The 72,089-nt window shown below is 34.3% G+C and overlaps 2 protein-coding genes and 1 long non-coding RNA gene across 10 annotated transcripts; 2 read left to right on the forward strand and 1 right to left on the reverse strand.

Moving 5' to 3' along the window:
* The first annotated feature begins 9,234 nt into the window (after positions 1–9,234).
* Positions 9,235–13,305, forward strand: LOC103499124 (delta(24)-sterol reductase-like). 5 transcript variants are annotated; one of them, XM_051087687.1, is made up of 4 exons: positions 9,257–9,370; positions 10,296–10,407; positions 10,992–12,258; positions 12,658–13,305. In XM_051087687.1, exons 3-4 carry the CDS (start codon positions 11,014–11,016, stop codon positions 13,111–13,113), a joined length of 1,701 nt encoding a protein of 566 aa, XP_050943644.1. In that variant the 5' UTR covers positions 9,257–9,370; positions 10,296–10,407; positions 10,992–11,013; the 3' UTR covers positions 13,114–13,305. The 5 variants fall into 5 exon arrangements, with proteins under 5 accessions (XP_008460246.2, XP_050943644.1, XP_008460247.2 ...); XM_008462024.3 differs by lacking the exon at positions 10,296–10,407 and having other exon boundaries at positions 9,235–9,370; XM_008462025.3 differs by lacking the exon at positions 10,296–10,407 and having other exon boundaries at positions 9,259–9,594.
* A 22,708-nt stretch (positions 13,306–36,013) lies between these two features.
* Positions 36,014–45,832, forward strand: LOC103499126 (uncharacterized). Of its 4 annotated transcripts, none has more exons than XR_007822515.1 (3): positions 36,014–36,509; positions 44,781–45,076; positions 45,162–45,832. It is a non-coding gene; the product is annotated as an uncharacterized LOC103499126 (long non-coding RNA). The 4 variants fall into 4 exon arrangements; XR_007822514.1 differs by having other exon boundaries at positions 45,288–45,757; XR_007822512.1 differs by having other exon boundaries at positions 44,781–45,832.
* A 9,836-nt stretch (positions 45,833–55,668) lies between these two features.
* Positions 55,669–58,486, reverse strand: LOC127150390 (uncharacterized). The gene is made up of 3 exons (XM_051088097.1): positions 57,332–58,486; positions 57,170–57,236; positions 55,669–55,976 (listed from the first exon to the last, which is right to left on the reverse strand). Exons 1-3 carry the CDS (start codon positions 58,484–58,486, stop codon positions 55,669–55,671), a joined length of 1,530 nt encoding a protein of 509 aa, XP_050944054.1.
* Between the last annotated feature and the right edge of the window lie 13,603 nt (positions 58,487–72,089).

The raw sequence follows: 72,089 nt of genomic DNA on the forward strand, positions 1-72,089 counted from the left end.
CTAATTCATATATGTTTTGTGCTCGAAATTATAGTAAATTGCATTGAAGTTTTGATTTATGTGAGATATACATACAAATTTAGATTTTACGTTTAGATTTGTTTTCTTGGATGTGGGATGAAATATAAGTTGAGACTTATGTGAATATTTTCTAAAATGTAAAATGTATGTTTTAGTTGTCATTGTTTTGGTTGTAAAGAAAAGTTCATGAGTATAAGTTTAAATTTTAAGTTTAGATGTGGTTTGAAATGAGAGTCTATATGTTGATTTTATGATGTGAGATAAATTGTAATTAAGTTGCGACATATATATATATTCTAAAATGTAAAATGTAGGTATTTGTAGGTTTACTAGTTGGTTTATTTAGTTTTGTTTTGTAAGTTATTAATTGTTTTTGTTATTATTTTGGTTATAACCAAATTATGTAAAGTTGAATTATCTGGTATGTAAGTCGTTCTTGTTTTGGTTATAAAGAAAAGTATGTAAGTTATTATTATTTTTGTTATTGTTTTGGTTATGTAAAGTTGGATTATTTAGTATATAAGTTATTACTGTTTTGGTTATAGAAAACAGTAGGTAAGTTGCCATTCTAAGTTTAATTTTCAAGAAATTAAAGTATGTAAAGTTTTTGTATATATACGTGTGTAAAGTGCAAAATATACTAGATTATTGAATATGTTCTATTGTTTTTCAGGTTCAACTTTTAGTGGAGATCACTTCCTGGCAAACAAATTAGAAGTTTTTGTACTATTTATGTAAAGTTTGTTATTTATTGTTTTAGTTATGTTAATTTTGTAAAAAACTATTATAACTTTTATTGAAACGTCAAATGAATTTTAGTATTTTCTATTTCTACATTTTCAATTGTGGTTAGGTACAAACAAAACGAATGGTGAAAAAACAATACAAATATAAATTATATATTTAAAAAAAATAGGTTTCTGCCTACGCCACTATTTTAAAATTACCATCAGTAATACAAGGATATATCGACGATATTCTCACACCGTCGACATAATAAATGCCCACAAATTTTTTATTCGTCGTCGGTGGATATACCTTTTGCCGACGGTTAATTTCTAGCGTCGGCATAGTTTCCTTTGTTCACTTTCGTCGGTAGTTCCGATATACGTCGACGTTCTCTTTTTCATTGTCGGCAGAGGCTCTTTCGACGGACCTATGCTGACAGTTTGTGTCGACGGCTTAATATCGTTGGCAAAAGAAAAGCCGATGCGTTTTTGAAGATATGCCAACGATTTTTGTCATCGAAAAAGATCAATTTCTTGTAGTGATATAATCAATAACGCTTTATTTAAATTATAATAATAACAATTCATTAATAACGATCAATGGATTATATTTACTATCTAAGAGTTTTAAGACATGAAACCCAACACCAACGAGTAAAAGGTGGAAAAGAATTATTAATACAAAATGATTAATTTCCAAACAAGAGTTACAAAAGTTAAATGGATGAGTAAAAAAAAGTTATTTATTTTTTGCACAAGCTCGATTACCCTAACCCAAACCGCTTGCTTGACCAGACAAACGAACGACGATGGTCGCTTGTGTGGTGATAGGGTTATGCTATCGCAACCAACATACTTTAGTCTCACAACTAGATTCCTTATTATTTATACCCTCTTAGCATTGCTAAATTCTACAATGTGAGACAAAAGTCTTGTCCAACCTGAGCCAACAAGTCATTTCCAACGGTTGTCAAATATTTTAATTATTTCTCAATCATATTCATGTCCTCAAAGTCTCTCTTGTTATTTAGTACAATAAAAGAGACCAAAAGAATGTCGAAGATAAAGCAAATAAAAATGATGGCAAGATCCACCCAAAATGATGGCTTTCAAGCCACATGACGGAGTTTCCAAAAATGGCGAGTTTGGGAAGTTAGGTCATGAGCAACCGAATAACAACAACGACTGTTATTCCGAAGGAAGCCCATGATAGAACCATTGATATGGAAATAATCAATGAAAATCTGAACATTGTTTACATATCCTAGACTTCCCATCCAAAAGATTACAAAAAAAAAAAAAAAAAGACTTAGTTTCGACCCACAACTCCGAGATACCAGCCTCGATAGCGTAAGAAATACCATGAACATGACAATAGCTCTCCAGAGCAAAGCATAATCTGGACATTTGAATCTTGAATGATAACTCAAATACCCACGACACCATCCAAGACAATTGCATAAAATTTTACTTATAGTCAAGGGGAAGTGTTGGGGAGAAAGGAGGTAGCTCCTGAATGATAACGGAAAGAGTAGCCACATTAGCAAGAACCAATACAGAGTGTCGATCCATGGATTCTACTTGATTCATCCTCCACTCAATAAGGTGAAACTAGGAAAGATATGGTAATAAAAAAATCTAAATGATTAATTTCTTGACGAAATAATTATAAAATAAACTTTGATTGAGTTGTTATGTTTTGTTTTTTCTTTTCCATTTTTTGTACGTTTCCTCTTCCACTTTTTTTCTTTGGCTGGTTATAAAATAGTTTTTTTGTTTACCAAATGCTCTTTTTCTGTTTCCTTTTTCCTTTTAACTAGAAAACAGAAATTAATTTGGAATATCGCGCTGTCAGTTTCTTGTAAGAGTTGGAATATTCTTAACATCGATTATTATTTATTATTTATTATTTATACTTAATTGAAATAATTTGTTTTTGTTTTTGTTTTTTCTTTTCTTTCTTTCTTCAGAAACAATTGAAATCATTTTTTTATAAATATATATATTGGGGATTCTAATCTAAATTATGTCATCTTCAAATTTCTTCAACAAATATTAATCCTTTGGACTATTTGGAAATTTAGGGTCGCTGTTTTTCAATGATAAAATTGAGACTTTTATTTTGTATATAAATAAACACGTGTAATTGGCAGTGATTTAGAGACTATCATCCAAAGTTTTGCAACCTTTTAAAAAACTCTAAAGTTTATTTACAATATGGACTTCTATCGTCCATAAATTTGTATTGTCTAAATATTTATTAACGATAGATTAATATTTACAATATGATCTATCAAAATAGACTTCTATTGTTGATTGATTCTCACAAACTTTTTAATATTTTCAATGTTTTTTAAAATGTTGCTATATGTATCAATATTTTAAATCTAGTTGTTATATTTGCAATTGTTCTAACAAGCGTTGGGGACCATATAAGAATAACAATTTCCAATCCTTTCTATTAAAAAAGTTACTAATTTGATAATAATTTTGTCCTTTTTTCTTTTGGTTAATTTTTTAAAACAAACTTTACAAAATCTATTTTCACCACTAAATTGTTGTCGACTTTCTATAAATTAGGAAAAATTATTTTAAATGATAAAATTATTGAAAATATTTATAAATTTTATTCGATGATGTCTCTAAGATAAACATTTATTGGTGTCTATTGTTAAAATGATATATGTCTAATTAAACCTATTGTTCCTTATTATAAATAAAAATAACATTGGCAAATAAATTAGTTCATATTTTTTTATATAAAAAAACATGGAATGTTTGAAAAAACCAAACTATTTTTTATAACACAAACTTTTTGTAACCTGCCCAGAAGAATAGTTTTTGTTTTTACATCTTTTGCTTGAAAGCTGAAAATCATGTTAAGAAATTTGAGAACAATAAACAAGAATTCATAAGGAAAAAAGAATAGTAATAAAATGAGACCTTACGTATTTCAAATAATTTAAAATCTATGTTTGAATTGACGTTAAAATAAAAAAGAAAAATTGGAATAGTACATTAAAAAATTAATATGGTGTAATGTGTAGTAGTGCTTCCAATCCAATGGCTGTGAAAAAATATGTTGAACTATAGGTATACAATGATATTCTAGTTAAATCATTAAAGCTAACAACACATTTTTATTCTCTAAAAACTTTTGAGAAATTATTTTGCAAAGAAAAAGAGCGATGATGCCCTTAATTCACCAAAATAGTCACTAGATGCAAAGTAAAAGATATGCTTAATTTTCCCAAGTCAAACTTAGAGATAAAGTTTAGCAAAAGATGTGTCCATAATCTTTTCTTTTTTCCTTTTTCTTTTTTTCTTTCTTTTTTTAATGTAATGTTTGACCTAGAGCTTGCTATACATGTAGAACCTTCTCCTTACCATATATAACTTGTACTTTCAAAAAAAAAAAAACAAATGTATATTTATTTTTGGGAATATTACCTTATACTATTTATAAAAATTCCTCTAATGACTTTAATCCTTTATTTTCATTAGTTATATGAATATTTAAACTTCAACCATAATTTTAAAAATTATATCTTCCTTTTTAAATTATTTTTTTATGAAAATACCCTTTTCAAAAATATAAAAAAGCGTTAAAATATTTATACCCTATAAAATAATTCCAAAAATGGAAAAAGTCCAGAGGCCCACGTCGTCACAACGCACACCTAATATATTTGCGATGGTTTAGATTTGGTCATTATTTGATACGCGATCGTTTAATATGACTACAACGCGATCATTTAGATATCACTACAATTTATACACGATCGTTTAGATATGGCTACAATTTATCTTTTCAATTTCATCGTTTAATTTTGTTATACGATCGTTTAGATTTTTTTAAACGACGTTTACTTTTTTTACACGATCGTCTACATTTGGCTACTTCAATCAAATGATTTTTTTCAAAAAAAAATTTCAAGATTTTTTATACACTATCTTTTATTTCTTTACAATCATTTATGTTTTTAAAATGATCGTTTACATTTGGCTACTCTAATCTAAATGATTTTTTTTTCAAGATTCTTTATACACAATCTTTTATTTTTTTTTTACATGATCTTCTACTTTTCTACTTTTTTACACGATCGTTTACATTTGGCTACTCCAATCTAAATGATTTTTTTCAAGATTCTTTATACACGATCGTTTACATTTTGCTACTCCAATCTAAATAATCTTTTTTCAAGATTCTTTATACATGATCTTTTAGATTTTGCTATCTTTTTGTACACGGTCGTTTATATTTGGTTACCCAAATGTAAACGACGTAAAAAAAGGAAAAAGAGAAAGACGAAGAAAAGAAATCGAAAAAAGAAGAGGAAAAGTAGAAAGACGATGGAAAGAAATCAAAACGAAAAAAAGAGTAAAAGAAGAAAACGATGGAAAGATTAAATGACATAAATAAAGAATTGAAAAATAAGAAAGATTATGGAAAGAAATCCCAGAAAAAAAGAAAAAAGGAAAGAAGAAAGATGAAATCGCACGGAAAAAACGGGAAGACGAAATAGTAGGAGGAAGACAAATCATGGGGAAGAAAAGAAAGATGGAAGGGCAAATTTAGAATATTTAAAAAATGACTAATTTTATGGGCTTTGTTACACGGGCCGTAAATACTTTGGTGTTTCCTTACATTTACACAAGTTTTCCTATAACAAACAGCTAAAATATTTAGGGCTCTTGTAACAAAATGAAAAAGTCCATAAATGTGGTTATTTTTCTAAAATATTTCAGGTTCACTCTTCCTTTTCATCATCTTTCTTCTCTTTTCTCTTCTACGATTTTTTTTCTTTTCATCGTCTTTCTTCTCTTCCTCTTTTCTTTTCTTTTTTAATTTTTTTCCAAATTGTTATTCGGTTCAAGATCGTGTACCAAATATAAAAAATCTATTTTTTTAATTTTTAAATTATTATTTGGTTGTTCAAGATCGTATACTATCTTGGAAAAAACATCATTTAGACTTGGATAGCTAAGTCTAAACGACTACCAAAGAATGTTAAAAAAATCGTTAAATGATGGTATACAAGAAAAAACGATCTTGTAGCCAAATCTAAATTATTATGTACCAAAAGAACCTTAAAAAAAATCGTTTAGCCAAATCTGAATGTTTGTGTAGCCAATTCTAAACGATCGTGTACTAAAAAATCTTGAAAAAAAGTCGTTTAGATTTGGCTACCTAAATTTTAATGATCAAATCTAAACTATCGTATACCAAATGTAAAAAATCATATACAAAGAATCTTGAAAAAAAAAATCGTTTAGATTTGACATCATATGCCAACTATATTACGCGTGTTATTGATGGAAGCATTTTTTGTATTTTCAATTGTAGCCCTGTGGACTTTTTTCGTTTTCGAAATTGTTCCATACAATGTAAATATTTTGCCGCTTTGTTATATTTTTTAAAAGACTTATTTTTAAATTTTAAATAACAGAAAATTATTTTTAAAAAATCAAACAAAAATATTTTTAGAAGCTTTTAAATCTATTTTTAAAAACTCATAAATTTGAAATGTATATTCAAAGACTTAGAGACCAAATAACCAATCTATTTTTATAAACTTTGAACTAAAAAAATGTACATTTTTAAAACGTGGGAACTTAACACGTTTAATTTATCAAATGAATTCAACACATATTCTAGAGAAAAGTAAATTTTCACTTTCACCATTTTTTACTGTAAATTGGGACATCTCAAATATGAAAAATTGAACGAAAATATTTATAAAAATATAATAAAATTTGAGAACAATTACTATTACACGTAATCATAGAAGTATATCATTCAAAATTTCTATATTTTTGTTAGTACTTACCACAATTTTACCGTTTACATTCATTCTCCTAAAATACTTATGAATATAAAAACCAAACTATTTTTTAGTATTGTTCTCCCAATAATCTAAAAGAAAAAATTTCAAGGAAAAAAAAGACCGGTGTGGTTTTGGCCGCAAATTCAAAGTAGGTGGAGAGTACATTATCACCATTTGCTCTATATTTTGGGCTTCAGTCATAATGGTTAGTATTTTCAACTATGATAAGTGCAGTTGGTAGTAATTTTAGAGTTAATAATTAAGATCATGTTTTGTTTTGTGAAAATGTAATAGATCAATGTTGATAAAAAAAATGGATCCCACTCGATCACTTTTGGAATTGTTTACTTGTATCATGCAATTGTACTGACATATGAGACCCACATCCAACTATTTTATGAAATAATAAAATCTAATAGAGTTGTTGGTGTCAATTTAGTTACGTCCTATCCTTACCATTTATCGATATAGTTACCATTACAACTATCATTATTATTATTACTGTTACATCTAAAAAAAATTCAATTTTAACACCTCTACTGTTTCGATATTGCTTGACTCTCAAAGCCAGAGGTAATAGTAACAATGACAATAAATTTTACAAAATTCACAATTTTAAGTATACGCAAGAAAAACAACCTAAGTACGTTTTCGATTCAAGTGTATTACCATTAATCCATCGACAGAGTTTCATTATGATGACATCAATTTTTATTTCGGTTTGGTAAGCATGACCTATGTGTATAACAACATTTGTAAACAATAGCAACTATAGTAGAATTTATTAGTGATACACTCTATCATTGATACTCTCCTATTAGTGATATAGGGTCCGTTTGGATTGCCTATGAAAAAAAATGTTTTTTTAAGAATACATTTTTGAAAAAATATTTTTTGGAAAATGAGTTTAAAATCTAAATACTCACATGTTTGGTTTGATCTTTTTATAAATGTTTATATACAAAATTGTTTTTGCTTTAGTTTATATTTATGAACAAATTTCATAAAAAAATACACAAAATTTGAATCTTTTTTTCATAAATATATTTTAAAATTAATTGTACATTATCTTGAAATTATTAATTTTTTAGTTACTTGAAACCAAACATTAATTTCATTTTTGTATTAATTTTTTTTGAAAAATTCAATTTTAAAAGCACAAATATCTTGAAATGTAAATATATAATCATAAAAAAAATTGATTTCTATCAACAAAATATAAATAAGATAAATAATTTTTTTCAAGACAATATAATATCAATTAGACAAAAATATGTGCAATTCGATCACATTCTTCATTCATCTTTATTTCACGAACCGAACGATCATGTTCTTCATTGACGTCCTCATGATTTTTTTCACAGATGTTAAGTCGAAATAGATTTGACTGAGAGAGAAACATTTGCTAATCTCTATATTTAAATGTGTGTTCATATATATTGAAAAAAATATTCAAAGTATTTAAAAATAGAAAAAAAAAAACAAAAAGAACGACGGAGTAAAAAATAGATAGTAAAAAGGAATAGAAAAAATAAAGGAAAAAATAGATATTTGGAAGGGATTTCTCATTAAACATAAAATAAAAATTTATTCTAAAATTTGGTTGCATGTGTTTTCTCTAAAATGATTTATTCATAATCTCATTTCTCCAAAAATTATTTCAAATGAATGTCAAACACCTCAATTTATCTTAAAATGAATTATTTTAAAAATTAAACACTTCAAAAACCAATCCAAACACACCCATAGTCTATTGTCGATAAACTCCAAGAGCTAGACCCAAAATTTGGTGTATCTTAAATTTTTTGTTTTGTATTGTGTTATAATTATTAGGGATTGTTTTGAAGACTGAAGTGTAATCGAGATTACTGAAAGTCTAAGTGACACTGGAATGTGAGTTGAACCGAAGACACGGAACAAAAGAATGAGATTGTGGAATGTTAAAACAGTGGAAAGAGGGTTGGGTTAAAAACTGTGGCAATGAAATGAGTTTAACAGTTCAAATTGGGCCCAACAACTCACTCCAAATATGAATTTTAAATGGGATAGTTGCAAACGTAGCAATTATATTCAAAGTAATTAAGTATATAGCAACATTTTTAAAAAAATTGCAAATATAGCAAAATTTGACCATGTAGCAAATGTTGGTCTATCAGTGATAAACCATAGGAGTCTATCAACGATAAAAGTCTATCACCGATAGATTTTGCTATATTTGCAATTTTTTTAAAATGTTGATATATAGTTAATAATTATTCTAACAATAGCTATCCATTCTAATTACCTATTTTAAATCATATTACATTATAGATAAATTCTATTATGTGTGCCCAAATAATCTCTAATTGCTATATTTGTAACGGTTCCTTTAAACTTTTATAGCCTACAATATTAATTATATCTCTATTCAAATGTGTAATAGTGTTCGCTATCTCTTATTTATAATTTATTTCACTATTTTTTATGTATTTACTATTTATTTTTTATTAAGATAAAAAAATCTCATATGTGTTGGATTAAAACCTTTGGAGAAAGGTGAGCTGTCAAAGTCAAAGGCAGAGGAAAAAGAAAAATTAATAATTGAGAGAAATGAAATTACATTTTTGTTAATTTTAATATTTAAATAATATATTAATATATTGCCCCGCTCTCGTTGCTTTGCTGTCTAAAACAGTTAACAGCTAGCCACTTGGCTTCGCTACTCTCTCCTTACTCCTTCATATCCTTCTCTTCACGTTCTCTTTTTCTCCAACTTCTTTTCTCCTTTCTCTCCTCTGCTTCATTTCTTTCTTGGTCAGTTCTCACTTTCACTTCTTTTCTTCTCATTTTCATCTCTCAAATCTTGTTTGTTTTCTAAGAAAATCCACCTTCTCTTCTTGGGGTTGTTAGTTTTTGTCATTTGTTTCGCTTTTTACTGCTTTTTTTCATTATCGATGCTTGGTTTATAGATTTTTAGGAGCTTGTTCTCTTCGTTTCTTGCTGTTGGTGTGAAAGAAAAAACGCAAGGGGAACTTTGGGTGAGGGTTTTATTCATTTATTTATTCCTTAGAAGTTGGGTTTGATTTAATTTTCTGGGAAAATGTTTTAAGATTTCCATGTGACAAAATTTTGGAGAATGAACTTTGTTCATTAAACACTTGAATTTTCTTTTTCTCCAATCAGTTTCTTATTGATTGTTTCGCTGCTTTTGTTTTGTCTTTATTCTCAATTCGTACTGAAAATGTCGTTTTGCTCAATAATCGATATGGGTTTGGCTTTTAATGCGTTTTCCTTGATCTGCACATGTCTTCAAAACAAGATGTGGCTGCTTCCAGCTATTTTTGACCATTTTTCTCTGTTGTCTCAGCCATAGATGCTTCTTTATGTTTGGTTGTTTCAGTTAGTTTTTATAGGTTGGCTTTTGGGTTCTTGCTGCTACTGAAAGGTTTTGCTCCTTTTGCCAGTACCTTTGTTTTTACTTTGGTGTTTTTCAAGTAAATTGTAACAGAAATTACATGCACTAACCTTTCTCTTCCTTGATATCGTGAACCAGTTTTGATGTTTTCGCTTTTTGTGTTTGATCAGATAATTTGTTCTTTTAGATCCTTTTATCTGTGACCCTCGAAGATTAATTCTAAGCAGCATCTTTATGATCCCTTAAATGCTCACTTGATTTCAAGCTGTCTCTGAGTTAATTGGGAACTTCTTGTTTTGTTATGGTTCAAAAATTATATATCAGCATTCGTTGTATTATTCTTCAACTGAAGAGACTTGATCTTTCGAATTTGGAGCGATGAACTGAGAAAAGATGAAATTCTTTGCACATCTAAGCTCAATCACTAGTTTGATTAGTATGTTTCTAGTTTGTACCCTTTTAGATTTTGTCCGACCATTTACCTTATTAGAGAAATATTATGACTAATTGCTATTAGCTTTAGAATCATTTTGTAAAAGGAAAAAGTGGAGAGAATCATTTTTGGAAGATTGGTCTTTTTTCCCCTCCATAAAGTAAGCCTCTCAAAGTGAGAATTTATATAAAATATATTATTCCATTACCCTGAGTTTGAAAATAAGCAGTAGCGTTCTAATGATCCGATTAACTACAGAAGGTTAAATTCCACTTCTTTGTTTTTTCTTTTTCAACTGTCGAAACTTTGTGCCAACTATTTTTTTATCTCGCTTGGTTATTCATCTTGCATTTCCAAGAATACCTTTACGAACTAGGTCATGTCAATTAAAGTTGAGTAGTTCTAAGCAATTTGATTAATAGTTTTTATTGGCATTACGATGCCATGCTATCTGGTTTGCGTGAAATAATTTTCATTTGTTTCCTCGAAGTTCAAGTTGGGGTTTCTGTGGTAATTCTGGAAAATGATGAAGATTTAGTGAGAACTAATTCACCAATTATGAACTTTACTTGTTTTTATTGCTGCAGATAAGCATCTTGATTCCCCATAATGGACCTTGAGGCCTCCAAGCCACAAAAGAGGAAGAAGGGCTGGGTGGACATCTTGGTTAATTTTCGATGGATTATAGTTATTTTTGTAGTTCTCCCGTTCTCATTCAGTTTCTACTTCATCCAATATCTTGGAGACAAACGATCAGAGAGGAAGTCCTACAAGCAGCGGCAGATTGAACATGAAGAAAATGTCCAGAAAGTTGTTGAACGCCTCAAACAGAGAAACCCTTCGAAGGATGGTCTTGTCTGCACTGCCCGCAAGCCATGGCTTGCGGTTGGAATGCGAAATGTTGACTACAAACGAGCACGACATTTTGAGGTTGATCTATCGGCTTTCCGAAACATACTTGACATCGATAAGGAGAGAATGATTGCAAAAGTTGAGCCCCATGTGAACATGGGACAAATATCTAGAGCCACAATTCCAATGAACCTTTCACTTGCAGTGGTGGCTGAGCTCGATGACCTTACTGTTGGTGGCCTCATCAATGGCTATGGCATTGAAGGAAGCTCCCATATCTATGGTCTTTTCTCGGATACTGTTGTGGCCTATGAGATCGTTCTTGCAGATGGCAGGGTCGTAAGAGCAACCAAGGATAATGAATACTCAGATCTTTTCTATGCCATCCCGTGGTCTCAAGGAACTCTGGGCTTTCTTGTGTCTGCTGAGATCAAACTCATACATATAAAGGAATATATGAAACTTACTTACCTACCTGTGAAAGGAAAACTACAGGAGATTGGGCAGGCGTACATGGACTCATTTACGCCTAGAGACCTAGATCAAGATAACCCCGAGAAAGTTCCCGATTTTGTGGAAACCATGATTTATTCTCCTACCGAAGCCGTGTGCATGACAGGAAGATATGCATCCAAAGAAGAGGCCAAGAAGAAAGGGAACGTGATCAACAGCATTGGTTGGTGGTTCAAACCTTGGTTTTACCAGCATGCACAAAAAGCACTGATAAAGGGGGAGTTCGTGGAATATATCCCAACAAGAGAGTACTATCACAGGCACACCAGATCTTTGTACTGGGAGGGAAAGCTTATCCTTCCTTTTGCCGACCAATGGTGGTTTCGGTTTCTGTTGGGATGGATGATGCCTCCCAAGGTGTCTCTACTGAAGGCTACTCAGGGTGAAGCTATCAGAAACTATTACCATGAGATGCATATAGTCCAAGACATGCTTGTGCCTCTTAGAAGAATCGGAGATACTTTGGAGTGGATCCACAGGGAGATGGAGGTGATTTTTTTCTTCTCCTTTGAACTTATATTCCTCTATTAGCTTGAATGTTAGATAGTGAAAAGAAAGTTCTTCCCGGGGTTGATTTATTGGTATAACATGCTAAGGAGATTTGGACCTGGGTTAGAAGGGGGCAACTCACTAAACTAACTATAAATATTAAAAAATAAATAATTTTCTTTATATATATTATATAAAAGACAATAAAGTTGAGGGGGACTCCCCCTAAGCCTATATGCTAAATCTGCCGGTGATCCAAATTTAAATATCATAGGCTTGTCTGATTACAAATTTTGGTTTCCTAGTTAAAAAAAGTATGAATTACTACTGCTAGCAATTCAAATATTTAGGATGGCTGGAGTGTTATATTAGTTACATTCTTAAATCTTGGATCTGCAGGTATACCCATTATGGCTCTGCCCCCACAGATTGTTTAAACCCCCAATGAAAACAATGGTGTCTCCTGAACCAGGATTTGAGCTTCAAATCAAGCAGGGCGACACCTCCTATGCTCAGATGTACACAGATATAGGAGTGTACTATGCTCCAGGGCCCGTCCTGAGGGGTGAAGTTTATGACGGTGCTCAGGCGGTTCGCAACATGGAGAACTGGCTTATTGAAATTCATGGTTTCCAACCACAGCACTCGGTGACCGAGATGAGCGAGAAAGAGTTCTGGAAAATGTTTGATTCCGAACTTTACGAGGCGTGCCGAAAGAAGTATGGAGCTATAGGGACGTTTATGCATGTTTATTACAAATGTAAGAAGGGAAGGAAGACTGAGAAGGAAGTCGAGGAAGCTGAAAATGCTCAAGCTGAAACTGCTTATGCTGATGTAGAGCAGGCAAGTGAGTGATGGTTGTGAATTACTGAACAATAAAACAGAGTAGCATTCTTGTGTTTTCCTCACGTTATTTCTGGGTTCTCTGTGTCTAATAATGTCTTGCCTTTGAAATTTTAATGTTGTGTTTGTATTATTGTATATTGTAATGTCCAAACTGAAAAAATGGTTGAAAAGAGTAAATCAAATTTATTAAATTGCTCTAAACTTCTTGTGTTCGATTTGCATTTTCTTTTTGAAACAGATGTTTGTATGGTTTCCTATTGAATTTAGCTTTTGGTCTTTGGAGATTCTAAACAGTGGTTAACTTATGGTCTTAGTCCCCAATTTTTTGTTGTCTTTTCTCAATCTAATCCTTATTATTTAAAATTTAAAATACTTTAATCACATGGTCTTCGTTGGTAATCTTAGAATTGGTTGATTATAAGCTCACGTTATGATAATTAGCAGATCGACAAAGTTTAGAAGAAGAATTATACCACTGTTATAAAACAAAACTTAGCCCACTTGTTGGACAGTTTCAAAGAAGAACAAAGAAAAGAAAAAGGAGCAGAGAAGAGAGAATCAACACAATGTCTATAGAGCAGTATGAAGAAGAAGATATGTAAATTGTAGAAAATATGACGAAATTTGGTGTCAAATAAAGAGAATTGTAGGACAAATGAGGTGGTGAAATATCCAAATTACCCTTACCAAAAAATTAAAAAAAAAAACCTAAAATATTAGTCATTTTCCTCCCACTTCTCCTTCTTCACGTTCCCATATTCTCTCACGCCACATGTGACCTTGATGAACAATGATTGTAGGCTTTAGTCGACGACGGCAAGGCTTCGGACGACAACAGGCGAGGCTTAATACAACAATGGCAAGGTTAAAAGATTTTCGCACAATATTTGTGGGGTTTTTTTTTCTCTTTTTTCCTATTTTACTTTGAGAAACATTTTTCCATTCTCTCTCTTTTTTTACAGAAGGAGTAGATTGCAAACTTGTTTCAGCTTCCATTTCTAATAATTCATAATCTTTTTTACTTTTATTTTCATTGTTTGTACTCAATATTGTTGGCTGAATAACATGTTTTAGAAGAAAAAAAAAGCACTGCCACGTTTTCTGGTGGGTGAAGGGAAAAAACAAACACTTTAAAACATTACAATTTTTCAGACAATTTGCACGTGTCTAAATCACCTAATTAAACAGACAAGTACAAAATTGATTTAGAGTTGGGTACTACATATTAAGTACACAAGAATCTGTTGCTAATTTTGGAACTGGGTTTAATTTCTTCCAATGTTTCTGAATGATATTTGCTTTAATTTGTCAAACGTTGTTTTTGCAGTAGGCACAGAACAGCCCCATGGGAGAAGATTGCAACTTTCGAGAGAATAAACTGTTGGAGGAAGGATCATAAGTTTTTGGTGATGAAACAGTAGTTGATGAATATGTTGATGAGGACCAAGTGTTTGATGATCAAATGCCTGTTGGAGTTCCACAATTTTATTGTCAAAGTTCTGGGTACTTGAAAACTCAAACACAGATGCCATGATCAAGGCTGAAGAAACGATTTCAAAGATGAACCAAGACCAACTTTTAATTGCCCAGAAGATAAGGGACAGAAAGGTATGTGGAGAAGAATTATACTCTTTATTTGTTTCTAATTCACATAATGAAAAGATCATAACATTTTAATGGACTCTTCTGGTTTGGCGTTGGATCAATGATTCAAGTGACCCTTTCGATGTATAACAACAACGCATTAAAATCGACAAATCGCTTGTTCTGCACATTAAAATCTTCATTCATTAGACAAATTACTTTTCCTAGAACAAGTGATATCGGTGTGTAACACACTGAAAATAGTAACTTTTGTTTGTAGATGGAATGTGATAGGGTGATTGCCAAGTTGAATGAACAACGGTACTATGAAAATTGGGATGATATGATTTCACCCTCCTATGCAACATAGGCAGAATGAATATACTCCATTTTTCATCAGAGAGAATGACTTAAAAACGACTTGAATAATTGTTCTAGATTATATTTTTTGAAAACAAGTTCCTTAAGAGTTAAATTGTCTCATTTAAATGTTTCTGGTGAGTTATGGTGATTTTACACAAAATATCCATCGTGCATGACTATTCAGCAACAACGATGAAGAATGCTTCCATCGAATGATGGCGACATGATGGGAGTAATGAATTATTTTTTGTTGATCTTTTTAGAAATTTTTCTTTGTGTAAAACTATTTTTTGATTTCTACTCTTTTTATTCTTTGTGAGTTTTTAGTTTTTTAATTAAATTTTCTAATTTGTAAAATTGATCTTGGTTGCTTAAGAAAAGAAAAGTTGTTATACATTATTGACTTTTTGTTGTGTTTTAAAGTATTATTTATTGATTTTTCGTTCCTTGCAAGATAAAAATTTGTAACTAAAAAATTAAGAGAGAAATTTGAATGTGTTAGATGTGTGTGAGATAATACGTAGGTACCTAAAAGGTTCCCTATATAAACATGCGTAGTGTCAGGGGCATAATTGTCCAACGTATTATTTACCGTTGGTCATATGCCCGAATACTCCCAAATTACTTTATCTTTATGTCTTGAAAGTAGTTTAGGTTAATTCTTTCGTTTAGGTGTCGCCGAGACATAGTGTGACATTTCGGCTTTTTCATATGCAAGCCTGCCAAGGCCAAAATTCTCAATATGTACTATAGGGGGTACATGAACAGTCCGACCCCCGCCCGAGCCTTGTCGCACTCTTTGCATGCTGAGTTATTTTCCTTGCAATTGACAGTCTTCAATGCTTTCTTTATGACGTTTTCAACTATTTACTTTCTCTCTCCCGTTTTATAAAAAAACATTTTCCGAAGAACGGGGAGGGAGGCTACGTCATACCGCGAGTTTGTCCGCGGATTCCGATTATCGAACGGCCGACTTGCTGATTGAGCTAAGCAAGTGCCGCACAATCGTGTTGAGAAGTTACGATTGTGACAAGTGGTATCAGAGCCAAGTTGGCTAATTGACGATTACACCAAAGCATGTCGTCGTCGAATCCATCGGGCAAGGCCCAGAGAGACCGACTAGTAGAGATAGAAGAGCAGATGCTCTACCTAGTCGAAGTTCCCGACTCCATCCGCTACTTGGAGTCTCGTGTCGACGAAATTTCTGAGAAAGCTAACATGATCGATGCGGTAGCTGGCCGTGTCGAAGGGTTGCCAATAAAAGAGTTGTTGGCAAGGGTTGACGCCCTAGAAGAAAACACCAATGCCAGAAGAACTATTAACTACGAGCGTGGGGAGAGTTCCTCAGGCTTTGGTGCCCACATGGAAGAACGTGTCGGCGAGCTTGATAACGCTCAGAAGACACTATTAGAGATGATAAACGGCATGTCGGAGGACTTTAGAGTCACCCTCGATGTCGTTAGAAATGAAATCGCAGACGTGAACGCAAGGCTGAGTCTCACGATGCGAGCAATGGCTAACCAAGCTCCAGCTGGAGGAACAATTTCGGTTAGCAAAGTAAAAGTCCCAGAACCAAAGCCCTTCTGCGGGGCAAGAGATGCTAAGGCCCTGGAGAACTATATTTTCGACCTTGAACAGTACTTCAAGGCTACAAACACTGTCGCCGAAGAAGCCAAAGTGACGTTGGCAACGATGCATCTGTCTGAAGATGCAAAGTTGTGGTGGAGGTCCCGATACGTAGACATACAGGAAGGACGTTGCACTGTAGATACGTGGGACGCCCTGAAGAGAGAACTCCGCTCGCAATTTTTCCCCGAGAATGTGGAAATCCTGGCTCGGCGAAAATTGCGCGATCTAAGACACACTGGCGAGATTCGGGAGTACGTGAAGCAGTTCGCAGGGTTAATGCTAGACATCCGGGATATGTCAGAGAAAGACAAAGTTTTCTACTTTGTCGAAGGGCTGAAACCGTGGGCGAGGGCCAAGTTGTATGAACAAAGGGCCCAAGACCTCACGTCGGCGTATGCAGCAGCCGAACGGTTGTTCGATCTGACAAGTGACACTCAAGATGTGAGACGTCACAAAAGCTCCTCACCTGGAAGGAACAGGAATAGTCGTCCGTGTTCCCCCAAAACTGTCAGGAGAGAGGAATACACTGGTAAAGACCGAAGATCTCACCAGTCAAACACAGAGAACACATGGCAAAGGCCGAATAATCAAAGCCCACCCAAGCGCCGCCTGAGTTGTTACATATGTGGTAAGCCACATATGGCAAGAGAATGCCCGAATAAAGTCGACTTCCATGCGTTCCAGGCCTCACTAATTGCGGATTCAGACGATAAGTCAAATCGTGTTGAGGACGAAGCGGACCTGGTAGATGGAGGCGAGAAGACTCGGATTGGGGCCATAAGGTACATGTCGTCTCTCCAGAAAAAGTCAGGGGAGAGACATGTACCAACAAAAGGGGGCCTAATGTATGTTGACACCTGGATCAATCAAAGACAGACTAAGAGCACAATGGTTGATTCTGGTGCAACCCACAACTTTATTACAGAAACAGAAGCCAGGCGTCTAGGGCTCCGTTGGGAGAGGGATTCAGGAAAGATGAAAGCCGTGAATTCCATTGCCCTACCTATCGTCGGATTGGTGAAGCGAACGACGATAAAGTTGGGAGGATGGAGAGGCCTCGTAGACCTTGTGGTTGTGAAGATGGACGACTTTGATGTAGTGCTGGGAATGGAGTTCCTCCTTGAACATCAAGTCATTCCAATGCCGTCAGCCAAATGTCTAGCGATTACCGGATCCTTCCCCACGGTAGTGGAAGCAGATATTCGGCAGCCTAACGGGTTCAGAATGATATCGGCCATGCAACTAGACGAGAGTCGCGCCCAAGGGGAACCACCATCTGTGGAGATCCTGCTTGGGGCGTTGGGAAAGCCGGGGGAGACAGTCCCCGAGGACACTCTGTGTGTCCCAGAGAAGTGCCATGGTGTGATGCCAAGTAGTTGGCCCAAGTCCTCGTCGATGTGGAGGAGAACCGACCATGGGGTAGAGTTGCCATCAGAGGCAAACGCGCATGCGAAGAATGCTTATCGTATGGCGCCGTCGAAGTTAACCAAACTTCAGAAACCGTCAGAGATGTTATCAAGTACAGAGTGCAGTATACCTGTACAAGCTCCGTATGGAACCCGCGTCCTTTCCCTGATGAAGAAGGACAGAAGCCCACGACAGTGTGTTGACCGTCGTACCCAGAGTAAGCCCACGGTCCGGCGTAAAGGTCCGCTCCCCATGCTCATGAGGCGGGTGGACTGCGGACGTGGAGTGAAGCATCACCCAAAATCAGACGACCGGCCGAGGCAATGTCGAGTAAGAGCAACGAAGGCAAAGGGACTCGAGAAAAATTGTGTCACTAGGCATGAAGCATACGAGTTCCCCGTGGCGCCGCTGGGTCTTACTGACGCCAAGGGAGGAAAGTTTTATTCTGTGCAGGGCCAGGTGAGCGCGCTGATTCATGTGGGGGAGCCCCACCATGGTGGGTCGTCGAGAGGAGAAGACACTCAGTGGAGCGAGAACCTCGAGTGTCAGGTCGCCCTCAATGGTTCAAAGCAAGCCATGATCGAGGAGCCAAGTCTTGGGGTCGTCGAGGCGACCAAGACTTCTGAAGTCGAAGCCAAGCAACTCAGTTGTGTGCTCGCAGAACAGCTGCATCATTGTGTTGATGGCAGACAAAAGAATTGGGTTCAACTGCTGAAGGTAGCCCAATTCGGTAGTAGTGCTCAGACAGACTCGCCGAACAAGAGAAGTCCGTTTGAGATTAAAGGTAAGAGGCATCCTGTATTGCCGCCTCTTGCTGATGGTCCTTACGTAGGGGATCACCCTCAAGTTTACAGAGTTGAAGAGGAATGGGAGCAGATGGCCGACATAGCTCGAGTGTGCCTAGAAGAAGCTTCAAGGCCGATGGAGGAAGAGGTAGATCGAGAGCGATGCCCTCTTGAGTCCGAGTGGAAGACCAAGTTCCCATTTAACGGTGCAGCAATGTCGTACGATCAACTGTCAACCTGGACCTGGAGGAAGACAGAGAAGTCGAGTGAGCCATTGCTAACAGAGTAAGGGTGGATAGAAGGCCCACGAGGGAGGTACATAAATTCCTGGTGCAGCGGAAGAAGCCCCTCGTTGAGGTAACCAGTGGAAGACCTGCCAAAGAATTTGAAGCGTGGATGCAGAAGACCGAAGAGCTCCAGCTTCGCCAGTTGACGAGGACGTCAACCGTTCGAGTGGGGGAGAATGTCAGGGGCATAATTGTCCAACGTATTATTTACCGTTGGTCATATGCCCGAATACTCCCAAATTACTTTATCTTTATGTCTTGAAAGTAGTTTAGGTTAATTCTTTCGTTTAGGTGTCGCCGAGACATAGTGTGACATTTCGGCTTTTTCATATGCAAGCCTGCCAAGGCCAAAATTCTCAATATGTACTATAGGGGGTACATGAACAGTCCGACCCCCGCCCGAGCCTTGTCGCACTCTTTGCATGCTGAGTTATTTTCCTTGCAATTGACAGTCTTCAATGCTTTCTTTATGACGTTTTCAACTATTTACTTTCTCTCTCCCGTTTTATAAAAAAACATTTTCCGAAGAACGGGGAGGGAGGCTACGTCATACCGCGAGTTTGTCCGCGGATTCCGATTATCGAACGGCCGACTTGCTGATTGAGCTAAGCAAGTGCCGCACAATCGTGTTGAGAAGTTACGATTGTGACACGTAGCACTCCAAAGAACTTAAGAGAGGTAGAAATTTGATTTTGGAATGCATAATAAAAGTTTGGATATGCGAGACATGTGCGAGATATGTCTGATATGTGTGCGAGATAATATATATATACTCCAAAATCGAGGTATTTAGGTATATATGTATTATCTCGCACATTCCAAACTTTTATTATGTGTTCCAAAATCGAATTTCTACCTCTCTTAACTTCTTTGGAGCATGTTTAGAAAGCTTTTTAGGTATTTATTTATTATTTTGCACACATCTCTCACATATCTTGCACACGTTTCACACACATCTTGCATATATCTCATATATTCCAAACTTTTACTATGCGTTCCAAAATCAAATTTCTACCTCTTTTAAGTCCTATGGAGTGCTTTTACGCATGTTTTAGGAATTCCTTTAGATACATATATATTATCTTGCACATATCTTGCACATATCTTGCACACATCTCGCACATTTCAAATTTTTACTATGCGTTCCAAGATCGAATTTCTTCCTCTTGCACCGATTTGATTTAAACTTGAAAATACTCAATTTCAAATTAATTCTATATTTATTTTAGGTGATTTCAAATCAACACTCTATGTTTGAGACAAATAATTGTGAATAAAAATGTTAGAATTTCAACTTTGAAAGTTGAGATGTTCGACATGTTTTTGAGTTTTCTCTTCGGCAAGCGCAAGACTCCCGCGATTACGCTCTCCGATCACTATCTTTCTCTTTTTCAATGAATTTTCAGTTTCATTTCCTTTTAATTTCTTATAATCCACTTTTTTATGACAGAATTTAAATTCTGTTGCATTTAGTAGTTGGTACTTTGCTTCAATTCCAAGAGTTTATGGTTCAATTTGTAGTTGTTCATAGCTTATACGAAATTGGAGTTCTTAATTTTACCTACTATTGAGAGTGCATTTTAGCAATCTTGTATACCCAAGAGATATCATTCATCCTATACTTGAATTGTGCCATTGTCCAAACTATATAAGACACATCCAAAAGATTTATAAACTTTATTACTTTTTTGTGGATGAACAAAAAACATACTTATATTCTTCTTTCAGTTCAAACCACTATCCAAATACATAAAGCATATCCACATTCTCCTTTCTCCCAAAATCTTTAAAAAAAAAATCCTAAAAAATCCATAAGAAAGAAAAAAAAATAGTAAAGTATTCACTGTCGCTACCCGGTGTAAGTGTGTGTTCAACAATGGTGCAACAATAGTCGCCCATAAGGGGATGATTCAATCGTGGAGGACCAATTTAAATTTGATCTTTTAGAGCTTTTTTTCTTTCTAAAGGACAATAAAAAACAAAATATAGCTTGGTAAGAGGTTCCGGTATCAAAAGCTGACAAACCAAATATTCTTTATCAGATTATTCATAACTAGGAGGTTCTTTCATATGTATGTTTTCATCCGAAGTTCCATACAAGAATGGAATTGTAGCATATCCATTTGTTCAAGTTCCAAATGAAATTGGACAACTAACGATAAGAGGACTTAAATTGAAGTATGCCTAAAAACGGAAGAGAAAAACTCACTATACGTAACACCAAAAAATTTAAGGTAATTTTGTTACTTAATTATCTTAAATAATTTATGATTAAATAATTATGAGTGTTAGATTAATTGGTTAGATTAATTGGAATTGAAAGTTAGAATTTATTTGGTGTAATGTGTTGGATTAATTAAATATATATATATATATATAGGTATATATATTTAATTAAATATTTTAAAATTTGGTGGAGAATGTTATTAATTATATAGTTTTGGTTATATAATTAATGAGTGGAAAATTGATAATTATCTATTGGAATATAATTTTTGGGAAAGGAAATGTAACATCCCAAATTTTTAGGAAATTTTTATTATCTTAAATTATTTGGTGTTATCTTGAAGATTGGTGCTAAAATTGAACCCAATAATTCATGTTGGAAAGCTATGAAATTGTAAGATAAATGATCTATTAAAAAAGATTTGCTTAATTAAAACAATTGAAGATTTGAGTTTATTTGGGATCTTGAAAGAAAAAGTAGGTTTTGGTGGAATTGAAATTAATTAAGTGTATATATATGAATATGTATATTTAATTAAGAATTTGGATTTTCGATGAAATATGATATTAATTATTAGTTTTGTATAAATAATTAATATGGAAAAGTAAAGTTAATTATATGATAGAATATAATAATAATTGTTAGAAAATAAAATAATTAATGAAGAGGAATGTTGATTTGATTGCATGGGTAAAAATGTTAGACTTTAATTGGAAGACGGAAGAAGAGTTTAAAAAAGAAGAATTTTAAAAATGGTAAATTTGATAAAATATTTACAAAATATAATGAAATTTCAAATTTTATTGATGATAGATATTGATAGACACTGATTATGTTTCTACCAGTCATATTGATAAATGGTAGTAGAAGTTTATCAGTATCTATAATTGATAAAATCTAAAATTTTGCTATATGTTTGTAGATATTTAGTTTATTTTATTATATTTAAGAATTTCCTTTAAAATAAATATATATGTTTATTATATATTTTGGAGAGAGACAAATAATAATAAAAAAGTATTATTGTAACTGTTGTTATTATTAATAGTTATAAGTGCTTAGGGTTTCATGCATTTAAGGAATAAAAATAAATAGAAATGATTCTTCATCTTCTTACTTAAGAAACCCTAGCTGACACCCTTACTGGGCAACCCCGTCCGTCCATAGCTATTTGTGCTGCTTAGCTCCTCTATCTGCAATGTCGATCCGCCACTCACCGGTTTTGGTTTCTTGAGTTAGGTGACTGTTCTGGGTCTTTATTGTAGGATTTTAATACTCATTAAAGGTTAATTGAGACTCTAAATTAAGTTTATTATTGGAACTGATTTTTATTGTATGCATTTGGAAGGTCCCTCTGACAAAGCTTGAATATTTAAGTGGTGAATTTTTCCATCAAGGTTGAGAGGATTTTTCAACCTCAATTTAGGTAAGTTTGGTAAGCTAAAGTTATTAAATTAGTAATTTGTTTGCAAACATTGTTAATTTAATTTTGATATGCATAGGTGGAATTGTGGTTTTGTTTATAGTTAGGAGCTTAGAATAACCTAAGATAAGGGATCTACTACTAGATCCCTGATTAAGGGTTGGATTACTGTGTGATAATGGTGATACGTTTGTGAAGGTGAATTATTTGTATAACCTAAAGTTACTATTAAATTGTGAATGGTAGATATTGGATTAGGCTAAGGTGTAAAGGATAATTATTTGCATATGCTTACTGTGGGAATTGCCTATGCTTGCTGTGAAGTATGATGATTGTTTACATGCCTATTATGGATTACTCATATAGTATGTAATGAATTAGACTATTTTACTGTGAGTTCATTATTGATGAATTATTTGCTTAGCTTATGAGTTACTGCGATAACTGTTATGGGGATTTATTTGCATAGCCTATAGGTTACTATAATAATTATGATGGATAATTATTGGATTAGTTATGAGTTACTGATATTTGTGAAGGGTAGCTATCACATCCCTTCCTAGAGTCCCTTCTCTCAACTTCTAACCTGACCTTAAAAGAGGGTGTGATGGTTGGCAAGCATCGTTGTAAGATCCGCACCTAAATTAAGAACTAAGGAGGCGTTTGGGGCGTGGAGTGAGTTATTATAATCTGTGGGTTATTATAGTCTGTGTTTGGGGTGTAGATTATTATAATTTGAGTTATTATAATCTGTGTTTGGAGTGCAGATTATTATAGTCTGGCTTATTATAATCTGTGTTTGGGGTGTAGATTATTATAGTTTGGGAATATCAAAAGTGTTTTTTTCACTTTTTTTTTTGCAATGCACATTTATTTCAAAATTATTTTATCCAATCTCGTTAATTATGTAGTTCGTTAAATAAAATTAACTATAATCTCTATAATGTAATTTTCTCATTCGTTAATTATGTAGTGTTCAACATAATTAATTATAGACAATCGAAATGACATATTTAGTAAACATCACAAGAATAACATAAATTAAGAGTGTTCCTAGTACATACATTTCACAACACGTTAGCAGTTTAGAACAAATAACAAAATAATTTCAAGCGATGATAGTAATTAGAAGAGTATTAAGGCAACAAAGTTTGTGTTTTAATTTTAAATTTTAAATTATTTGAATTTTAGCTTTGGGTTAAATCCATTGATATATATAGTGATGTAATTAAAGAGAAATAACATCCACTCCCTTTTTTACTCTCTTTGCTATATTTGAAAATTTTATGTCAAATGCATAACTCACTTAAACGTGTAATCATAGTTCTCAAACCAAACAATTTTTAATAATGGATCACAATAAAATTTTATCTCATCTAAAACAGTCAATAAGCTTATAAAACAGTCAATGACCGATAAACATAACCTAGCAGAGAAGTTTCTAGTCAAATCCAAAAAGTTCTAAACCCAATCTCAAACAACCAATTCCATTTACCTAAAATATTGCATCCAACAGAAAATTTGCTTTTAGGAGAAAGTTTAATTACTAATTCTTCATTTTCATTATTTAATTACTAGTGTTTTTCGTTAATTTGTGTTTTTTTTTCAAAAATGATTTTTAAAGCAAGTTATAAGTTTGTTAATTTTGTAAAAAGAATTAAAAATATTATATAAGTTTTTGCATGATTTTAACCACTACATACCGTCATTTTTTTCTAAATGCATTTGCCGTACTATCATTGATTCTTTATTTTTCCTAAATATGATACAAATTTATTCTTTTTATAATAGAATTTTATTTTATTTTTTCTCTTTTATCATGCTATCATTCTTTTGATAACACAAATTATCTTAAAAAAATGCATTATGATGCATATCTTTTATTCTTTAGGTTTATTATACAAATTTGGTTATTCAAATTTTGTTTTATGCTAAATCTTTTCATAAAATAGATTTTTAATGAAAAAAAGTAGAATCGTATTTTTTCTAAAAAATTATTCCTTTGATTTATTTAGAAATAAAAGCTCAATTTTTTTTTGATTCAATGAAAATACATGTATAATTTCATTTTACCCCACCCCATTACCAATATTTATTTTTATTATGTTTATTTATTTCTATAGCAAACATTGTCAAAAGTTGTTGATTGTCTTATTTGTTTTTTTCTTTTTGAAAACTTGAAATAAATTGATAAAACTATGAATTACTATTTTTCTTAGGTTTAACACAATTGATTTTTTGTATTATGTTTATGCATTAACCGTTTAACACAATTTTTAAATTTTTGCAAAGAAATTTTTTTCTAAGATATTTTTCCAAGTTAATTTTTCCTAAGTAATTTTTTCTACGTTATTTTTACAAATATATTTTTCGTAATTTATTTTTCCTAACAAGTCATATTCCTAAGTTATTGTTGCAAAGTAGATTTTTTCTGATTTATTTTTCTAACAAAATTCATTAGATGAATCTTTTTGTGGCGTAATTAAAATTTGTGAAATATATAATAACCCTTGGAGGAGTGAAGGATAGTGATAAAAGGAGAAATGGGGGAGTGAGAAATAGTGTGAGAGAAGAAAATGGAAGAGTGGGGAATAGTGGCAGAAGAGAAATATGGGAATGAGTATAATAGTCCTAATCCTAATCCTCGGGTTATAATAACCCTTGGGACAAACATAGAGTGAGTTAAAATAGCCCACTCCACTCTTTCGTAATCTGAGGGCCAAACAGCCCTAAGGGCTTAAAATTTTGGCTAAGTATTTTGGATTAGGCGATTTGAACAAAAAAGGCGTTTAGGAAGCATGGTTATGCGAAAAGCAATTGATGTTGAAGGAAGATCGCGAGATGGGCTAAGCAACAAAATCTTAAAGACTAAGTGTTATTTTGCGATTAAGGCATTATGCGAGAAGAAAGACTAGGCGAGAAGAAGTGAGGAAACTTCTCAGAAATTTTCTAAGTATACCAAATGAGCTACATGTAGAGATTAAGTTAAGCATGTTTAGACTAAACCTTAAGCTTACATGTGCACCACTAAGAGTGAAAGTTGGCAAGCTGACAAGAGCTTAGGAGTGACTAAGCTCGTTTAGGAAGTAGTATAAATAGGGGTTGGGGACAGACCATTAGTATTGTTATTATGCATAATTTAAAAGGAAATCTAGAGAGTTGAAGTGCTGCCAAAAGGCTTATGCGAGAAGAGGAAAAAAGAAGTAATTCAATTTTAAAGTTAAGTTTGGTGAGTGTTTTCTTTAAAGTGTTTTAAATGATTTTAAGCTTTCTTATAAATTCTTTGATGGTTAGAATAATTATTTTAATTTAGATGTTTCTAAAAGAGATTTACATGAAAAGCTTATATGTTTCAAAATATGATTTATGTATTTCAATGCATGATTTGTTTATGAAATGATATTCAAACTATTAGTTACCTTGTGTTATTAAGCTAACTATTATGTGCACATAATTAGTCAAGGCAACCTTGAGGTGAAAGGGGCTACATGGTGATGAGATGCTGGCTTATACATTGAAAGGAGCGTATTAAGCTTAGCGGCCTAAGCAACAAGGATAAATCTGTATATTCTCAGATGTTGTTGTTAGGGTGAAGAATGATTCAGGATCCTTGGCGAGAAAAATGCTTGGTAACTAATGTGTGTTTATGTGAGATGAAGCATTTACGCGAAATGTTATGGTTATATGATTTATGTACTTCTGATGTATGAGAAGAAATGATATTTGCAAAGGTTTGCAAAAAAAATTTCTTAAAACCTCACTAAGTCTGTAAACTTACATTTTTAAATCTCATCTTTCAGGAATCTAGTGTTAAGGCCAAGTAAGAGGAGGTTGAAGGGCTTGCTAGGCAAGAAGGCTGTCAAGGTGTTTTACCTTTAAAGTTCTAAGAGTTGTGTTTATGTATTGTTCTAAAGTTATTGTAAAATGCTTAATGAAGTGTAATAAAGATTTAGTTGGTTTACTTCTTTGTGTTTAGTATGTATATCTCCTAAAAGTACTTGTAAGTAATAAGTTAAGACAAAGAAAGTCATTGAGCGTTTGAGCAAAGCTTGAGGTCTTCAAGACTGAGTGTCTTTGGCATTTAGACATTTCAGAGATAATCAAGTTACACTGTGTCTCACATGATAAGCAAGCATGTTTGTGGGGTAGGGTGTGAAAATCGTTATACTTTGACAATACTCACCAACCTTCTAACTTATCTAACTCAACTAGCAGTCACAACATATATGCATGCTTACGATAAAACAAACAATGCAAGCTAAATATTTTTGCTAACAACTTGAACCACTAGTTGTAACCTTTAAGGTACATCAATGAAAACATAGGCTTGGTTACGACTCAGTGCTTAGGCCTGTAACTTGAAACCATTCTAAAACACACCAAACTGAATATGAAAATATAATGACCTCCACTCACAATTAGCAACTTGCAGCTGTAGGGCAGTGATAACTTGTAGAAATACAAGTTATTGTGGCTTTTTAAACAAAACAATGGAGTCAAAACGTGAAGTAAAGGACTAAAACCCGTAGCTTTTAGTGCAAATTCATAAAGATAAAAGAAAACACCTTACCTAAGTCACCACGCCTGATTAACTATGCTTTTAAGTGTTTTTACACATGGGATGACGAAAAGAAGAAATGAAACGAACCGCAAGAAGAGCGCATGCAAGAACTTAGCAAGAAAAAGTTGTCTGATGATTTATATCATGAGAGGAGATACCAGCACATCAAGCGAGATGATTCGCTAAAAGATAAGAGTGGTAGTTGGAGTTGATGTGATGTGAAATGTCACACCCCACCCCGAAGCACCTCCTTACCAGGCCCAAGATGTGGCGTGAAGTCAATCAATATTGCCTCCCTTCTAGATGACATCAGTCGACCCTTAACCTTTAAACTTTAAATGAAAAGGACATGCGAACGAAAGCTAAAAGACATAAACTTTAAACACAATCGAGCAAAAACCTTTTTTATTAAACAAACTTCATATAAGTTTTATACATATGTAACTTAACTTATATTTACATGAATAAACTCACTACAGCCAACCTTAACCTAAGTTTGACTTATTTTAAAAGACCAACTAAACATTATTTCAAATAAGAGGACACATACGATAGTAAAACAAAATTCTTCAGTAGACAAATAACAAAGATTCAGGCTCCAAGGACACGGTCTCTACCTGGAAAGTGGAAAAACATTTTGAAGAGCGTGAGCTAAACGATCCTAGTGAATGATAGGTTTTCTAAATAACTTTTCATAAATCTTGTTAAACAACTTTTCATAAACAATAACATTAATACTTTAAACTTGATAAGACATTTAGGAAATGGTAATTTAAATCATTGTTTTTTTTTTTCATCGTAACCAAGGATCTACTCCTAGGAGGTGGTAGAGTAATTTCAATACCAACTCCAAACCTCAGAGATAGGCATCTCCAATCTCTATTCCTGGGAGATAGGCGTCTCTACCTCCGGTCCTGGAGATAAGTGTCCTTACCTCAATTCCTTTACGCCCCTTAACCTACCCCGAATGGCTATTTGAGATATCTTGGATATGACAAAACATTTATAAAACCATGAGCTTCAAACCATTCAATAATCCTTTACATGAAGCAAACCTTTAAACATAACCATGCCTTGTTAAACTTATTTTCCTTATAAACCTTAAACATTTCTAGTAAACAAACATACTTGGATAAATGTCTTAATGAAATCACATGCTTTGGAAATTATTTATAATTCAAATAGGCCAAACATTTAACTTAAAATCATACTTAAAACAGTAGCTTAAATAACATGCTTTGAAATCATAAATTCATTTCACACTCATAGATACAAGTGTTAGATCCTTCTTTTATAAGTTTGTTCGATCTCCTTTTAATCTGTAATAATTAAAAATAATTCCCTTTAATTTCATAGAATATCAATCTATACTCAAAATTCTTAAAGACATCAAAACCGTCCATCTTGCTTTGCAAACCCTTAAATTCGACCAACCTTCAAAATTGCCTATCTCTTAAATTTCGTCCAAAAACTTGACTCCTCTTTGAAAAATTAGAACTAAAAATCCATAACTCATTTGACAAAATGTTCTTCTAAAAGGTTGCTTATCATTATCTTAGCCTTCTTACCTCAAAATCTCAGACAAAAACTCAATGCAACGAAGTATGTAGCCCTCTTGGAATCAAGATTGTTCAAGTTCCTCTTGAATACGATCCTTCTCTCTTCTTTCAACTCAAAGTCAACTTTACTTTTCTCAACTTAAATCAGTAGCCTCAAACTAAAAATTAAACTTACTACGAACTTTTGGGAGTAATTTTAGCTAAAAACGCATAAGTAAAATGGAAGAAATCCTCCTCTGAAGTTAAGTTTTAAATCAGAACCTTTACATGAAACTTTCTTGACACCTCCTGTTTACCGAAATTTAAGTTTCTGCATGGCTAAATACCTGGAATCCAATTCACCGAACACTTAACCTTTTAATGATCTCGGTCAGAAATGACCCAAGATCACCTTGAGATCCCATTTAAACCTTGTTTTGTCCCCAGTCTCAATTGGCAAAACCCTGAGTTTGCCATGAGATCCTTTAATTTCCTCGTTTACCTTTAATCTCGATCGAACTTGTGTCAAAGATTGCCCGAGATCTCCTTAATTTCCTTTCTCTTCTTCTAATCTTCGCCAAACCAACATCAAGATTGCCTCGGGATTACCCTTTTGTCCTTAATCTTGTCCGAAATTTCACTTAAGTGTTTGAGATCTTGTACCGAAAACCCTTCCATCCTTCATCTCAGTCTGCCACAGCCCTTAGACAAACCTTCTGTTCTAACATGGGCCTCACATGAAATAGCTACTTTCTACACTCGATAGAGTATAAGGACGGCTGTGTAGTAGAGCGTAATTAATTTGCCACCCAAATATGCCTACAAATACCTCCAAATTCACTATGAAGAAGTATCTGAGGAGGCTCTAGCCCAAGGCTGATAGAAGGATGAGTTTTAGAATCCTTCCTCATATGTAGAAGTCATCTTCCTTCACCTCTTCTCCGGTCAACTTCTAAGTGAGAGCTTAGAGAGAGATTAGAGAGAGAAGCTCACAAATCTTTCTTTTAACTTGTAAAAGAGCCAAAGAATGCAAACCAATGCATTCTGCTGCATGACACCTTTTTTTACTTTCCATTTTTGTATATTTTAATTATTGTTTTTTCTGTTATTATTGATGGATAGCAAACGAACGCAGCAGAATAAGGATAAAAAAAATTACTCTATATGCAACTAAACAATTTAATGATTAACATGCTAAAAAACTACCCTAATTACATTAATTAGGGCTAAAAGAAATACGTACCTTTAAAGCTTCCAAACCTCGAAATCTTCTCACGACCACGAACCCAGGACTACCACCAATGTTGACCCGCTATTCTCCAGACTTAAAACCAGGTTGTAGGACCCATTAAGTGAAGGAAAAAAAATAGAGAGATGAATTTGGAGTTGGAAAATTAGGTTGAGTTTTGCGAGAAAAAAGGTTAATCTTGTAATTCAAAATTACAAAAAAATGGAAAAAAAATTTCTAGAATTTGAAAACTACCATTTAAATAGACTAATTACATGCAAAAATGCATGTAATTACTTTCTTAAATCTCAACACTTAATAATCCACTAACAATTAGTGGAACTTAGTGGGCTAAGTTTTTACATCTCATGTAATTACTTTCTTAATTCCGTATGAGCTAGTAGAGGAACCTAAAGGACCTATAGATCATGGGTTCCAACAATTTGAGATTAATTGGTAAACCCTTTTAGGCCGAGCTAATCAACATTCGTTAACTAATGGGTTATTCCACTAAAATCTCATAATTGCACTCCCCTTACTAACCATGATATAACCATGATTAGTAAGTTAATCCTTCACAAGTTGTTTGTAACCTCGGCTAGATCAAAATATCGTTTTATCTTCGAGACTACATCTTGTTCTTTAAGTCCCACTGATCCACTATTGAACATTTGGTTTAAGGTCCAACCTATAAACCGAGTCACTTTCGGACTAATGAGAGGGCGGGATCCCTTATTCAAGACTTGCATTTAGTCCTTAAGGGAACAACTTATCTACTAACCCTAAAACGGGTAGGAGTGAATTCCATCTTGCATTCTATGTCCTCAGCCATTCATTCAGTCTTACCCTTGAAACGAGAGGTTTATTGGGCCAGCGCCATTGAGTTGCACTCACCTATGTAGATCAAAGGATAATACTGTTTGAACAGAAGTTCATAGTTAGCTTAGGATTAAGATTAAGTTGCTTAGGTCATCATAATCAAAATAGTCAGTTTATATAGTCAACGGTGTTATAACTTAAAAATGACTATTTCATGGTTCAAATCTTATGTAAACTCTTTACATAGAATGTCCACACTCCCATGTCTCTGCATGAACGATTCAGGATCACATCGTTTGTACTAACTACAGAGCGAGCCGCATCCATAGAGTTTTCAGAATAAAGAGCCCAACCTTATTCATACACTATAGACCGTTTGGGCTATAAACTCAAACATGATCCATATTTATGTCTCTACATAAAGTTCAAGTTTACACGAGATAGCCTTGGGACCTTAGTTAATTGGATTCAAGACTATAGTATTATATTTTCATTAATAAGTCCTCAATAACCACTTTATTGAATAGAATATAATTTTAAACTACAAACTACAAATTTTAAGACATAAATTTCAACAATTGTTCTCATGATCGAGAGGCCTACAATTATTAAGACAATGCATATTTATCCACTGTTATTCTCTCATCTCTTTATTGTTCATCATCTTCTTAAAGTGTTAAAAGTAGTTTAAGTATGTGTTATGTACCTGATAAGGGTTCTTTAATTAGAAGACTCATCGTGTTTAGACTGAGCTTAATCCAATTGCCTGATTCTCTTCGAGAGAAGAAATCAGGCACTCATTGCCAGCTACTTGAGAGAGTAAGTAGCAAAAATTGGAAACTGACGGATGAAAATGTATAGCAAAAATTAATGCTCGGTAAGGTCGTTTTATGACAAGAATTGTAACTAAATGCAGTTATTAGTAACAAGAGTTAGTTAGTGTTGCAAACAAAGAAGACTGAAAGAGTAGGAATCTTACCGTTTTCGCCTAAAAAGTATTTCAATTGTGCATAAAATTAAGCAATTTTAACAAAAACTCAAATCACACTATGTTCAAGAATTGTTATTAAAATTCTAATAAGAATTGTTAAAGCATTTCAACAAACCTCCAACATTAATTTCTTAAAAGGAATGTATATTGCATACAAAAAGCACAAGATGCTTCAGGAATTCAACAAGCAAACTTAAATAATTAATTTGGAAACAAAATTCAGAAAAAATAAATTAATGTTCTGGAAAGAAATTAGAGGAATTCTACAACAATCTTGACAAAATTAATGAAAACCCTCAAAAGATTAGCAAATCCCAATTCCCTTTACCTCACAAAGAACTTTGGATCAAGCAATGCTGCTGGAAAAATGATTTGAGCAAAGAGATCAGAAAGAAAAATTGGCTGAAATTTAATTCTTGAGAGAAAAGTTGAACAAAATTGAGATTGAAATTATAATGAATTGATTACGAAGAATTAGGGGAAAAAAGGGGTATATAAAGAAAAATATGGAAATAATCATCACAGGGATCAAACTACGGACCTTAAGATGCGTGGACACAAAAAATAAGTGGGAATGATGGAAAAATTTTGGAAAATTGCAAAAACAATTACAAGATTGCGATTGAAAATAAATGAGGAAAACAAAATGCAATTGCTGGGGTTAGAACAGATGATGTTGAAGGCACATGCGACATTGATAAGGGACACGTGGCGGAGAATCAATGGGGGCGCACAAGAAAGTTTTTCGGATTGAAAATTCGAAATTAATTCTGCAGGCGTTAATTTTCACAGTTGCGACCTTGAGGTGGCACGTGCCCGCGAAAGGTGATGCGTGTCATGGTAACTTCATAATATTTACGAAAATGGCATTTAGGAAAATGTTAAGGAATTCATTTTGCAGCCGTTAAGATTCAAACCTGCGTCATGGGACGACCTTGAGATTGTTTGAGTGTGCGAAAATTTGAAATCTTTCAGATTATTTACAATTTTGCCATTGATCTTCAATTTGCTCGTTTTCATTTGTTCAGACTCTATTTTAGCTTGTTTTTGTTGCATTGTTCTTGTTTTGAAGCACAGTTTCATAATCTGCATAAAAGGGTAAGGAAAATGAATATATGCATGCTATGGTTAAGAAATAAGCTATATAAAATTGGGTTAATTTTTACCCAATGCAAACAAACTTTATTCTGTCGTTTTGCCTCCATCATTTATGTCCCAAAAGGAGAATAAGTGTGATGTTTAACCGTCGAGTGGTTGCTCACTTTAAATAGAGAGAAAATGTGATGCTTATAAGTAAGAAAACCTAGATATAAATTGCTTTATTAATCCTCATCATTTGTGTCTCGAAAAGAGAACAAGTGTGGTGTTTAGGCATTGAGAGGTTGCTCGCCTTAATTAGAAGATGGTTAAACGATCTATATCGCATCAAGGGAGCATCTCGCATGGCTTAAATTGCCTACAATGCGAAGACTTTCCTATACCTTTCTTAATGTCAGTTAGTTCATAGTCCATAATCATTCCATTCCATTCCACCTTCTATAGAATCCTTAGTGTATTAGGGTTAGTATACTTTTACTTTTATACTATATAGATTTAAATCACTTGAAGTTGAAGTAGTAATTATAACTAAGCTGGATAAAAATTCCCTGTGCTCGATCTTGGCTTACCCAGGATAAACCTCTTGTTTCGCTTATACTTGGACAAGTGAGAGGAGAACTTGTACTCAACGTAAAGTTAGAAGAACTAGTGACGCATGACGAGGAAGTGTACCTTTTATAGCACTTTCCTAAAGGCAAAGTTAGCACATTTTTATCGTATAACCTTGTCTCCTCGCGTTACAAGTCGCAAAAATAGAACCTTAAATGATAAACAAACAAAACTATTATTAAGCGGATGAGAGGCATGGAATCAATTCGCGTACTCCATCTCGCGTGCGATTTATGAAGAGAATGAATGCATAAATAAATATCTAACGCAGGCAGGCTCGTCATGATATTCACTACCTGGAAAGTGAGAAAACATTTGAAAAAATAAGTCGAAGGACTTAGTGACTAACAGTTTTATAACACATGCTTTTCTTAAATAGTTATGCATAAATCCTTGACTTATAGAAACATTCAAACAGTTGTAAATTGTTTCGCAAAGATGATCTTTGAGCTTATAAAAATTTGAAAAATATTCATAAACTTTATTTGATCATAAATCCATAATCCATTCTTAACACGAGACATGGGTGTTGGTACACCACGCTGTCAAAAGACGCACTTCTCTTAACATAGGTACAATTTTAACTGTATCCTTTTCAACATAGGCACAATGAATTGCACCTTCACTGATGTACAAGGAACATAAACTCGTCAGCCTTCACATCAGTAACGGAAAACCACTATGTGCACATAAGGTCATAGAGAGTAACATAAAACATACATGCATAGATTCATAAAAACATGTTTGAGAACTTAGGTTGAAACACATGCTTGCTTAAAAGGTTTTTTTAGATCCCATAGTCATAAACATGATTTTAACATATATTTTAGAAATTAAGCTTAAATTCATGCTTTTCAAATCATTTTCTAAATCATTAAGGAAATGCATGGAAACATTTAGCTCTGGATTCATGTTTATAAATAAATATTGGAAATCATTTTGTCACTCACAGACTTGTGGCTCAACTCCCTACTTGAAAATTCTTCAAATTTTCTTGTTTTGAAAATTTCACATTTAAGCCTTAATTAACCTCTTGACCTTAGAAAATATCAAATCTTTACTTAAAACTGGCGAAAATATCACAAACAACTCAAAATTGCCCATTTGACATGGTTGGCGCACAGAGCATTGACGGTAGGGGTTGGCCCATATGTAGGGCTCAGGAAAGCCTTGCTGCTTGTTAATTTCACACCTGGCATGTCGCACGCCCAATGGCCACGTGCCTTGTGCATTGCATGCGTCCTTGTGTAGGGCAAGCCACATGGCATAGGCGCACGCCTCACACCGTCTGCCTATGCGTTTCCCGTGTCACTTGCGTGCTTAAATGCCCAACTAACCTCTTTTCACCTAACTTGCACACACATCTTGCCTCGCCTTCCTTGTCACTCAACCAAGCCTCAACTCAGCCTAGAATTTTCTTTCTCGTCTAAAACCCAAGTCTAACTTTAGAGATCAATATTTCAAAATCCATAGCTCAAATAAGAAAATGTCCTTCTACAAAGCTATTTAGAATTGTCTTACATATCCTACCTCCAAATTTTAGCTTAAAAATTCAAGGGATGCATTATGTAGCCCTTCAAAACTTAAAACTACTCCGATAAATGACCTTTAAGACTTTTCTACAATGGTTGAAGGTTTTCCTTGCGTCCCCTTTATCCAGAAGCTTAACCTCTCAAACTACATTCAGAAAAGGAGCATTTGCAATTGGAATTAAATAAAATGCATGAGTGAATTATGAGAATTTTTTTCACAAAGTTCCCTTAAATACTTACTCTTGAATGAAAGTCTTTTGCCACCTCCCACTTCTCGTTTCTCTAAACTACTGCATGCCTAAACACTTGTAATCTACCTTAAAGAGCACTACTAGAACACTTAACACTCACTTGGTTGCATGACATCTACTACAATTTTAATAAACTCTGAGGGTAGCCCATTTTATATGGTAAATTTTCATAAATATAACAAACTACTAAAATATTATATTTACGGTCCGTGTAACAAAGCCCATAAACTTAGCTATTTTTTTTATTTTTTTTACCTGATAGTTTATATCGATCTTTTAGATTTTGCTATTTTTTTGTACACAATCATTTAGATTTGGTTAACCAAATATAAACGATGTAAAAAAGGGGAAAAAGAAGAAAGACGAAAAGAAATCGCAGGAAGAAAAAAGAAGAGGAAAAGTAGTAAGACGATGGAAGGAAATTGAAAAAAGAAAAAAGAAAGACGATGAAAAAGAAATGGTAGAATAGAAAAGAAGAAATACGATAAAAGAAATCGTAGGAAACTTTGTTATTTGTTACATTTATAAAAAGTTTTCCTATTTAATATCAGTTATTCAGCGAAAATAATTCCCAAAATCTCGTTTGGAGCCCATTTGTCACGTAAGGTTCGACTCCTCCTCTACCCATTTCCCATTTTTCATGTTCCTTTGCTTACCAGAGACCACGCGAAGAAGACTGCAACGTTCGACGACCGCCGCCTCTGCTTCAAACGTTCGACGATCGTCGCTTCTGCCTCAAACGTTCGACGATCGTCGCTTCTGCCTCAAACGATGGACAATCGCCACTTCTGCCTCAAACGATGGACAATCGCCACTTCTGCCTCAAACGATCGACGACTGCACGCCTCATATGATCCTTCAACGATGAAACGATCCTTCGACGACGAAAATGATCCTTCGACGAAAACGACCCTAAACGATCCTTCGACGACGAAACCACTGCCTCAAACGAGCGACGGCCAAGCCCACCCTCAAAGGACGCTGCTACTGCTTCTCTCTCCGTTGTCTCTCTATCACGAAACCCACCCTCAAACGACGACTCTACTGCCTCAAATGACCACTCTCTATCCATCGTAAGTTTTCATTCTACTTCGAAATGTTGTGTGTTAATGTGAAAAACTTCAGTCTATTCTTTTGTATGTTGTAAAATTGGATGTCTAGATTTCATTATCCGGATCTTTTGTAATTGCAAGGACTTCTATTAGGGTTTGTGAATAGGTCAGTAGCATACTTAGCTTGTGAAAGATGCAAAGTTTCACCATTACGAGTAACCTCGATCCCTAAGAAAAAGGAAAGATCTCCTTAGGATTGTTGAATGTGTCTGCATTTCTCGCGGTTTTTCGTTCTCAAATGTTGTGGAATTTCAGTGTGAGATTGTGTTGCTTTGAGCTTTTTGGGTTTAGGTTCTGTTTTGTCTCTTCTGGTTTTGAATTGTTACGTGTGGTGAGTGGTTGTAGTTCTCCTACGCTACTGAACCTGTTGAATACTATGATATTTTAAGTTTTTCTTGGGTGAGGTTGTTACATGGTTTGAGGTTCTAGTTAGTTTGTAATGAAGTATTAATTTGTTGATTTTAACACTTATGCTTTTCTTATTGTTTTCCATGATGAAGATTTTGAGAAACGATGATGATGGAATTAAATTCTTGTATTTATGAGGAAAAGCCACTCGATTTTTTCCTATTTTCTTTTATGAAGTCCATCAATATCATTGTTTGTGTTTTCTCTCCATCAAATTAAAGGAAAACCATCTCTTTGACAATTCACAGTCTAAAGTTGATCTTATGAATCTTTCCATTTAGCCACTATTGTGTTCCCCTGTTGGAAGTGGTTCTGTTTTCTGACCTATTGCTTGTCAGGCATTTGTGAAATGAGCCATGACATGAATTAGCATTAGTCATAGTGGGGAAGAATGAATATTTTTCTTTAGTTACTAATGTAGGTGTTCTATTATTTTTAACTTGATCAGAAATTAGAGTAAGAATATCTCGCTTTAGTCACTGATATTTATTCCTTAATAATTTGTTATATGGTTTTGCCTTCTGCGTCTGCCTTGTTTGTTCTGGTTTTTGCTATTTGTTTATCTCTCTAGCATTCTACATACTCCTATTTTGAGCTAATTTTCTGAAGTTTCAAGAAATATGTAGGTGTAGTACTCATAGAATATTGAGAGAGCTTTTTGCATTTGAAAGTTTCAAAACTGGTCCTGTGGAACATGTAAATGGAAGTTAGCTCTAAAAGTGATATTTTAAATTTGTAATCTAATTATCACCACTCTGTACAAATAAGACTCCTCCACACCAAAGCTCTTATTGATTGGTCATCTTGGTCTATATGCCCATCAGTTGTCCATGTTCGATGAAATGGTAATATTATGAGGGATGCTGTTTTTTCAAGTCCCAATTTGCAAATATCACTTAACATGAACTTGTTTGGTGTGATTGTGGTGAAACATTCAACATCTACTGTTCCATGGTTGTCTCTCTCAAAGTTGTTAAAACAAAATATGAATATTAATATCTATATATTTCTAGTGCCCATTCTGAAAGGTCTTTGTGACTATTCTTTTTTTTTTTTTTTTTTTTTTTGGGGGAGGTAAAGGTGTTGTAAAAATTAATGATAAGGAAAGGGTGATTAATAATGAAGCAAATGTAAGTATATTACTATATATTTTCCTGTAATATTTGTTGGGTCTGTCCGAAAATTATCCTTTTTCCTGATGTTGTAGGGAGAGGCTCTTTCTTGGCAACTTGTAGAAATCATTGTTAGAATAAAGAGCTTGCTAACGAATTTTGTTTCAACTTCCATCGCTCTTCTTTTGTTCCACTTTTTTTATTTGCCCATTCTCAATTGTCTTTTGATATATCATTCCATATGCTTATTTATTTTTATCTATGATCATTGTTTTTCCCAGATTTCTCACGAAAAGTTGAGATATGATTCTATTTATCAGATTGTTCCCTCTATAAATAAGCTTTGATCTTTATCTATTTTGATTGGTTTTGAGGAATTTGTTTTGGAAATCCAAGATTCTATTTATCAGATTCCCTATGCTTATTTTTTGTAATTTCCTTGGATTGCATGCCTATCATCAAGTGCAATTTCATGGTTTCTATTTGTGTATTCGAACTTTCTGCTGTGTGTTAATTAAGTCTGCATTTTCTTGTTGTCATGAGTATTCAAATGGTGAAGAAAAGAATCCATAGGCTCATTTTTAAGTCACTACTGTTTGTGCTCTCTACCAGAAAAATTCAACTATTTAGTTACTTATGTACTCTATTATTTATGATTGCCTTTGTATGTTGGTAAAATTTTATTTTTACTTTTAGTCCAGATTTTGTGAAAATTAAATATCTTGCTGATGTAGTTGGTTTGCTCTTAGCTTACTATTTAATATTTTGCTCTGAGCAAAATCACCAACGACTTCACATGTCAAGTTAAGTTATAGTTGATTGATTTTGAAGTTGATACTGGATTGTTGTAGGAATTTAACTGCTAGGCCCCCAATTTTATTCACCTATAATAGAAGAAACAAGAAAAACAATGGGAGAAGAGGAAGCTACACGTGGAGGTGGGGAGGAAAGCAAGGAAGTTGGGGATCATTCTAGTGGGGACCACGAGTTAGGTAGTAGTGGTAATTAAAAGGGGGAGAGAAGAGGAGCAAGGGGGTCATTTTTTGAGTGGAGCAAGGTGGCTGGTTTCCTCCTTGCGGGGTAGGAAGATAGAGGGTCCAGGTCTTGCACTCCTTTTGTTTTTTTATTTTGTGTACTCTTATGCTGGTTTTATGTTCTTTTTAAGAGAATTGTGGCCTAAGGAATTAGTGTGTTTTTTGTCATTCCTCTGTTTTCTTTTGAAGTTTGAATGATCGTAGATCACTGGTATTAAGGCTGGTCTATAAGTTGTTATTTTTTTCTTACGAACTCTTAATAGAAAGTCAGGTACTAGTTAGTACCTTAACATTTTGCTATCAAAGAACATCACCTGGGCTAGAGATCGAACATGGCTAAGGTGGAAGAGAGACTGGACATGGTAGAATAGGGGATTCTGAAGCTCCCACTGATGGAGAACATAGCACTGCTGTCGAAAAACATAGCCGAGATGAATGTGCAGATCGACAAGCAGTATCAGCAGCAGCAGGTAATCCTGAAATACATAGAAGGGATCATACGAGATGATTCATCGGGGAAGAAAGTGGTGGAAATGAAGGGAGCTCAACTGACCGTAGTAAGTTCAAGAAAGTGGAAATGCCCGTGTTCAATGGAACTGACCCTGATTCGTGGTTATTTCTGGTCGATCGATACTTCAAGATACATAACTTGTCCGACCTAGAAATAATAACAGTAGCGGTCATTAGTTTTAACGGGCCGGCGTTGGATTGATATAGGTCCCAAGAGGAGTGGGAAGCGTTCAAGGAATGGGGCGACTTGAAACAAAAGTTGCTGATGAGATTTCGGTCCATCCGAGACGGCACATTAGTGGGAAGATTCCTCACCATCAAGCAGGAGTCGACGGTGGAGGAATGCAAAAACCGATTCAATAAGCTGTTGGTGCCAGTAGCCTTCCTACAGACCGTGGTGTTGGAAGAGACTTTCATGAATGGGCTGAGCCTATGGCTGAAGTCGGAGGTGGAAGCATTGGAGTCCGTTGGGCTGGTCCAAATGATGAAGCTAGCATTGAAAATAGAAATTTGGGAAATGGTTCAGAGGGAGTGTGGGCTGAGCAGTGCGTATGAAAGTAAACTTGCCCATAAAGCAACCAATACATGCAGCGCCAATGTGGTAAGTGCGAGTGATAGCACGGTGACGAACGGGTGGCAAGTGCGAGTGATACCACCGGGAAGGTCCCACCAAACGACTAACGGACGCTGAGTTATGGGCAAGAAGGGAAAAGGGACTGTGTTTTAGATGTGGGGAGAAGTATCAAGCGGGACACAAATGTAAGACCAAGGAGAACAAGAAATTGCATATGTTGCTGGCGAAGGAGAACGGGGAAGAACCGAAAATTTTAGAGGAGTATTTTGATGCTGAAGCAGAGATCAAACCAATCGAAGTGCAGAATATAGAAAACATGAACATCAAATTATCAATCAATTCAATAGTAGGCTTAACGAACTCGGGAACTATGAAGGTTAAAGGAAAGATAGGGGAGGCAGAGGTAGTTATCTTGATAGATTGTCGGGCTACCCACAACTTCATTGCTGAGAAGTTAGTAAAGAAACTCAGTTTACCGCTGAATGAAACGGCAAATTATGGGGTGATATTGGGTTCGGGCACGACGATAAAAGAAAAGGGGTGTGTGGAGATGTCGAGGTGTGGCTTGGGGAATAGAAAGTGATTGATAACTTCCTACCCTTGGAACTAGGAGGGGTGGATGTGATCTTAGGAATGCAGTGGCTAAATTTAGGAGTCACTGAAGTTGATTGGACGAACTTGGTTTTGACATTCTACAACCAGGGGAAGAAGGTGACAATCAAAGGGGACTTGAGCCTTACAAAGACACGAGTCAGCCTAAAAGGCATGATGAAGGCTTAGGAAGCTAATGATCAGGGGTATCTGGTGGAATGTCGAGCTATGGAAGGAGGATAACCATGGAAACCGAGGAGGTGAAAGAGCTGGTGTTGGCAGCAGAAGGCCTGATAACCACTTTGATTGACAGGTACACCGACGCGTTTGAGTGGTCGGGGAAACTACCACCACAAAGAGGAATCGACCATCATATCTATCTAAAGAAAGGGATGAACCCGGTTAATGTGCGCCCATACAGATACGCACACCACCAAAAGGAAGAAATGGAGAGATTGGTGGATGAAATGCTTGCCTCTGGGGTTATCAGACTGAGCACAAGTCCATATTCCAGCCCAGTTTTGTTAGTGAAAAAGAAAGACGGGAGTTGGAGGTTTTGTGTCGACTATAGAGTCCTAATCAACGTAACCATCTCGGATATGTTCCCAATATCGATGATTGAAGAACTTTTCAATGAACTAAATGGGGCAAATGTGTTCTCGAAGATAGACCTCAAAGCTGGATATCATCATATTAGGATGTGCCCTGATGACATAGGGAAAACTGCTTTCTGCACTCATGAGGGCCACTATGAATTTCTGGTGATGTTGTTCGGTTTGACCAATGCACCCTCAACCTATCAATCCTTGATGAACCAGGTATTTAAGTCATACATGAAAAGGTTCTACTTGTTTTCTTTGATGATATCTTAGTCTATAGCAAAGGGGTGGAAGAACATGTGCAACGCCTAGAAGGAGTACTGGAATTATTAAGGGAAAGTGAATTATATGCTAATTTATATGCTAATCTAGATAAGTGCAACTTTGCCAAGCCGAGGATTAGCTACTTAGGCCACTTCATTTCAGAGAAAGGGATTGAGGTGGATCTTGAGAAGATAAAATCAATAAAGGAGTGACCAATTCCCACGAATGTTCGAGAGGTTAGAGGATTTTTGGGACTCACTGGATACTACCGTCGATTCGTGCAAAACTATGGTAGTACGACAGCTCCTCTCACTCAGTTGTTGAAAATAGGGGCGTACAAGTGGGATGAAAAGGCTAACACAGCTTTTGAGAAGCTCAAGATGGCGATGATGACTTTACCCGTTTTGGTTGTTAGATTTTAATCTACTGTTTGAAATATAATCGGACGCGTTTAGGTTTGGAGTGGGGGCAGTGCTAATTCAAGCTAAGAGGCCAATCGCCTACTTCAGTAAAACCCTGAGTATGAGAGATAGATCACGGACGATGTACGAGCGAGAATTAATTGTTGTAGTCTTTGCAGTCTAGAGGTGGAGACTATATCTGTTGGGGAGGAAATTCATGGTGAAAACCGATTAAAGATCCTTCAAATTTTTACTGGAACATAGAGTCATAAAACACAGTACCAAAAGTGGATAGTTAAGCTACTAGCTATTCGTTTGAAGTAATTTATAAGCTAGGTTTGGAGAACAAGGCCGTGGATGCACTGTCCAAGATTCCCCCTACAGTACACTTGAACCAATTGACTGCCTTAGCTCTGATAGATGTGGCGGTTATTCAGGAAGAGGTGGCAAAAGAACCTACCCTACACGAGATTATCAAATTGATAGAGGAGCAAAAAGTAGAAGTTCCAGACTACACTATGCAGTGGGGGTGGGGGGGGGGGGGGGGAAATCATCCTCCTTAATTCCAACTATTATGCATATGTACCAAACTCAGTTTTTGGGGGACACTCGGGCTTCCTTAGAACTTAGAAGAGAATATCTAACGAGCTATATTGGAAGGGGATAAAAAAGGATGTCAAGAAAAATTGTGAAGAATGTGTGATATGCCAGAAGAATAAAACGTCTGCCTTGTCACCAACCAGGCTATTGATACCATTAGAAATTTCGGATGCCATCTGGAATGACATCTCCATGGATTTCATTGAAGGGCTACCAAAGTCAGGAGGATGGGAGGTAATTTTGGTGGTAGTTGATCGGTTAAGCAAGTATGCTCATTTCCTTACATTGAAGCATCCATATACTGCTAAGATCGTGGTAGAAGTGTTTGTTAAAGAAGTGGTAAAGCTGCACGGGTATCCTAAATCGATAGAGTTTCAGACAGAGACAAATATTCCGTAGCCACTTCTAGAAAGAATGTTTAGACTAGTCGAGACCAAGCTGAATTGAAGTTCTTCCTATCATCCCCAATCTGATGGACAGACAGAGGTGGTGAATAAAAGTGTGGAAGCATACTTAAAGTGTTTCTGTGGAGAGAGGCTGAAAGAATGGAGTAAGTGGCTGCACTTGGCGGAATACTGGTACAACACCACATACCATAGCTCAATCGGGATCACCCCATTTCAGGCTGTATATGGAAGACTACCTCTGCCCTTAATCCAATATGGGGACATGGAGACATCGAATTCAACGTTAGATCAGCAACTGAGGGACGAGATATGGTGTTGGGAGTGTTAAAAGATCACCTGAGAGTGGCTCAAGAAAGAATGAAGCAATTCGCAGATTTGAAAAGAAGGGATGTGGAATTTCAGATTGGGGATCACGTGTTCTTGAAGATAATGCCCTATAGACAAGTATCATTGAGGAAAAAACGTAATGACAAACTATCACCAAAGTATTTCGGGCCCTATAAAATCCTAGCGAAAATTGGAGTAGTGGCTTATAGGTTGGAATTGCCTAGCTCGGCAGTCATTCACCCGATGTTCCATGTATCCCTGCTCAAAAAGTCGGTAAGGAACTTTAAAGATGTGCAACCACTTGATTCTTATGTGAATGAAAACCATGAGTAGATTACATAACCAGAGGAAGTGTATGCTTATCGCAAGAATCAAGCTACCAAAGAGTGGGAAGTGTTGGTTAGCTAGAAAGGTCTACCCCTCATGAAGCAATGTGGAAAGATTGTGCAGACCTTAATGTACAATTCCCTGTATTCCACCTTGAGGACAAGGTGGATTTGGAGGAGGAGGAGAGTGAGCTAGGCCCCTAATTTTATACACCTCTAATAGAAGAAACAAGAAAAACAATGGGAGGAAGGAGGAAGTTACACGTAGAGGTGGGGATGAAAGCAAGGAAGTTGGGGACCACGAGTTAGTTAGTAGTGGTAATTAAAAGGAGGAGAGCAGAGGAGCGGGGGGGTCATTTTTTGAGTGGAGCAGGGTGGTTGGTTTCCTCCTCACGGGGTAGGAAGACAGAGGGTTCAGGTCTTACGTTCCTTTTGTGTACTCTTATGCTGTTTTTGTATTCTTTTTAAGAAAATTATGGCATGAGGAATTAGTGTGTTTTTTCGTTATTCCTCTGTTTTCTTTTGAAGTTTGAATGATCGTAGATCACTGGTATTAAGGCTGGTCTGTAAGTTATTTTTTTCTTACGAACTCTTAATAGAAAGTTTGGTACTAGTTAGTACCTTAACAGTAAATTCTTGATGTAACTTCATACCTATAACTTTGGAACTAACTTTGGACGTCCATTTATTACTTGATTGGTAGAGAATGGTTATTTTTTAGTGTACAGTTTTACTGGATCTTTTTCTCAAGTTGTGGCAATTTGCTATCTCAAAATTGTGTATGATTGATGATGGTGGTCAGGAATTTTAGGATAATTGTAGGATCATATCCATTTCAAATGTTGGTTTTGCATTGAAAATTATAGCTTATTTATTGCTTTAAGTTGGCAATTTTTGTTTTGATATCGTATATTTTGGCTTTGTTAAACTTGGAATCTCGTTACTACATTCCAGTCAAGTTCCCTTCCTCTCTCCGAAGATTTTGATAAGCTTTTTTGCTAGCGAATAAGTTCCCAATTGTATTGTAATTTGTCTCTGAGATAAATTATTACAGATTTATTCGACTTCTCAAATGTCAGGTATTCTCTTATATCTATAGGCAGAGCTGGAGACAGTATCTGAAATCACACATGAGAAGGGCAAGAAAAAAGATAGTCAAAAGATAAAGTATGGAACTATAAAGTTGCTTTTGTCCTCAGTACTGAATTGCTTTATCATAGTTGGGTGAGAACATATTCGTTGGAGTTATTATTACATCTTCCTCAGTTGCTCTCTTCTGTTATTGGACAATGGGACAAGAGCACTCCAGTTACAGTATGTCTTTTCTCTGGAAAATGAAGAATCCGATGACATTACAACCTTGATTGATAAAAAAGTAAGTTTGAAATGAGTTTTAGTATTTGATAATGAATGGATACTACGGCTAACATTCATTCTATGTATGATTTCCCTGTCACTAGTTTGGTTGCTTTGGTTGTTGAATTAGAGAGTTGAGACGCATGGCCATTGCTATAAGAGTTACATAAAATGAGTAAGTATTAAGTATTCAATAAAGGGCTGATGCCTGGGAAATTTCATGACTACAGGGTGACTTTATGAAAATTTTGTTTGATGATAAAACATTTGATGCAAGGCACTCATCACGCTCCAGACTCGGTACATTCTAATGACATTTTTGAAGTATGGGTTTAGAGCAATCATTCTTTTGAATTAACTGCTGCTTCCCCTATGGCAGTATGATTGCTTCAAGGAGATCTACAGAGTATTAAAGCCGGGCTAAATAACCAAGATCACCAAAAAAATAAAGGTTATCTTACTGATTTTGTCCCCCATTTCCTTTGATCTTATACACTTATATCGACAATGTCCATATCCATAGGCTGAAATTGAGATTGACAGTGGGCTTCCAGATATCAGGACAATAGGAAAGTGTCTTGAAGCTTTATGTAGATGAATGAAATGGTTTCTTAATGAGAGGACTAGAGAACTAACGATGACAGTTAGCATATCTATTATATTTGATCACTTATGGTGAACTTTGTATTTTGAAGGTTAATTTGTGTTGTTGGTACATTTACTAAACTTTGTATTTACCTTCATATTATTTAGATCTCAACTTTAATTAAATAAATTATTGAATACTTTATTTAGCTTAATATTACCGTTATAAATACTATATTATAGCTTAATATTACAACTATAAATATTATATTATAGCGTTGAGTAAAAGCTATTATATGATAAAGATAGCACATTATTTAAGCTATGTAAACTTATTATAGCTCTTATGAAAAACGCTATCAGATGTTTCTATAGCAATGTATATAAGCTATATCTTCATACTCTACAATATCGCTCATTATAGCTCGGGAAAACGTTATAAAAAGTCCTCGACTTTTAATAACATGGGCTGTTAGGAAGCCTAGGCCGCCCATTCTTGTGTCTCACCTAGCAATTACAATAGACACTTAACCTTGTCCTTTTAGAGGTTAGTCTTGACATCTCTGGATCACACAACTCATACTTTTTAATTTCTTATTCTTTGAAGTTGCCATGCCTCTCTTGGCTGCCTAGGAGTATGCCAACGCCTTGGGCCACATTTTGAACTTTGATTACAACCTTGGTTATAATGACACTCAACTATGTCACTTGACTACTCAACAACCTTCCATAGAATTTCCTTTTATCATCTTCACTAACTCATCTTCTTCTTCTTTCATCAAGTTCTTGCAAGTCTTAGGTCCTTAGATCTAGGGTTTACAATAGCCATTTCTTTAGTTTAAGGCTATTATGAAATGTGTAAAGTGCAATGATTTGCATTACTTGTGATTACTTGGGAATGCTTACTATGAAAAGTATGATGATTGTTTGCATGCTTATCATGGATTACTATTTGGGCATAATCTAAAATTTTATTAAGTAAAATTATTAATTATTTTTCTTATATTTTGGATAACCTCTAAATAATATGTTTTAGGCGTCCAAATGTTAATGCGATTCTTTAAGGATAGGCAAGAGAGACAAGTTTGGGAGGCCATATAAGAAAGAATAACCTCTATAGAAAGGTGATATGCGTTGAGATTGGTAGGCGAGCAAGGGTTGCTAGGCTTGTTATGGCTACACAAGGAGATTCGTGTTGGATATGCATAAAAGATTGGTCATATGCTACTCAAGATGAGACACGAAGAGGTTAGTAAGCGTGGAAAATAGGTGACCAAGAGCTAGGCGAGGAAGCTTGCACGTGAGGGAGGTTAACTGCCTTAGATGTTAGTAAGGTGCGTAAGTAAGCAATATGGCTGATTAAGGGCAATCAGTTTCATGAAAATCCAGGTGTCTTAAGTATGTTTCATGCATTTTGCGACCAAGTAGGAGGTGGATTACGAAGCAGGAGGTGGATTAAGGAAATTAAAAGGCAAATTAAGAGAGTTGGAGGTTGCAATTCAGTTTGATGCAAGGATTCATTATAAACAGGCAACTTCAGACAAGTTTTTCTCATAATCCACTCATGTGATTATTAAATTAATTTCAAAAGATTAGAAATTGAGCCCAGCAAGATTGCTTTTCAACAAAGGACAAGTAAGATGGTCAAATTTAGGGAGAATATGAGTAAGGTGCACATTTTGGAAGCCACATTACACGTTTTTTGGAGTTTGGATTTGGAACTTTGAGGTAAGAAAGTTAAGACATTTTTAAGTAAATTTGTAGCAGAAATTTTCTTAAAAGAGTTATGGAAGTTTTAGTTATGATTTTTCAAAATGAAGCTAAGTTTTTAGATGAAAATCTGTTTTTGGGTAGTGGTTGAGTGTCAAGCAAAACAAGGTGAGTTGGGTGTGAGTTTTGAGTTTGTAGAGATTATTTTGCTTAAGTTAAGGCATGTGGCACAACCATGGGATGGCCGGGCGACAAGGATGCACTCAGGCTGTACGGATGACCGGGCGACAAGGATGCACTTAGGTTATACGGATGACCATGTGTTGGTGTGAGCATGACACGACACGCGTTAGGGTCATGGGCGTGATGCATTCAAGGCGCACGACTAAGGCGCGCGTGGTCCCTCATTTTGGGGTTAGAACACAACGCCTAACACCTCATTGTTGAGGTTAGCACACGGCAAGGCTCGCCTAGGCACGGTTCAGAGGATATAGAAATGGCTATAGAAGCCTTTTGAGTTCTGAATTAGGGGAATTCAGTATATGAAAAGCAAGAGAAGAAAGGCAAGCTAGCTTGCTTCAGAAGTTTCGGCACTCCTGCTCTACCTCCTTCCCCGTGCCTTTTTCCTAAAGCGCCAATCTCACCATTGAAATAGGGGAGGAGTGATGTAGTATGAATGGTAATTGAAATGGATAGGCAAAGCTAGAATCCAAGAGAGTGGGACGGAGAGTCTCAGACCGGCTGTACGCGCACGCCAAGCCTTGCCACCGTACCATTGGGCACAAGCATGCCTGGGTTATTTTTTGGGTTGTCTTACTAATTTGAACAATTTTAAGCAAATCTTGGTTATTTTCCTTACTAAGGAATTAACTAGGACTCAAATATACATTTTTCAAATCAAGGAGATTTTTGTAGGAAATTCCAAACCAAGAGCTAACACCAGTGTTGTGAGTGACAGTATGATTCCTATGAAGTTTCTTAAAAGCATGATTTATATGGTTATTTTAAGAAGGTTACGTTTACTGATTTCTAATGAGTTTGTAAAAGCTTAAATATTTTATAAGTTGATTTCTAAAAGACTGTTATTTTCAATTGAATGCTATAGCTATGTGATAAAAAGTATGTTTCAAGGTTTCAACTATGTTTTATCCTAGCCTAAATCTACCATGAGACCTATTGTGCATATGTGGTTAACTCCTTATTGATGGTAGGGTTGACGAGCCTATTTTAACTATGGGCCATTAGGAAGGGTATAAACTATGATGGCTTAAAGAAGGAGGATAACAATGAAAATTGTTTTCTATCGACTGTTCCGTATTAGGACAAAGAGGTTTAGTACCGCATATATCTATGGATCATGTCTTCCAAAAGCTCTATGCAATGTTATTAAAAGTTCAATGTTTCCAGGTACCATGCTATGAAATGAATTTCTATTGCTAAATGTTTCTTAAGCCAAGCTTTTATGCTAAAGTGTTTATGAAAACATGTTTTATAAAACCATCATTCACTAAGTCTTTTGACTTATCCTTTCAAAATGTTTTCTCACTTTTGAGGTACAGTTAAAACAGGTTTGCAGCAGAAAATTCATACTTCAGTAACGGTAACATCTAAATTGGTGGACTTTGCACAGTTTGTGGAAACTACATTAAGAGTCAAGAAAGTTTAGTATCAAATAAACTTGATGGTAAAAGACCACAAGATGTTTTGAAATCAAGTATTGGTGTAAAAGACCACAAGTTGTTTTGAAATCAAGTATTGGTGAAGGAAGACGAGAGCAAAGAAAAAGTTTTACCCTAGGAGTGTCCAGGAAAAAAAGTTTTAAGGACAAGTCCAAGGGAAACTCATTTCAAAGAACGGAGTTTAGGGGGCGGTTATCAAAGGTCGGTATTAGCAATAACAAACCACTTTGAAATGAATGCCACAAGTACTATCTAGGGCAATGTTTTAGAGGAGGAGATATTTTCTTTCAATGTATGAAGTCAGGACACTTTGCAAGAGACTGTCCACAATTTAGTGCAAGACAATAAGGAAAAATAAAGGGCAGTTTCTCAATCAATAAATCAACTGATAATAACTCCGTCAAGGGGAGAAGGACCTAGTAATGCAAAGAAAAAGAGAATCTTACGAAAATAAGTATGTTTGCATTATGCAGATATTGTAAGATACAAGTAAATTTATGTAAAAAACTTTGGAATAAAAGAACCATTGATAAATTTCGAGGACGAAATTTCTTAAGAGAGTGAGGATTGTAAAGCCCCAAAATTTATAGGAATCGTTGAGAAAAAATTTGGTGAAGGAAGAGAAAACAAATTAATAGACAACGAAGGAGAATTTCTTCGAAATGTTAAAGGTTAAATATTGAGGTTTGGATATTTAGCTAAGAAGGGAAAAATGGCTAAGTGTTAAAAAGGAAATGCTATGCCAGAGGTCAGGTGGGTAGCCAAAAGAAGATCAAATAACCTTTAAGGCACACGAGGTTAGACGTTTTGATCATATGCTAGGTGGTCAATTGACTTTAGATAACCTCTAAATGATATGTTTTAAAAGGAAAAATGTTAATGAGAACCTCTAAGGATAGGCAATAAAGGCAAGTTTGGGCACCTGCATAAGAAGGAATAACCTCTAAAGAAAGATCATAGACGTTAATGTTGCTAGGCGAGTAAGGGTTGCTAGGCGTGATGATTGACTAAGAGGTTAACAAGGCTTGCTATTCTAGCTACACGAGGATATTGATGTCGGCTATGCATAGAAGATTTGACCATATGCTAGGCGAGATTACACATGAAGAGGTTAGTAGGCGTGGAAAGTAGACGACCAAGAGCTAGGTGAGGAAAGCTTGCACACGAGGGAGGTTGGCAGTCATAGAGGTTAGCAAGGCGTGTAAGTAAGCAACGTGGCTGATTAGGGGCAATTAGTTTATTGAAAATCCAGGTGTTTTTAGCATGTTTTATGTATTTTGCGGTCAAGTAGGAAGTAGATTAGGAAGCAGGAGGTGGATTAAGGAAATTAAAAGGCAAATTAAGGTAGTTGGAGGTGTTAATTCAATTTCATGCAAGGGTTCACTATAAATAGGCGACTTTTAGACAATGTTTTCTCATAATACACTCATGTTATTTACCTCAAATTAATTTTAAAATATCAGAATTTAAGTCTAATTTCTAGACAACGATTGCCGGTTAATTTAGAGGCGAGAAAGATTGCCTTCAAACAAAGGAAAGGCAAGAATGTTCAAATTTAGGGAGAATTTAAGTAAGGTGCATATTTTGAAAGCTTAAATATTTTAAATATTTCGAGTAAGTTTCTTAAAAGCAAGATTTATATTGTTATTTCAAGAAGGTTACGTTTACTGATTTCTAATGAATTTGTAAAAGCTTAAATATTTTATAAGCTGATTTCCAAAAGACTATGTTATGTTCAACTGAATGCTACAGCTATGTGATCAAAAGTATGTTTCAAGGTTTCAACTATGATTTATCTTAGCCCGAATCTTCCATAAGACCTATTATGCACATGTGGTTAACTCCATACTGATGGCAAGATTGATGAGTCTATTTTAACTATGGGCCATTAGGAAGGGTATAAACTATTATGCCTTAAAGAAGGAGGATAACAGTGAAAGCTGTTTACTATCGACTGTCCGTATTAGGATGAAGAGGTTTAATACTACCTGTATCTATGGATCATGTCTTTTAAAAGCTCTATGCAATGTTACTAAAAGTTCAACGTTTCGAAGTACCATGTTATGAAATGAATTTCTATTGCTAAATGTTTCTTAAGCCAATGTTTTATGCTAAACTATTTATGAAAACATGTTTTATAAAACCATCACTCACTAAGCCTTTTGACTTATCCTTTCAAAATGTTTTCTCATTTTTAGGTACAGATCGTGCATCTCTGGATGTTGGACTTACTACTGCTAGGCCAATTAGAAATTGATTATGAAAAAGAATTATTATGATAAAAAGAGTCTTCTTGCTAGAGTTAGAAAGAATTTATGAAAACTTTATGATTTTCATGTCCGTATGCGCTTTCTATTAAAACATTGCCATTAAATATTTGTTTTGTTAAATGGTTTACATCACAATTATTTTTTCCATGACAATTAAAGACTTCTACTTGCAAATTGTTTAAAAGTAAAAGGTTAAGGGTCGGTTGGTGTTGTTCAGAGGGGAAATGAAATCAATTGACATCACACCAACTCTCGAGTCTAGAATATGTGATTTGGAAGAAGGTGTGACACATGGCATCTCGCGTGCCCCCTTATGCACAGGACTTGCCATGTGCCTCTTTGCTCGTTGTTTGCAGGCTATGAATCCAACACAAGCCTAAACATGTCACTAACCTCTTTTAACCTCAACACACATGTCCATCTCGTCTAACAAAGCTTGTCACTCAGCCAACCTCTAACTTGCTCCAAAACTGATTTTTCGTAACTAAAAATCCACAACTCTTTTAGGTACACTCTTCTACAAAGTTACTTGAAATTGTCTTAACTTTCTTATCTTAAACTTTTAGCTCCAAATTCCAAGAGATGTGCTATGTAGCCTTCTAGAAATGCACCTCGCTCAAATTCTCTTTAGGAAAGACTTTTCTCTCTTTCTTTAGCTCAAACTTAATCCTCCTTGCCTCAAATTTGATTTGCAGCGACAAATTATAAACTAGACTCAATTTAGAATCTTTTGAAAGTAACTTCAGCCAAAATGCATGAGTAAAATGAGAGAAATCCTCCTCTAAAGTTACCTATATATAGTGAACCTTGCATGAACATTTATTAACACCACCTACTTGCTAAAATTTAGCTTAAGTATGCTGAGGACACCTGTAAAGCACTCATCGACTTCACCTCTTAAATATCTCACCCAACAAAAATGCCTAAGTGTCCCACATCAAGCTTAAATGCCTAACATAAAGCAAAAAACCTCTTTTTACATGGCCGCAACCCTCTTGCTCGTAGCACAAGCTTTCTTGCCCACCACCAAGTAGCCTAGCCATCTCACTTAGGCCTCTTAACGCCCAACTAACCTCTAAATGACAAGCTCTTCTCACCTAGGTGAACCACGGTCACCCCATGATACTTCTTTGGAGGTTCTTCATGCCCAAAGCCACCCACACAAGCCTTGGCCGCCTACTTAAGTTAAAAAAGCCTAATAACCTCTTTAGATATTATTTTCACTTCTTTTGGTTGCCTAACACACAACCAAAAATCTCTTATTGCCTAGTCTTCAAGTCCTTGACACTTAGCCAAAATTTCCTCTCTGTTCAATAACCATGACATACTTTTAATGACACTTTTGAGTCTCTTTTTATTTTCAATTCCAAACAACATTTATCCTTCTAAGCTCTTCAGAAGAATGAAGTTTTCCTAAGATTCGGGGTTTACAGAAAGTATGTAACAATAATTGTAAACATGACATGAAATATAAGTCATAATAGTCTATAATTATGCACTTTATGTTTAAAGGTCTAGTAGTAGATTCTCTTACTTGAGATTAGCTAAAACAAATTATTACCCCAGCTTTTGACTTTTTACAACTTTGACCATTTCCATCAATTTCGAGCTTCTAAATATGAATTTATATTTATATTTTTAATATTTAAATCACATTTAAACTTAAAGCTCTATAACTGACAACTTTATCACATAAATTCGTCGGTTTATCTCTCTACCTACTTCGAACAATAATTCGAATTGTTTCAACATATTGTTCTAAGTTAATTCCGTATGCACTAGTAGGAAAACTTAATGGACCTATAGTAATGCACTCCAATGATCTGAGATTAACTGCTTAAACCCTTTTAGACCTAGCTAATTAACATTCGTTAACTAACGGCTCATTCTACTAAAGTCTTGTAGTTGCACTCCCCTCACTATAGATATATTTCTGTCCATCTGATATTACCATGATCAGTAAGTTAATCCTTCACAGGTTGTTTGTAACCTCGACTAGGTCAAAATATTGTTTTACCCCCAAGACTACATCTTGTTCTTTAAGTCCCATTGGTCCACTATTGAACATTTGGTTTAAGGTCTAACCTATAAACCGAGTCCCTCTCGGGCTAATTTCCATACTACCTTCACAATGACACCATCTGAACGACAAGGCTATTACAGTGTAGCCAAAGGAATTAACCAAAAAGAAAAAACAGAACAAAACTCTTTAGCAGATTGTACACCTTTCATTTGTAAGAAAATTATACACAAGCTAAGCAAACACAATATTTGGTTGCATCAAAGTAACCAAAGTTATCAGATTAGGAAAAAGAAGGCTAAATGTAAGCAAACACGATATTTGGTTGAATATCAAAAATCATTAGAAAAGCTAAAGATTCCTGCACACAGAAAGACCCAACAACATATATAATTAAGATACCACAAGATTCAACAACGATAATCAAGTCTAAGAATATGAACACAAATTGCAAAGAAGACATACAAGTGTCTCGGCAACTTGTGAATTCACCGGTTGTCCATCCTTCCTTTTGTGTGCTTTAGTCCATAATGCAACCCTTGTGACCGAAGATGGATCCGAACTACTTTTTCTCTACAAAATGAGATTTATACAATGAAACCACATATACGATACGAAAGCAAAATTGAAATATAGTAACAAACTTTACCATCTCTTCGGCCAAACGAGCATACCCTTTTCTACTACATGTATGTGGGAGTTGTTTTTTCTTCATGGCTTTGTACTTTTCACTTTTTAACTACTCAAATAAAAGACATTCAAACTTCACACAAATTAATAATAATAAAATGTAAGTGTATATGTTTTGAAGTAGAGATTTACGTACCTTGAAGGTTGCACTAGTCTTTTCACTCACAAAATCCATCCAATCATCTACAGATTGTAAATTATCAGGCATTAGCTTCAAAATTGCATCTTTTGTTGGGGCATCTCGAATTTGTTTTACTAAACGAGATTTTCCAGCCCTCCATAATCTACCCATCTTTTGGAAGAAAAACTATTTTTTGCCAATCTTCCACATTGTACCTTGACTGAAGTATAAAAGAGTTAGAAATGAAAAATAATGTAACTTAATAAAGTAATGAACTTATTAGAGAAAAATAAAGTAACTTAATACCTGAATAGATTTCCATAACACTACTTTCAATCTTGTTGGTAGTTTTAGCCAATTCTCAAGATTCACTGGTACAACCTCCCTCACTAGTTCGTTCAAGAAAAGAAGCCAATCCTACCGATTCATTACCAATGGGTTGTCCATATTCATTGAAAACAATGTCCACTCTTGATTGTTTTTCAACGACTATTGTCTTCATTTTTGTAGGTCCTCGTCTTTTTTCGCAAAGTCATCGTTTCAAATGGAGGTTCTTCATCGATAACATGATCTTCAACTACCTTCTCATTAGGCAAAGTTGTCGTTTCCAATGGAGGTTCTTCAAATCCATTCACGTTAGAAGTTGTTGCTTGCCTACGAATTGCTAATCTTGTTCGAGCAGCTGGTGAGTCTAATATAGGATTACCTTCAACTATCTTGTCACTAGGCTTGGGTGATAAAGTATTGGGGTGGACATCAATGGGAGAACTTTCCATGTTTTCCTCATTTGGAAGAAGCAAACTATCGGCAATAAGCTTCCTTTGTGTATACCTTCTCTTACCTTTTACTTTTAGGGCCATGGTATCTTGAAAGATAAAGAACAAAGAGCCATTGTTAAGCACATTCGTTTAAGTGAGATGAGAATACATAAAAAGAAAAAACAGAAAAGGAGTACAACTGGATATAAAACAAAATATAATACTTGTTACTGATGATTCACATTTCACAAAAACAAATAGTCTAATGCTATAATGAAAGAAAAAAAAAGAAGAGGATATATAGAGAAAAGTCTAATTCACAATATCTCTATTGAGATGGGCACGCCAAAAAGTTATAAGAACACTTTGGTTCTTCAAAGATCTATTTCTGGACCCTGCTTCCTTTCTATTATCTTCCTGCTTGCAAAGGAGAAGAGATGACCAGCTTTTCTCAAACTACTTCTCAAACAACTTCTGAAATGAAAACACTTTTACAATCTTGTCTTGCATAAGTAAGCTCGTCACTTTCATCAACATCTTCAACTGCATTACTTATGTTTTCATTACTAACCAAAGCATCATCATAATTCTCATCGTACATTTCCAAGTCGTGAAACCCTCTCGGTGGTGCTTTTAATACGACATACCAATTTGAATTGTCATTTTCTCTAGCGTAAAACACTTGTTTGGCTTGGGAGGCTAGTATGAAAGGCTCTCGTACAAACTTGCTTTGACTTTGATGTAAGTTAACAAGAGTGAATCCTTCCTCAACTTTTACTCAATTGCGAACATTTGCCCAATCACATTTGAAGATTGGAAGCTGGTAGACATAATAGTCTAACAAGATGATTTCTTGTAACACTCCGTAATAAGCAACTACATCCATAACTTGAGATTTATCTTTGGCACTAGATCTACATAATGTTGTAGCATCTACAGCAACACCATTGTCTTGAGTTGATTTTTCAACACTCTTTGTGTGAAATCTTTTCCCATTTATGATGTATCTAGTGTAAGACATTGCATTCTTTCGTGGTCCATTCGCAAGCCATTTTAACAACTCAGAGTAACCTTCAACGGATGAATCTAATTCAATTTGATAAGAATAAACATATTTATCTGTTAGTTAAAGTATCTTACAGTTTCATATATTCAGTGTTTGATAGGATGTTTACAAAATTAGTTAGTATCACCTTAGACTTCAACCACAATGGAAATTGTTCTGTATGAATCTTCCAAAGTAGATTGGAATCTTTTTCTAGTCTCTTGTCTAAAACCATGAGTTCATTCATATGCATCCTGTCCAAATAAACTATCATTCATAGACTCAAATTACAGTATTAATAATATTGTTTAGGGTCATATCTCACTCTATAAATGGTTCCACCTCCGATGTGTTGAATAAGACATATCGATGTGCATTTTCAAGTACATCATTGAATAGTTCAACTGAAGTTCCAGAAGATATAGGACGACCCTCTAAGATGACATCGTTTTGGTATTCTTCATTACGTTGTTGACTATTCACTACCTCAACTGATTGTTTAAAATACTTGTTTGAAAAGTCAACACATTCATCAGCTAAGTAACATGCTGCAATGCACCCTTCTGGTTGTGCTTTGTTTTCGTATATAACCTTTCAATACGTTCATGTATCTAAAATAAATGTTATTAATACATGAAAAATCATAATTATGAATGGACCAAAGGCATGTACTTTTCAAATGGGTACATCCAACGAAATTGAACCGGTCCACATATGCAGGCTTCATGACCCAAATGAATTACCAAATGTGTCATTATGTCAAAAAATGACGGAGGAAAGTACCTTTCAAGAAGACATAAAATGTCCACCACTTCTTTTTCAAGATCCAACATAACCTCTCTATCAATTATACGTTGGCAAAGTCTATTAAAATATGAGCATAGCCTGTATATTGCATGTCTTGGACCTTTTGGGAGCAAGCCTCTAAGCACCACTGATAAAAGTTGTTGCATCAACACATGATAATCATGAGACTTCAACCCCATCACTTTGCATTCATCTAATGATACACACTTTGAAATGTTTGAACTGTATCCGTCAGGCAACTTCAGTTTGTACAACCTTGAACAAAATAATTTTTTCTCAGACTTCGACAATGTATGTGGAGTCAGAGGTAGATAAGTTCTTCCTCCACAATCTTGAAAATACAAGTCAGGACGAATTTTCAAAAGTTGTAAGTCTTTTCTTGCATTAACCCCATCTTTTGACTTTCCATTTATATCTAATAATGTACCTATAATACTCTCACATACATTCTTCTCCACGTGCATGACATCCAAGTTGTGTCGTATTGGTAATTCCTAGACAATCAAATTTTCAAATAGTTTATGACATAGTTCGAACCATACTAATTTGAAATGTAATAAGATATATCATAAACTTCAAGTTGGTTTACCTTCCAATATGGTAAATCAAAGAAAATCGATCGCTTCTTCCACCTTTGGTTTGACAAATCTTTATGACTTTTGCTCTTTTTCTTTTCACGTTTTCCCCAACAATTATCAAAATTTTGAAGTTGGGCATAAATTGCACTACCTGTAGCTATTTTGGGGGGTAACTGTTCTTCTATTCTATCGTCAAACCATGCTTTTTTTCTTCGATATGGATGAGCCCTTGACAAGAATCGTCTATGACCCATATATGCAAATTTTTTACTATGTTTCAACCAATAAGAACGAGTACTATCTCCACATGTTGGGCATGCATATTTACCTTTTGTAGTGCATCCCGCAAGATTTCCATATGCTGAAAAATCATTTATAGTCCACATAAGAATTGATCTCAAATTAAAATGTGTGTTGCCTACAATATCATAAACTTGTATTCCTTTCCATAGTTGTTGTAAATCTTCCACAAGGGGTTGTAGATATACATCAATATCATTTCCGGGTTGTCTGGGACCAGAACTCAACAGTGTCAACATTATGTTTTCTTTTTTCATGCATAACAAAGGAGGAAGATTGTAAGTAACAAGCATGACAGACCAACAACTATATCGACTACTTAAATTGGAGAAGGGTTTAAACCCGTCTGTAGCAAGGCCCAACCTAAGATTACGTGGATCCATTGAAAACTCAGGCCATTTTTTTTTATCAATTGTTTCCCATGCAACAGAGTCAACGGGATGTCTGATCTTTCCATCAGTACTTTTATGGCTCCAATGCCAACGTAAACTTTCACTAACTTCATTTATTTTAAACATCCGTTTAAGTCGTGGAATGATAGGAAAGTATCTCAATACCTTGGCTGGCACACCTTGTTTGATTTGGTTTGTTCGTTCATCAATCTTCCATCTTGAACTCGCATAATGAGGACAACTTTCTAACTTTTCATTCTCATTTCTAAATAGGCAACAGTCTTTAACACATGCATGAATTTTTTGGTAACCTAAATCAAATTCCTTAAATAATTTTCTAACTTCATAAATGGATCTTGAAATAACATTGTCCATTGGGAGCATGTCATACAAAAGCCCCCAAATGCTAGTGAAGCTTGTATCTGACCAACCATTAAAAGTTTTCAGTTTGTACAATGCTACAACTGCTGACATCTTTGTATACTTTGTACAACCATCATAAAATGGCGTATTTGCCTCTTCCACCTTTTGAGAAAATTTGTTTTCCTTGATGTAGAATTGTCATGAATGATGTCCTCTTTTCCCATATATGTGCTCTCATAGAAGTTTGTTGCTTCACACATAAAACTATCATCAACTTCATTCTCCATTTCATCTCCTTCACATACTTTCCCATGATGGTACCAAAAGTTATATGTAGGGTCCATTCCCTTAATGACCAAGTGCTCATATATGATTTGAAAATCACAATGTGCCATGTTTCTACAATCTTTACATGGACATAAAAATTTGTTGGCATTTGGTTTCCTTTTCTTCACTTCTTGCAGAAAATTCCATGCTCCTTCCATATACTCATTAGTAGCACTATTAAATAAAGTTAATTTAGTTAAATATGCATTAAAGGTTAGCTCAATATTAAAAGTTGGTTAATTTCATACCGATTTAAATGTACCCAATCTTTGTTGAACATTTTTTAGATGTTGGTGCACTTAATTGAATGACCAATTCAATCGTCAATGACTTGGTCAACAAGCACTACTTGAGAAAAGAGAATATGAAAAGAAGTCAAGGAAGAAATGAAAAGGAACATAGATAATACTCTTATTAATTAATCGTCACAACATAAATACTTTGATTATTTTGAGACAAGGTAATCCCATTTGCATGGGAAGCAAAAGGCAAGACAAGGTCCTGTTAAGAAACTACTTGACCAATTTTATAACTTGATCCAACACAAATTTTAACCTAATCAAACTCTAATTTTTGTTAACTGGGTTGGGTCATCAAGGTTGGTCGGGATATCAATTTATTTAAACACTCCCTAATTTTAATACATCTCTAATTAAATTATACCAACAAGAGATACATTAAATTTTGTGTATGGTACATTGCATATATCTTACTAAAGATGATATGTTAGAATTGGTACATTTCTTACGGATTTAATTACATTGTATATTTCTTTACCAATTTTACCATATTATTATTGTAATTTATAAAGTACAACTTTGGATCTCAAAGTCAAAAGTAAGAGTTAAGTTAAAACAAAACTTAAAAATAACAGGAATCAAACAATTTCCCATCCTTATCCCCAATAAAGAAAACATCGCAATAACAACATGATCCTTGAGGGGTGGGAAATTAAATAACTCTAATAAAACATAAGGAGACCATTTTGTTAAATAATTTCAATACATACTCTTTCCAAGAGGACTCGAACTTTGAAGGGTAAAAAAAACGATAAAACGTGTTTCCATAGAAAGTTATAAACGTTGAACATTATTTACAGAGTTGTAAAAGTACTTTAAATTAATAAACAAACAATTTTAGACTTTGTGAAATAAATTTAAAATGCTGATATTGGATGTTTATACTCTATTCAAATTTCTACAAGCAATATCACTGATATAAATCATACACATGTTGCTTTGTTTAGCATCATTAAATGTTTAATTTCTAATTTAAATTAAAAATGATTTTGCAAATTAAATTTCTAATTTAATTTCTAACTTTAATTTTAAAGAGGGGAAAACAGCCATGGGAGCATCGGTCAAGTTTCTAACCTAGAAAGAAGAAGAAGGCTAACCTCGAATCATTAGGCTTCAAGTGTAATATCGAAGGTGAGAGTTTCCTTGCACGAATAGAGAGACGACTGGCTATCGACTGACGATGAATAGAAGGACGAAAGACAGAGATAGAAGTGATGTCGTTGTCGTTTGAATGGAAGCGTCAGAGTTCGGCCGATGAAGAGATGAGATGAAGAAATCAATTGAATAATCTGAGAGATGAAGCCGATTGAACTGTGAGGGTCGATCGAAGAAGAAAAGAGATGAACAATTGAATATCGCGTGCGGGTAGTGAAACATAGAGAAGAAAAGGGAAGTGACGAAAATAATTAGGGCTAGCGTGCGATATTCTTTAATTAATTATTAATTTTTTTCTTTTTAATAGCTCAATTTAAAATGGGCTATGTTGGAGGGCTATTAAAAGCCCAATATGTTGTAGTGGTAGATAGTAGATTCAGTACATACATATACTTTTACTTTATATTGTATATAGTTTGTATACTGCCTAAATGAGAAGTAAGCTTTATAACTAAGGTTTGATAGAAATTCCTTACGTTCGACACTGGACTGTCTAGGAAACCTATCATTTTGCTTACACTTGGGTAAGCGGTAGGAAAACTTGTATTACATGTTTATTGTCTAGAAACCAGCAACGCATAGGTAGGAATTACATCTTTTACCATATAAGCATATTCTAATAGCTTGATAAGTCGCTCAATTATAGCTTTAGCATGACATATCCATGCACGTTAATGAACAAATACAAGAATAACAAGCAGCACAAATGACCATGCGCGCAGAGGTTAACGTGTAAGGATGGGATGTGCACGGCATAACGCGTGCGAGGCACGCGATCGTCATGTGTGTAATGTGAGTGGCCAAGACACGTCAACACCTTATTGCAAGTTTAGCAGGTGATGCACGACACCTCTTAGCAAGGTTAGCACACGACAAGGCGTACCCAGGCCATGCACACATGACAAGCACAAACAGCATGCCACTAGGTGCCAGCATGCCATTTTTGGGTTATTTTGCTAATTTTTGAAAATTTAAGAAATTCTTGGATATTTTCTGGATTGAAGGATTAATTATTTAAACATGAAATTTTTAGGTCAAGGAGGCTTTGAAAGAATTCTCAAATTAAAGAGCTAAAATATCAAGTGTAGTGACTGATTTAATGATTTCTATAATTGTTTCTTAATGTATGATTTATAAGCCATTGCTTGAAACATGTTTCAAGAAAAGTTTAAATTTTTTTATTACTATTGAATTGCCTAAATGATCAATATTTATAAGTTGATTTTCAAAAGACTATGTTATGTGCAGTGAATGCTATAGTTACATGTAATGGAAGTTAAAGAAACAATTCAATGTTTTCAAATATATTTTATCCTAGCCCGAATATCACATGAGACCTATTGTGTATATGTGGTTAACTCCATATTGATGGTAGGGTTAACAGATCTATTTTTAATTATGGGCCATCAGAAAGGTTATATTTTGGTGACGCCTTAAAGGAGGAGGACTACAGTGAAAGTTGTTTCCTATTGACTATTTCGTCTTAGGATGAAGAGGTTTAACACCGCCTGTGGCTATGGATCATATCTTCCAAAAGCTCTATGCAATGCTACTAAAAAGTTTAATGTTTCCAAGTACCATGTTATGAAAGTTCTATTGCTATATATTTCTCAACCAAGGTTTTATATAAAATTGTTCATAAAAGCACGTTTTATAAAACAGTCACTCACTAAGTCTTTTGACTTACTCTTTCAAACCATTTTCTCTCTTTCCAGGTATTGATTATGTATCTCGAGTGTTGGACTTACTGCTGTCGAGCCAATCAATTTTAGTTATAAAAAGGAAATTGTTAGGTTAAAATGAATTATCTTGCTAAGATTAGAAAGATTGTGAAAACTTTATGATTCATATACTTTACATTCATTTTTCGTTAAAAAGGGTCTTTTTAAAAGTCATTTTATTAAATGGGTTACATCTCAAATTTTTTTTTTCATGATTATTAAAGACTTTCGCTTGCAAATTGTTTTGAGGAATAAAGTTTTATCTTCCAGGTTCAAAGCCAGTGATCTTGGAGGGGGTGTGGCACTTAATGAATGACGGTTTTATAAAACATGATTTCAGTAATAGTTTAGTATAAAACCTTGGCTTTAAGAGACATTTAGCAATAGAAATCATTTCATAACATGGCACTTGAACATTTAAACTATTGGTAATATTTCATAGATCTTTTCTTAAATCATGGATCTATAGCCTCAGGTAGTATTTTGGACCTCTTCGTTATAAGATGGAACTTGAATTAACTTTTATACTAATCCTTCTCCTTTAAGGCATAACTAAGTATAAAACATAAAACCTTGGCTCACCAACTGTACCAGTACTGGAGTTAACCACATGTTCACAATAGGTCTCATGAAATATTCGGCCTAGGATAAAACATATTTGAAAAACCTTGAAACATACTTTTGTATTCATAACACATAGTCATAAACATACTTTTAAACATAATCTAGATTTTGAAAACCAACTTGCAAATACGTAAACATCCCTTCTTTGCAAGTTCAACTCAAATCAATAAGTTCAATATACTTTTCAGAATGTGCATTAAACATTAACTTGTAAATCATGCTTTAATAAACATTATAGAAATGAATATTGTCACTCACAACCCTTGGTTTTAACTCTTGGTTCAGAATTTGCTCCAAATTCCCTTGACTTGAAATATTCATATTTAAGTCCTAATTAGTCCATTGACCAAGGAAAATATTCAAAAATTGCTCAAAACTCCAAAGTTAGCAAAACAACCCAAAAATGACTCATTTTGGCATGTTGGTGTGCAGTGGCACAAGGGAAGGGGGTTGACCCAAAAATGTTGTTTCAAGTTTACAAAAATACATCAAAATTAGCATAACTCCATTAGTATAGCGCTAGTCGGTATCAACATTAAAATTAGAAGCTTGATTTTCTTACTCCACTTATTGTCAATTTTCTTATATAAATTTTAATGAAAATATCGATGTCGATGGATTTTTTTGGAAAAAAACTAAACTAAAAAAATCATAAAAATATTTAAATTAGTAAACAAATATTATTTTTTACATAAGTAAAAATATTTTTAAATATAGAAACTGATGGAAAAACGAGACATGCACAATGGAAAAACGGATCAAAAAATTTACTCTATATGCAACTAAACACTTTCGTGATTAACATACTAAAAAAAAGACCTAATTCGAACTAAATTAGGGTTAAGATAAATACTTACCTTTGAAGCTCTCGATCCTCCAAATCTCCTCACGATCACGAACCTGGGACCACTACTAGTATTGACCCGCTATTCTTCGAACTTAGAACTGGGCTGTGGGACCCGTTAAGTGAAGGAAATATTAGAGAGAGATGGAATTTGGAAGTGAAAAAATAGGTTGAGATTTGATAGAATCTTAGGTTTATTTTGTAATTCAAAATTACAAAAATGGCAAAAAAATTCTTCAATTAGAAAAACAACCTTTAAATAGATAAATTACATGCAAAATTGCATGGAATTACTTTCTTAAATCCCAACACCTAATAATCCACTAACAATTAGTGGAACTTAGTGGGCTAGGTATTTACATCTTATGTAACCACCTATCCAACTAAGTGTTAGTGAGATTATCCAATAAAATGTTGGATTTTTTCATTAACTACCAAGGGCAATATGGTCTTTTTGACCATTCAAGTCAAAGTCAAACTTTGACTTTTTACAATTTTGTCTGTCTTAACTAATTCCAACCTCTTGAGCATGAATCTACATTCCCTTTTTTGAAATTCAAATCACATTTGAATATAAAGCCAATCAAAGTTTGACTTTTCAAAGTCAAAAGTCAACATTTTGACTTTTTACCACTTTGACCATTTCCATTAATTTCGAGCTTCCAAATATGAATCCGTATTCATATTTTTAATATTTAAATCACAGTTAAACATAAAGCTCTATAATCGATGACTATATCATACATATTCGTCAATTTCTCTCTCTACCTAATTCGATCAATTTGAATTATTCAAACAAAAATTTCATATGAGCTAGCAGGAGAACCTAATGGACCTATAGATCATTGACTCTAATGATCCGAGATTAACTGGTTAAATCCTTTTAGACTGAGCTAATCAACATTCGTTAACTAACAACTTATTCCACTAAAGTCTTGTAGTTGCACTCCCCTCACGTACTATAGATATATTTGTGTCCATTTGATATAACCATGATCAGTAGGTTAATCCTTCATAGGTTGTTCATAACCTTGGCTGGGTCAAAATATCGTTTTACCTCTAAGACTACATCTTGCTCCTTAAGTCTCACTAATCCACTATTGAACATTGATTTAATGTTCAAGCTATATACCGAATCCTTCTCAGGCCAATGAGAGGGTGAGATCCCTTGTTCAAGACTTGGATTCAGTCTTTAAGGGAACAACCTATCTATTAACCCTAAAACGACTAGGAGCGAATTTTGTCTTGTACCCTATGTTCCTAGCCATCCATCCGATCTTATCCCTGAAATGGGAGGCTTATTGGGTCAATGTTGTTGAGCTGCTCTTACCTATGCAGATCTAAAGATATTACCGTTTGAATAGAAGTCCATAGTTAACTCAAGATTAAGATTAAGTTACTTAGTGAATGGATGATAACCCTTTATAGCGGAAGAATTACAGAAATCCAGTTTTAATTGGAACCTTAAAAATACCAATACATTGGCAAAAATTAGAAAAACAATTTTTATGGTTAAACATGCTTTAAAGAAAAATACAGAGAAGAAAACTTACGCTCGTTGACGACTCTGAATCTACCAATCACCAATTTGGACACCACCACTTGGAAACCTTCCTATTCTCTGATTGAGATGGTTTGTGGGAACCAAATTGGAATAAGGAAATTTTTGTTTAGAGAGAAAATTTGTTGAGAGAGAAATGGGAGAACTCATCACTCTGATATTTGTTATGCAAAAAATTCCCTCTTCTGAAGAAGAGGGAAGTTAGAGAGAATAAATGGGAACGTGGGAAAACCACCCATGTTCCTTATTAATTTAACAAATAGATATTAAATAAATATATATTAAATTAATTAATTAATTAAATAATTAAATTATATTTAATTAATATTTCATTTAAATCATATTTAAATGAATATCTCTCACATAACCTATAGTTTTAATTTAATAAATTTAATTAAACAAAATTAAACTAAACTATTAATTAATTCTCCAATTAATTAATTTCTAAATTAAATATCTTATATTTAATTTAATCCAAAATTTGAATCATATTCAAATATAAATTTCTCTCATAATCTATAGTTTTGATATGTATCACATACACATTAAATTTTAACCTATAGGTTTAATATGAATCTAATTCACATTAAACTAATATTTGAACTAATTCAAATATTTTATTTTCTCGTAATTTATTTTTAAATCATATCCAAAATTAAATTTATATAATAAAAGTCTAATTAAAATATAAACTTTATATTATAATGTATCAATATACATTATATTAATTTCCAAAGTAATTTTGAACATTTCAAATTACAACCAATATAAATAAATCTCATTACTCTTTATGAGCTAAGAAGAGACCTAATGGACCTACAGATCAGAAGCTATAACGATATGAGATTAATTAGCTAAACTCATTAACCACATTAATCAATATTCGTTAACTGTGTGTACACTCCACTAAAGACTCACAACTGAGCTCTTCTCACTGTAGATATATTTCTGTGTCCACGGATATAGACCAATACTAGTAAGTTAGTCCTTCACAAGTGTTCGTAACACCAGCTGGGTCAAATTACTGATTTACCCCTGGGTTACTTCTAGTCCTTAAATACCAGTGCTCCTCTAATGAACAACTTGTTTATGGTCCAACTACTAAACAGAAACCCCTCTCGTGCCATAGAAAGAGTAGGGCCCTTTGTTCAAGTCCCGAAGACACCATTTAAGAGAACACTTATCTACTTACCCTAAAGGTGGGAAGGAGTGAATTCCATCTTGTGTGATTATGTTCCCAGCTCCCCACTCGGTCTTGTCCCTAAAATGATAAACATCATATTCAGTCAACAATTTGACCACTTTCACCCGTACAAATCAAAGGACAATCCCTTGCAAACAGGAGTTCATAATACACTCAGGATTAAGACTAAGTCACCTAGGTCATCCTAGTGAAATAGAAATCCAACTAGTTAACGGAGTTACATCTAGTGATTACTATTTCGTGGTCCAGTCTTATGCAAACTCATTGCATAGAATACCCTCACTCGCATGTCACATACATGAACGCATTAGATCAATGTGTTTGTATCAAATACAAAGTGAACCGTATCCATAGTGTTAACAGGATAAGGTACCCAACCTTAACCCCATACTATAGACCCTTTAAGCTGATCTTGAACATTAATCCCCATATGTCTCTACATACTGTTCAAGACTCATCAAACAACTTAGGATGTTAGTTTATTGAATTTAGGTTATTAAGAAAAAACTAATAATATAATCAATAACACTTATTGAAATTATAATAATAAAACACTTTATTAATGACGGTCAATTGATTATATTTACTATCTACGAGTTTAAGGACATAAAACCCAACACTTAGGTCATCATAATCGAAATAGTCAGTTCATATAGTTAATAGTGTTATAACTTAAGAGTGACTATTTCATGGTTCCAATCTTATGCAAACTATTTACGTAGGATGTCCCAACTCCCATGTCTCTACATGAACGATTCAGGATGACAGTGTTTGTACTAACTACAAGCGGGCCGCATCAGTAGTGTTCCTGGAATAAGGCGCCCAACCTTATTCATACACTATCAACTGTTTGAGCTATAAACTCAAACTTGATCGACGGTTATATCTCTACATAAAGTTTAAGTCTACACTCGATAACCTCGGGACCTCAGTTAATTGGATTCAAGAGTATAGTATTATATTTTCACTAATAAGTCCTTAATAACCACTTTATTGAATAGAATATACTTTTAACTACAACCTATGAGTTTTATGACATAAATTCCAACAGTAAAATGTCAGTGTCTATAAACGATAGACAATGATTCTATAAGTCTCAGTGATAGACACTAATAAATATTTATTAATGTCTATCATTATCTTACTGATAGACAATGATATTTTGTTACATTTGTAAATAAGTTGTTCTTTAACTTTTCTATATATTTGAAACAACCTTAATATATTTTCTCAAACCAATTAAATATTTATTGTAATCCAATATTATATTCACATTAGTAGTATTTTATTGCTTAGTTCTTTTTGTATTTCATCTAAGTTGTATGATAATTCACTTTTCACATCAATACCGAACTCACAGGAAAGATACAAAAATATCAATGAAAATAACGAAACTTTGCTAGTAGTAAAAAATGACTATTATTTTGCCATTTCCAAAAATGGATTTTTTTTTTATTTTTTAGTATTTTGGCATAAAGGAAGTGGAAATGAAATGAAATCTATTGAATTGATAGCACATCCCACCTTTTTTATGAATAGAAAAGTTGATTCCTTATATTAATGAAAGAAGCCATTACAATCTCTAATATCTAATACAAGCGGTATGAACAATGTGTGTAAATGTAAGCAAGACGAAGAAGGACGACTACAACTTTCAATTTCTTGGTTTACAAAATTGATCTCTCGTTGATAAATTTCTTGACTTAGAGACAAATGGAAATTTGGATGTCTGAAAGATTTTGGATAACGTTTTTTTTTCTCAATCCTCATTCTCTTTCTTTCTTTCTTAAATGTATTTATAGGCTTTCGACACTTGGCGCCCACTATGCATGTTTCATGTTTTTCAATACCTAACTTGGTCTCTCCATGTTCCAGAAGTTATGCAACGCCTCAGGCTTCAATGCTTCAAAATTACATAGTGTTTAGCAAGATACTCTAAATGATTTTTGGTTCCTTACTATAAGCTAAACTAGCTCAAAATCTCTTCATCACACTCCTTCAAACCATGTGTCAACAAATCCTTACTTTGGTGTTGAACTGAATGTTCCTTGTTTTAATCTAATCTTGCAGAGAAGAATATTTCGAAGTCTTAATATCTAGAAATCAACACATTACAAACACGTAAATGCATTGTAGGCAAATTATAGAATTTATAAGTGTTTTTTATGCATTTGCTAATCATTTTTTACTCTTAATCTTGAATAAAGAAGCCTCTAGCTTGTATATCTACAAGTTATCACAAAGCAATAAAATCCATCTGATTAACCGCTGCTTGGTGTCTCTCTTGGCCATAAAATATCTGATCGTAGAATGATTAGCGTGTTGTTGAATTCATTTTATGTGTAAAGATGCAATGCTATGCACTGAGTGAATAAGGTAATATGTATTGGTGGTGCTTATCCAATACAGGTTTTTCTAATTCATTCCAAGTGTAAACTAGACTAGGTCCTGGAGAGTCCAAGGTCAAACATAGGGAAATTTTGCTATTGAAATATGAATTAACACTCTCTTGCTAAGTATTCGGTGTTGACAAAAATAATGATGATGTTGATGAAGACGAGAGCCATGTTATGTCACTCAAATTGGGATGCAATGGATGGATTAAAGGTGACATAGAACTTTATATGCTTGATTTTAAGTATACGATGAGACAAGCTCAAGAGGTTTTCTACAATACCCGCATCTCGTACACGAGGTGAAGCTAGGAATTTTGCTAAGTTGGGATAACATGATAAAAGTTGTTTAATAAGTGTTTTCAGTTAGCGCGAGGATAAGCCAGACGTGGAAGAAAGATGATTCATTAAATCAGAATTAGTCAACTTCTAATGTGTTAAAGTAGGAGCTTGCAAGCTAAAAAGGTAATTTAAGGATGACTAATCTAGTTTAGGATTAGTATAAATAGGCACTAAGAGTTAAAAGGAAACAAAAAGGAAAATTTTAAGTGTTGAAGTTCTGCCAAAAAGATACTAGGCGAGAAGAAGAAGAAGGGGTGTTAAAGGAGGGGTTTAGGGGAAACATATAGTTTTTGTGATGACCCTTCAAAGAGAAAGAAAAAAGATTTTTAAAGCTTTATTTTCGAATTCATGTTATGTTTAGTTGAATGCATGTGTAAACCCGATATTTTTTTGGATTTAAAAAAAAATATGAAAGGAATAAAAGAAATTGGAAATTAAGTATATAATTTTTTTTATATATTTAATGGTTTTTATAAAAAGAAAAAAAAAAGAGAAAAGAAAGGTTATAAAAGAAGAAAAAAGAGTAGAGAAGAGAGAAATTCTATTTCTCTTTTTCTTCTTCTCTGTCGAGCTTCCCTCATTCCATTCTTCACCATTTTTTTCACCATTCTTCACCAAATTTCAGAGAAGTTTCAAAGGGTAGAAGGATGCGAAGGAAGAAGAAGAAGTTCAAAAGATGTATATTGAAAAAGACAAGGAGTTTACAAGACAAACTTCTCTATAGTTCATTAAGCACATCTCTAGTGTTTTTTTGATTTTGAGCTATACAAAAAGAATTAAGAGGTGATGTTTAAATTTACTGAAAGGTAATTGATTTTGAAACAAATTTTATGAAGAAAGCTTGGACAAATTCTGATGTTCATTGGGTGAATTTTGATAGAGAAGACAGAGCAGATTGTTTTCACGCGAAATCAGAAGATCTTTGGTTTTTTAGTATTTCAGGGTGTACTGGTGGAGTTAGGATCTCTATTCAATACGGTGGGAAATCTTATTTAATTTACTACAACTTTCATGAAGAAATTGTAAACCAAAAATGACTGAAAATAAGTTAAATTGTAGGGACAACAAGTTAAAGGGGTCGTGGTGTACATAATTGTTGGAGCGGTTCTGTTTCAAGGGACGTCTGAGATTATACACAGAGAATTAGATTTACATGTCTTGAGGTACGTTATAGAAAACCACAAAATGAAGATTTTGACATAAAGAACTCTCACTTTGGTTAAGTATTGGAAGAGTTATGATCATTTGAATGTCATGCTGCGAATTTGGAAAATTTTGAGAAATGTGTGGAATATGGTTTTATTTCTTAAAGTTAGACTTCTTAAGCATCATCCTTAGGTCATATCAAGCGTACATTTGAAGATCATAATATTTAGGTTTCTAATACTTGGTTTTGGTTATTTGACAGGTCAAGAGGAAATAGGTCATGTTTACACACCGAGAAACTAGTATAAGACTGTGAGTGACAAAAACAAGTTTTGAAAATGATTTTTTTAAAAAAACCTGTTTCTATTAACTAAATGTTTGATGTGCTTGACTACGAGTTTATAAGTGATATATGATTTTTATGTTTAGTTTTCGAGTATGAGTTTCGAGCTTAGATTTCATAATTGAATCCACATGTTAGCACGTAATTAATAAGTTCTGAAAAGAAGTTAAAATGGTATTTATTTAAGCAAAGCATAGTTTAAGCAAGAATTATTTTAAGATTTTCAATTTTTCCACAAACAAGCTGAGTAAGTTTGAGTTTATGCAAGATTAAAATAATCATACATGTTTTAATGTTTTCATATGCTTTATGATATTTTCATTGACTACATGACTGATATCTTGAGCCTGAGGCTAGAGGATACCATATGCACACAGGTTATGTTCAGTTGTTGACATTGAGTGTACTCGTGACAACGATGCTGTCGTGGGTGTTGGGCGAGCTCTACTACGACAAAGACGATGAGAGTGTTGGGTGGGTCCCACTACATCATAGAACTAGTAAATGTTAGTTGTACAGGGCGTGTCCTACACAACATAATGAAGTCATGTTAGTTAAATAGTTTATAAACAGGAAATGTCTTGCTAGATTTTATAGAGATACGTATTGAATGTTTGAAGGAGATGTTTTCTGAAAGTATTTATAGTTAACGCTTTTCTTGTTAGATTTATAAGTTTTCAATGATTATCATGGTAATGAATTATAGTTTTAAAGTATTGTCACTCACTGGGCTTCATAGCTTACCCTTCCAAAATGTTTTACCCACTTTCTAGGTAGAGATTGAGTTCCTGGTGCCTAAAAGATTTCCTGAGTCTGTTGAAGCTCCGATATCGATCGTCAATACGTGGTTAGAGTTGTGCATAGAGCCTATTGTGTTATAATGTATATATTTGTATATGATATAGATACTCTACAGTTTGTATAAGCTTTAGGAGCTGCGGTTGTGTAAACCTTTGTTGGTTATATTTTGGTTAAGGTGTCTCTAAGTTTACTTGCGAAATCAGTTATTTTCGGGCTACACTTTATGTATGTATATGATTAGTCTAGGTTCCACTGTGTTGTGTTGCATGTATTATAGTTTATATACTAGATTAGCAAGTTTATCACGTTAATGAATTTAGCAGAGTCGACAGATATCGATAGAGAAAAGCGTTGTCAGTCGGCTTCACATCGTCTTTTGGTCTAGGTTAGCAGGTAGTCAGGGAAGAGGTGCGACAACATGTATGAACTTGTTTATGTTACAAATAAAGCATGACTCTTTGAAAGAGTGTTTCCAAGCAAAGTGTTTTATTTTATAATGCTTGTATGAGTTGTTTGTATGTAATCAAACCATTAGCTTTATACCTATCATAAAATAGCTACTATATTCACATAATAGTCAAGGAAACCATGCGTTAAAAGGTCCACATAGAAACGAGAAGGTGGCTGGATGCGATGAGATGTCCGCATTCGAGCTGACTGCTTGAGCAACTGAAATTGAACCTATACATCTCCAAGAGATGTTGATGATGATATGTGCCGTCACAGTAGTCTATGTGTGGGAATGGTTCAATTTTTTGGTGAAAGAAATAAGTAGAATCTAATAAGGTGTTTATGTTTTTAGCACATGATAAGACGTTGTGAAATTGATCTTGCAAAGTGAATTTATGGATATACTTGTATTCCCTAAAGGTTTTCCTAAAATGTCAATCACTAAGCATTATACGTATGTTTTAAGTTCCTCTTCCTAGGTAAGAGAAGTAAAGAGGTTGTGGA

This window comes from Cucumis melo, chromosome 7 (genome assembly GCF_025177605.1).
Source record: "Cucumis melo cultivar AY chromosome 7, USDA_Cmelo_AY_1.0, whole genome shotgun sequence".
Lineage (NCBI taxonomy): Eukaryota > Viridiplantae > Streptophyta > Magnoliopsida > Cucurbitales > Cucurbitaceae > Cucumis > Cucumis melo.

Bases quoted from the DNA above. Each gene is read 5' to 3' on its own strand.
- LOC103499124 (XM_008462024.3), top strand. From the start codon at position 11,014: ATGGACCTTGAGGCCTCCAAGCCACAAAAGAGGAAGAAGGGCTGGGTG. The intron at 12,259-12,657 runs GTGATTTTTTTC...TTGGATCTGCAG, and splicing joins GGATCCACAGGGAGATGGAG to GTATACCCATTATGGCTCTG.
- LOC127150390 (XM_051088097.1), bottom strand. From the start codon at position 58,486: ATGTCAGCAGTTGTAGCATTGTACAAACTGAAAACTTTTAATGGTTGG. The intron at 57,237-57,331 runs GTAAACCAACTT...TTGATTGTCTAG, and splicing joins TTGATTTACCATATTGGAAG to GAATTACCAATACGACACAA. The intron at 55,977-57,169 runs GTACATTATTAG...AAATTGAATTAG, and splicing joins TGTATGTGAGAGTATTATAG to ATTCATCCGTTGAAGGTTAC.